Source organism: Pleurodeles waltl, chromosome 11 (assembly GCF_031143425.1).
Source record: "Pleurodeles waltl isolate 20211129_DDA chromosome 11, aPleWal1.hap1.20221129, whole genome shotgun sequence".
In the NCBI taxonomy this organism is placed as follows: Eukaryota; Metazoa; Chordata; class Amphibia; order Caudata; family Salamandridae; genus Pleurodeles; species Pleurodeles waltl.
The window spans coordinates 971,890,910-971,962,998 of NC_090450.1; the positions used below are offsets into that span (position 1 = coordinate 971,890,910).

Below are 72,089 nucleotides of genomic sequence, written 5' to 3' on the forward strand. Positions count from 1 at the left end.
GTGTACTTGTTCTCAACCTTATAGCAAACTTTTCTGAATAAGTAAAGTCCAGTGTGGGCAATACCCTTATTTTCATGTGAGATCAGCTCCTGTGCCAAGCTTTTCCCACAAGATGTGGCTTTGCTGAGCATCCCTCCCTTCCCAAGCCACTCTGGAGGTATCAAGCACTTGGATACCTCAGCAGAGAAAGAAGGGAAGAACGGCGAAGGAAAATAGAAAACACAGGAGTGCTTGCTCAGGTGGAGTGACTTTGGGAAGACTCAGTCTGTACAGTCTTCGGTCATCGGACTGGTGGGCTGCCTGAGCCTCAGGTGGGAGATGGTCCAGGTTTTAGAATGTGATGGCGAGTACCAGAGAGTCGATGAACATCCAATGCAAAATATAACCATGTTCAGCGTAATGGTTGTCACTCACATGGTGATTACTTTATCCTCATCTGGGGTGGGAGAAAGGGCGATGACACCAAATGCCGGCCAGGATGCCAGCACTGAAACCCAGGGTGCCAGAGAGCAGGGAACACTTGAAGCAGCTGCAGCCAGATGGTAGACAAACAACAGGTAAACAACGAGGATACAACCCAGGAGCACAAGGGCAGAGTCTCACCTGAAAAGGATAACTCAGAAGGGATAATCAAGGAAGGAGTTGGGGTGCAAAGTCGGGTCAATGAACTAAGCAAGACCATAGAGTCAATACAACTAAGAATTGCTGCCGGGGAAGAGCCATTAGTGTGTTGTGGTTAAATATGCGCTCGCGCTATTGATCCGGAAGTGGAACCCCATGCTAGGAAGTTCCCATCCTCTGCAGTGGCTAGGCCTGTAGTGGTTCTCATATGCCACTGACCCACCTTTCAGTGTTTCAAGTCCCTTTCTCGTTTGTCTCAGGTGACCCTATGATTTATGTGGGGGTGATGATTTGATGCTGATGTCAATGGCAAGGGTTTGAAAATCTTGCATGGCACAAGTGACTCCGACACACTTAAATCCTGACATGCTGTCTCTTGTCTCAGTCTAACGTCTATAAATTGAAACCACAGAGTTTATTATTATTGATAGGATGGTCAATCCCAGAAGGACAACCACCACCTCCAACACAACTTTGAACCACCTCTAGATTTGGACTCTTCCAGCCTTATCCCCAGCTACAGTCTCCCAACTTCGATAAGAAGAGCAGTTTGTAAATATATCTTGTGGGTGTTCTGGGCCCTTGCCCTCGTGTGCTTTAAAGACAGAAGAGTATAGTTTGAGCTGTATTCTCTGCACTTCCTGGAGCCAGCACAGGTCACTGAGAGCAAGAGTAATGGAAGATGGTTCCTGTAAATGGTGATATAAGCTGGTTTCTGTTTCTGGTGAATGGTGTCACATTAGATCTCAAAACCTGAGATGACATCATCAGACATTCAAGAATGCCTTTTGTTGATTGCTTGAGATGCAGGACTTGGCAAATAGAACAGTTTTTCTCCCTATACACTGAATATCCCCTTTAGGTTGAGGCAGGGTCTAGCTGCTTGGTTTTTTAGCCTCCGGAGTTTCATGATATCTTTCTGTCTCCAGCACAGAAACTATTCCACAGTTGAACCTTGACAGCACCAAGGCCCTTATGGGAGTTGCTCTAGTTCAGCCCTTCTGTGAATGCAGTCTCAGAGTTACCAACTTGAAAGACTCTTGTGAGCTGCTTACCTACATCAATCAGGGTGTTATAGGGATGCAGCAGTAATTGAGCCTAGAGTCCTGTAGTGGTTCTTGGCGATGGCACCTTCAGAAGCTGAAAAGCAGCAAGATTCTGTGTTACGCTGCAGGTGTCCAGCTCAGTGTGGACACCTAAAGCTCGGTGTAGAGCCCTCCAACTCAGTGTGGAGACCTCCAGCTCAGTATGGGCACCTCCAGCTCAGTGTAGACACTTCCAGCTCAGTGTAGAGACCTCCAGCTCAGTATGGGCACCTCCAGCTCAGTATGGGCACCTCCATCTCAGTATGGGCACCTCATGCTCAGTGTGGACACCTCCAGCTCAGTGTAGAGACCTCCAGCTCAGTATAGGCACCTCCAGCTCAGTATGGGCACCTCCTGCTCAGTATGGGCACCTCCTGCTCAGTGTAGAGACCTCCAGCTCAGTATGGGCACCTCCAGCTCAGTGTGGAGACTTCCGGCTCAGAATAGACACCTCCAGCTCAGTGTGGAGACTTCCAGCTCAGTGTGGAGACCTCCAGCTCAGTATAGGCACCTCCAGCTCAGCGTGGAAGCCTCCAGCTCAGTATAGGCACCTCCAGCTCAGTATGGGCACCTCCAGCTCAGTGTGGAGACCTCCAGCTCAGTATAGGCACCTCCAGCTCAGTGTGCAGACTTCCAGCTCAGTGTGGAGACCTCCAGCTCAGTATAGGCACCTCCAGCTCAGTATGGGCACCTCCTGCTCAGTATGGGCACCTCCTGCTCAGTGTAGAGACCTCCAGCTCAGTATGGGCACCTCCAGCTCAGTGTGGAGACTTCCGGCTCAGTATAGACACCTCCAGCTCAGGGTGGAGACTTCCAGCTCAGTGTGGAGACCTCCAGCTCAGTATAGGCACCTCCAGCTCAGCGTGGAGGCCTCCAGCTCAGTATAGGCACCTCCAGCTCAGTATGGGCACCTCCAGCTCAGTGTGGAGACCTCCAGCTCAGTATAGGCACCTCCAGCTCAGTGTGCAGACTTCCAGCTCAGTGTGGAGACCTCCAGCTCAGTATAGGCACCTCCAGCTCAGTATGGGCACCTCCAGCTCAGCGTGGAGGCCTCCAGCTCAGTATAGGCACCTCCAGCTCAGTGTGGGCACCTCCAGCTCAGTGTGGAGACCTCCAGCTCAGTACGAGCACCCCCAGCTCAGTGTGGAGACCTCCAGCTCAGTGTGGACACCTCCAGCTCATTGTGGAGACCCCCAGCTCAGTATGGGCACCTCCAGCTCAGTATGGGCACCTCCAGCTCAGTGTGGACACCTCCAGCTAATTGTGGAGACCTCCATCTCAGTATGGGCACCTCCAGCTCAGTATGGGCACCTCCAGCTCAGTGTGGACACCTCCAGCTCATTGTGGAGACCTCCAGCTCAGTATGGGCACCTCCAGCTCAGTATGGGCACCTCCAGCTCAGTGTGGACACCTCCAGCTCAGTACGGGCACCCCCAGCTCAGTGTGGAGACCTCCAGCTCAGTATAGGCACCTCCTGCTCAATGTGGAGACCTCCAGCTCAGTATGGGCATCTCCAGCTCAGTGTGGAGACCTCCAGCTCAGTATGGGCACCTCCTGCTCAATGTGGAGACCTCCAGCTCAGTATGGTCACCCCCAGCTCAGTGTGGAGACCTCCAGCTCATTGTGGAGACCTCCAGCTCAGAATGGGCACCTCCAGCTCAGTGTGGACACCTCCAGCTCAGTATGGGCACCCCCAGCTCAGGGTTGAGACCTCCAGCTCAGTATGGGCACCTCCAGCTCAGTATGGGCACCTCCTGCTCAATGTGGAGACCTCCGAATCAGTGCGGACACTTCAGTGTTGGTCATGAAAGACCTCATCCTGACTGTCTGCACCCTGTGGATGGAAGTGATCTCAGCCAGTCGAAGAAGTGATGCTGACCCTCGTCCCTAAAATCCAATCCTTCCTGGAGGCTGTTGTGCACAGGTGTGCCAAAGCCTGGCAGAGCATCGACAGTGAATTCTTATTTGCACTTGTGTGAAGCATGGAACCCCTAGGGCAGCCCAAACAAAGGATAGGAGCTGGCGAAGAAATAATTCTCTTTCTTTATGTATTTAATAATTTCAGGTATTTTTCCATACACAATGTTTCAGGACGACTTATGTAATAAGCAGTAGAAACTAACACAGCTGATTCAATTTAAATGTCTTTGGTGAAAAGATGCATGTTTACTCAGTGCGGTGCTCTTAAGACATATTGAACACATCTTATTTAAATATATCAATTCCATTCGTAACCGCAAAATAAGAATGGTTCTTAAGGTGGTAAAAAAATGCTAAAACATGCCTAAACTTGTACAACCCATACTGTTGATGAGTTTTCGCATGGGAGGCCCTTCACACCTGGGTAAAGAGGTGCTTTCCATAAAGTCACAGAGATACATCAAAGGCCGAGACCTCAGAAACGCTAGCAGTGAGAGTAGGATTAGAGAAGGTGTGACAGGGAGAAGAGCTGTTTTTTTTAGATGGCCTTCTGTAAAGAGTTCCAGAGAAAGAATGACTTAGAATGTGTTTTATTCTTTGATGAAGGGGTCTCAAGTGTTTGTTTTTCTTTGTTCCCAATGTGATGTTTTTTCGGGCATCGGGTTTTGTCTGGGAGAGGAGGGAAGGGCGTGTTAATGGTATGAAACTGTCCCCCTTGCTCTGCCTTAGCTCCAACTTCGCGTAATTTTTGTGTTTACGCTAAGGTTGCTTTTTTCCGTGATATATTTACAAAGTGGCGTAAAGCAAGCATTGCGCCACTCTGTAATCCTTTGTGCCACATTATGACTGCACCAGGCATAATGTATGCAAGGGGGGCGTTCCCCCGTTAGGAGGCCTGAAAAAATGATGCAGTGAAATTTACAAGATTTCACTACGCCGTTTTTTCCGTCATTGTTAACACCTGCTCAGAGCAGGCATTAAAATGATGCACCCATTAAAATCAATGGGTCTCCCTGTGCTTTGCTGCACTATCATCAACATTCTTGACGCTAGTGCAGCAAAGCGCCACAATAGCATCAAAACTTTGAGATTATTGGCCTTAGGACCGCCATAGTGCACCATATTGTAAATATGGTGCAGCCATGGTGTCATTAGATGGCGGTAGGGGCACGCAAGAAAAGTGACACATCTGGACCGATGCCCCTAAGTATTCAAGTGGATTGACAGCTAGGAACATCCCTGGAAAATGTATTTCCAAGAGGATGGCCTCGTCCTCGACATGAAGCAAGTTCTCTTGATAGCCATTCAAAATCTAAGAGATAGCCAAGTTTTATTTGTTCCTCCTCCCCGAGCTCAAACAGTTCTGTTCTCTTTACAATTTTATCCCAAAAAAGCATGGTCAACCAACAATCACCAGATTTTATCAGGCAACTGTTCATTAGATCAACTCCAGGAACCCAGTAAAGGCTACTCTTACACGTCCACCATGAACTTTATGAACACCACAAGATACAGCCTGAAGACAACCCACATTAAAGCAAACAGTCTTTGTTGTTTGGTAGTTAATTAGTTTTCACCAGGACATGCGAAGATGCTTCTTGTCACCAAGGACCACTGCACAGCATCTCTGAATGCATGTTGAGAAGCTCAGCCGCAAATCCCTTTGTGAGTTGGAGGTACACTCCGGTTAAGAGGCTCTAATTAAGGGCTTGTCAAAAGAGCTGCTCATCAAACCTTCTGCTTAATTGTATACTTAGGGCCAACTGGGATAAAAGCAGTTACAGCATATAAATGCTGAAAAGACTGCAAGACATTGCAGAACCCTGAAGCAACAATCGTAAGGGCCAGAGATGGTGCCCTTGGCCGTCAACCCCGATAGCTTTGGCAACATCTTGCTGATACTGTTTCATGTCTGCTTGGCCACCATCATTGTGTTGCTGAACCTCGGGGTCTTCCTGTGCATCGCAATGACCCGGTCATTGCGGAAGGAAAACAGGTTCCTCTACATGATGAGCACGTGCATCAGCGACTTTTTCACTGGGGCCACCTGGTACTATGTAGGCATCTTCGATGTCCACGAAGGATTTCCTAAAAAAAATGACATTTATTACTTCTCTCCCACTTTCCTGGGACTCTCCTACCTGGTGGTCATAGCTGCTCAGGCAGATCGGTACCACGCTGTGACCTCACCCATCCGCTACCTCCAGAGGATGACTCTACAGAAGACTCTGGTGGTCCTCACCTCCCTCTGGGCCCTCTCCTTTCTGACATTAGTCGCCCAGAACCTCTTGTCCACAAGCACTGCCGCCCACACCCAGTCAATTGGGACGCTGGTGATGAACTTTATCGCACTTGTCATCATGTTGGGTCTAAACATTCGCCTATTCCTCATCGCCAAGTATCAACTGGAGAGGGACCCCCCAACACCAGAGAGGGAGGCCAAGCGCAGCTCCTTGTATCTCATTATCGTGGTTGCGGCTAGCTTCCTCTTCCTCTGGTCCCCAGTATTCTTGCGAGTCATTATATGTAATTTCATGCCTATCAAGTGCCGCACCGAGACCAACAGTGCCACCAACATTGTGGTGACCCTTCCAAGAATCAATGCTGCACTCACGCCGCTCCTGTATGTCCGCGGCTGCACCCCACTGCAGGAGGTTGTCTTCTCCAGAGTGTGTTGTTACTGCTCCTCCTGTTGCAAAGCACTCCAGTAAGTATTGATTAAGAGCTGCCTGTAACTATATAACAGCACAGGACAGGGAGTGCAGCATGTTCGGAGTATGTATGTAGTGTGAAATCATATGTTAGCGCCTTTACCATCCAGGATGTACCGCCCACCCTGAAACTGCAATCTACCCTCTACTATTCATGGAACAGATATACTGTCTCAAATAAGGCCGCTCAACTGAAAATAATGGTTACAGGCTGAATTTGAGTTTTGCCGGGGGGATTTCTGGCCACCATTGTGGTGCATGTAAACACTCCACTGCACTGTCCACGAAAACACTGCCGCCTTTTGAGTTTTACCACCAACGTGGCATTTGGTGGTGAAAATTGGCAGAAAGTCATGCGTGCCAGGAAGGATGGTGGAATTTCTGTCACAAGCTGTGGGCATAGGGGTCTGGAGCGAGATGTTTCATGCATTTTTGCAGCGACCGCAAAAATGCGTTTTGATATGTATGAATTCCAATTTGCGATTCTATAACTTATTGCCGAATTGCAAATTGGAATTGTGACTACATACCGATTCGGTATTAGGAAGAGGCGTGTCAAGGGCTTCCCTTCCTAATACCGAATCGCAGCAGTATGTAGGAATGTTTTGTGACCAAAATGCAGTTGCAAAACATTCGCATTTTACCACCTACTTCAAGTATGTGGTCACCAATAGGCAAAAGGGAAGGGGTCCCCAAGGGACCCCTTCCCCTTTGTGAATGCATGCAAAAAAATGTTTTAACAGGAAACAGTGGTCCCACGGACCACTGGCTACTCTGAAAAACTGAAAAGAACACTTTTCATTTTTCTTTTTTAAACGCATTATGTTTTCATTTAACGAAAACAGGCTGCATTAAAAAAAGATTACTTTAAAAGCAATCACAGGCATGGTGGTCTGCTGTCCCCAGCAGGCCACCATCCCTGTGATTTTAGCGTTTCCCAGTGGGTCGCAAATTGCGACCAACCTCATGAATAATAATGAGGTAGGTCGCTTTGCGACCCATTAGGAAACGCAAAATGAAACTCCATGAGTTTCATACATTAGAATAGAGATTACCCAATTGCGATTCGCAGGGAATCTCAAATAGGTAATTGCAATTTATTAAAATGATACATGTGGCCCCTGAACCCTCAATAAACTGTCGTAAATCTGCACTTGTGAGTGCTTCCGCAAAAGGATGCATACTGACTACTTTCTGTTATTTACAAACATTCTAAGCAGAACGTCTAGAACGCTGAACGAGGCTCAGTTCCGGTCATGTGACGTGCAGTAGTTCGTACTTCCTCAATGCAAACTTGTGCCCTAGATACAAGTAAATCCCAGCCAGTGCTTAATTTGTAAATAAAGAGGTGCCGGTGCTTAAAGCCCTTCTCTTAAACACGAGACTGCTGTAATTAAATCTGCCGGCACTGAATACTGAGGCAGCGTAATCCTGAAGCCATCTCGGGCCTCTTCAATCCATTCACGGCCACCCCTGCCTCTTCAGTTTATCCTGCAACTTTCTACTTTCTCCCTTTATGACGCTTTTTAGTTTTTCCTTCTTCCGTCTTTCCCATATGTGTGTTTTGCTCGCAGCAAATGCTTGAGGCATAAGAATAAGCTCCGGCCCTCACAAATAAGTGCCGGTGCTCAGCACTGGAAACAACAAGCACAAATTAAGCACTGATCCCAGCGCAAAACTGTGTAATCCCACATACTTTTTGTCCTTTGTTTTTAGTCCACAGGAAAATATTTTAGCCCATGTAGAAATCCCCTGTCATACATCCCTGTGAGGTTTGGGGGTGTAAATTCCTCTTCCAACCCTAGAAGGAGATTTACACCTGTCCTTTGCTAGAGCGCATCTCCAACTATTTCAGGGTATGAAAGGGCCAGAGAGGGGATTGTGTCAGCCCACAAACTCCAATTTAAATGTAAACTACGGCTTGATCTGCCCACTCTCCACCCTTGAGTAGAATTAATTATTGCATAATTTTACATAGTCCTAGCGGTCAGTTACACAGTAGTAATAGTTTTAGGCTTACTTTGTCCTTTTGTGGATCGCTGATGTGGAAGATATCTCAGGTTGTTAACGTCATATTTACACTCCAAAACGCTTTTGGGAGTGAAGCCTTGTACAAGTATGCACAGAATGGTGGTACATCGCCAACACCCAGAAATCCAGTCTTCAGAGCAAGGTGAAACAGGTTTCCCAGTATTTTAGAGAACAGTACACTTACTTGTTCATGACAGTCTGTCACACTTTCTATGGCACTCCCTTACTGTCTTAACTTTGCCAGATATGGTGGCGGACCAATCGTCCTAGATTGGGCGGCTGCCCTGTTACCATTTATGTTGAGTTGCCACCACACCATATTGGACTAAATGATGGAGCTGTGTGAGTACCACCCACAAATGATGGCTCTGTCAAGAGACCATGTGCCACCCCAAAAAATACAGATAGGGCAACTGGCTGGCTGATTGGCTGCCTGAGGGGCAGGCGAAGGATCTGCTATAATTTTCGTAGATCCGCCATGCTGAGAGAAACATTTTAAAAAGCTGTCCCGTCAGTTTCTTATTAGTACTATGTTTTCCCCCCAGTGAGCTAGACAACCATGCAGACCCAGGGGAAGTGCTCCATACTATTACCTTATCACCAGTGCCATCAGAACCCTCATTTAGAGGCAATTGTCCATCCACTGCAGGCCATAGATAGAGTGTCAGTGGTTGCAGTGCTTACCAGCCCAGAGGCGCTGGGCGCTATATCTGTACTCTGTGGGGTTCCAGATAACTTGGTCTACATACTTTCTGCATTTAAAGACCTTTCCAGTCCACTTACATAATTATTCTGCACGATCTCAGTGGGGAAAGGAGTCATATCTTTATGTATATGGTCAGGAGAAAAGCCAACCTGATCCCAGGAAGACATGCACAAGAGCCAGCTCATTGCACAATGTACGTGAAGGATCAGTTGACCTAGATCACCCTGAAGCCATGAGATTCCCCTCGCCCTACCCTGCCAAGAGAAGAACCATATTCAACATCATCTGGGTCTGGGTGGTACAGCTCTGAGGTCACCTGTTGCGGTCAAGTAGGTGACCCTGCGCCGCCTTGAAGTCATGCTGTGTTCTTAGGTGCAAGTGTCGCCCCTTCCTTTGACCCAGTAGCACTGGGAGGTAGGCTATCTTTACATTCCTGGCTCTCGGTCTGATCCATTTGGATGAGGGCGGTCACCCTGAGCCCACAATCATTGGAACCATTTTTGGATTCGAGAGCTATCTAAATCAAGGCTAACCCTAACTCCAAAGTTCAGATTTGAGTGATATCTGGAGCAGGCACTGTATTCAGTGGATACTCTGAGACTGTGAGACCCCCTGCAGAAAGCATTCACAACAGGTAGATTTTGAGGGATGGACCCCTGCCTCTGTCTCGCTGCTTCTCTTACCTCTCAGGCGCCTCATGGAATGAGACGTGAGCGCAGCTGTTCGGGGAGTATTAGCCGCAAGAGAGAAGCCCAGGCGTGAGGTAAGGGATGTGTGCATGTAAGTCTGCCTGTGTGACTGTGTACATGGTCCAACACATCTGCCTGTGTGACTGTGTACATGGTCCAACACATCTGCCTGTGTGACTGTGTACGTGGTCCAACACATCTGCCTGTGTGACTGTGTACGTGGTCCAACACATCTGCCTGTGTGACTGTGTACGTGGTCCAACACATCTGCCTGTGTGACTGTGTACGTGGTCCAACACATCTGCCTGTGTGACTGTGTTCGTGGTCCAACACATCTGCCTTTGTGACTGTGTACATGGTCCAACACATCTGCCTGTGTGACTGTGTACATGGTCCAACACATCTGCCTGTGTGACTGTGTACATGGTCCAACACATCTGCCTGTGTGACTGTGTTCGTGGTCCAACCGCTGGCATCTGGAGGCAGGTTGTCACTTGCATCTGTTGTCTCTCAGAAATCCTGGAGTGGAACAATCAGAACTGTACACCATGTGCCCTCTCAACATGTGCCCTCTCAACATGTGCCCTCTCAACATGTGCCAAGACGAGACAACCGCCAGCTGACTGGAGCCACCACCCCGGCTGCCTGGGTTCAAGGATGGAGGTCTTCAGCCTAGACCCTCCTCCCCAGGGGTCAAAGACTGCCAGGGTCTGTCTGTTAACAATCGGACGACAACCTGTGTCTCAAACCCTGGTGCCACCCCCTCCAGACCCCCCAGGAGTCCAAGCTGTTTAGGCAAATGAGCGCCTGGCACTCCCTGGCTCTCCATCATTTCGTCTCTCCCCACAACCCCGGGTTTCACAGATGAATGTATCGATTATTGAGCAGGGAAGGCTGCCTGTGCCTGAAGGTAAATGTTTCTGCTAGTGACTTGGAGCAGCAAGTTCTCCCTGCCCGTGCTGTCCTCCTGGACAGGGTGCTGATTGCCAGCCCCGAGCCAAGGAAGATACTGCCACCCTTCCAGTGACACTAACAATAGTCCAGATGATCACTACCCCCTGGCAGCAGACCCAAATCTTGCCCAGTCCAAGAAACAGACCCGTCTCTTACCTGACTCAGCCATGACAACCAGGCCTTAGTTGCCACCATCAGCACAGCTGCCCCTCTCTTGCCACACACAGCAGAGCTATCCTTCTCATTGGACAAAGCAACCTCCCGCTCAGCTGACTAATCTTTTGGTCAGTTCAGACAGCAGAGCTACCCTTCACTTCTTACAAACAGCATGGCTACACCTCACTCAGTGCAGACAGCGCCACTGGTTGCAGACAGCAAATCTATGCCCTGCTCCCCTGATATCTGCACTGATGCGTGCTGTAAGGTGTCTCATATATGCCTACCTCTCCTGTCGTTTTCTCTACAACGAACCATCCATCAGTCCATCCCACGGATCTGCGGGGTGTTTAGCATCAAGGCTCCCAGGTGACTGGAAGACAGTGAAGAGGGAGCCTTGTGGGAAGAGAAGCTCAGAGACGGCTCCTGGGACAGAGAAAAACTAAGGGACACGAAGGCACAGGGACATACCCATGCCATACCTCTGGCCTACTTGGGTTAAGAAGGCACTGACACATACCCATGCTGTACCTATGGCTTACCTGGGCTAAGAAGGCACAGGGACATACCCTTGACTTACTTGGGTTAAGGTGGCAGAGGGACATACCAATGCCATACCTATGGCTTACTTGGGTTAAGAAGGCACTGATACATACCCATGCCACACCTCTGGCTTACTTGGGTTAAGCAGGAGGGTTGTACCATCTGTCACTTCCCTTATGAAACATCATTCTAGGGAAACCCCTCATCTTTCATCTACCACGCTCACACTTGCTCACACTAAGGGAAGGTTGAATGCCCCCACGGAGACTCCCCACCGGGTAAACCCACCCTTGCAGACATGACTCCGCCCAGGAGAACACAACCTGCTACAGATGCCATTTAACTAGTAATCACTGCACTCTACAAAACCCCTGTAACATAACAAACATAACATTATGTTTATGTGCTCCTAAGATACAATAGACATCAAAAGAATCAAAAACAGAAAAAGATGTCCTGCTGGGGCAGTACTGAGTGGATTCCCTGTCACCATTGACTGTGAATACTGATTTAATTTGATTTGAAAGTGGGTAGAGGAAAACGCGCTGACTTTGAAGACCAACATGAAAGAGCTTATGTTGGTGTAACCACCACATTTAACCAGCAAGTTAAGTCTTCTCTACTCTTCCTTCCAGAATGATGTGTCACAAATTCAGATGGTTTGCAAAAAAACGTAATGCTGTAGCTAAACAATGCAACTATTATATACAGTTTTGGCTATATTGTGATCTCGACTTCGCGTGAGTGAGATTCTTTTAAATACATTGCATAAAAGTCAGAACTATGAGCTGGCATTGGCCCATGTGATAGCTATGGTCAACATTAGATGATCTGTCTTTAGGCATGCAGGTTTGCATAACTGTGGGCCTTTGCACTGGACTCCGGCACTAGGATGGTATGCCACCAGGTGTGTGCCCATCTCAATATTGTCAAGTGGGAAGTTCAATGGAAGGGAAAGCTCTGTCAACACTTGGACCAAAAGCGTGGAAGACACTCCCCAAGTGATTAAAAATGATTGCTGACTCTAGACATTTCAACAAGAGTTTAACAATCTTTCCATTTTGAGATACAGATGACTAATTTGATGCACCTTGATACCCTATGGCTTAGGCGCAATTCAAGTTGATCCAAATTTGGATTTTGGACTCTGGAGACCATGAACTGCATCAGTGACTTTTTTGGATGAGACCGCCTTTGTTTTATGGTGAGTGTTTGGACTAACCATTTAAAAAACATGAAAACTGAATTTTAGCAGTATAAGCAGTTGGTGAATGCATTTGTCCCGTAGAACATTTTTTTTTGTTGCATATAGCAGATATCAAGAAGTTCTTTAGTTCTAGTTCCCAAGTTGACGCGAGTGCAATTGCATTGAATAAAAATGAAAATATATCGCCTCATGCATGGGACCTGTTATAACTTTTGGTGCTCTAACTTGCCCATATCTTCTGATTTTCTCTGACTATTGTGTTTTAATTGCTGGCTACCTACCTGCAAATAAAGGCCCTATTCTCTTTTTAAAACTTGTTTTGACACTGAGGTTGTAAAAGAAAACAGACACTCAGGGTAGTGCACAGAAGACTAACACATTTTAATGCAAAAATAGCCACAAGTAAAGGCAATAAGCCAAATCAACAGACCAGACCTTCACCTCCTGGTCATTCGGAGCAACGCAATGTTAAAATCCATACATTTTGGTGCTACATTTATGCACTGATTCTCAGTACAAGTGAATAGAACAGGAAACCTGTGGCAGGTAAAAATCTACAGATAGGTGCTAATGCCAGGTGCTAGAGATATGCCAGGTGCTAGAGATAGGTGGTAATGCTAGGTGCTAGAAAAAGGTGCTAATGCCAGGTGCTACAGATAGGTGGCAATGCCAGGTGCTAGAGATAGGTGCTAATGCCAGGTGCTAGAGATATGCCAGGTGCTAGAGATAGGTGGTAATGCCAGGTGCTCGAGATATGCCAGGTGCTACAGATAGGTGGTAATGCCAGGTGCTAGAAAAAGGTGCTAATGCCAGGTGCTACAGATAGGTGGTAATGCCAGGTGCTAGAGATAGGTGCTAATGCCAGGTGCTAGAGATATGCCAGGTGCTAGAGATAGGTGGTAATGCCAGGTGCTAGAGATAGGTGCTAATGCCAGGTGCTAGAGACAGGGGGTAATGCCAGGTGCTAGAGCTATGCCAGGTACTGGAGGTAGGTGCTAATGCCAGGTGCTAGAGATAGGTGCTAATCCCAGGTGCTAAAGATATGCCAGGTGCTAGAGATAGGTGCTAATGCCAGGTTCTAGAGATAGATGCTAATGCCAGGTGCTAGAGATAGGTGCTAATGCCAGGTGCTAGAGATATGCCAGGTGATAGAGATAGCTGCTAATATCAGGTGCTAGAGATAGATGCTAATGCCAGGTGTTACAGGTAGATGCTAATGCCAGGTGCTAGAGATATGCCGGGTGCTAGAGGTAGGTGCTAATGCCAGGTGCAAGAGATAGATACTAATGCCAGGTACTAGAGATAGGTGCTAATGCCAGGTGCTACAGATAGGTGCTAATGCCAGGTACTAGAGATAGGTGCTAATGCCAGGTGCTACAGATAGGTGCTAATGCCAGGTGTTACAGATAGATGCTAATGCCAGGTGCTAGAGATATGCCAGGTGCTAGAGATAGGTGCTAATGCCAGGTGCTAGAGATAGATGCTAATACCAGGTACTAGAGATAGGTGCTAATGCCAGGTGCTATAGATAGATGCTAATGCCAGGTACTAGAGATATGTGCTAATGCCAGGTGCTAGAGATAGGTGCTAATGCCAGGTGCTACAGATAGGTGCTAATGAACAGGTGCTACATATAGGTGCTAATGAGCAGGTGCCAGGCTCTTCTCTTGGGAAGAGTGCAAGACCTTGGAAGGCTGACACTGCCTCTGCCTGGCCTTGCAATGTGATGGAGCACAGTGCTGATGCCTTCACAGTCCATGTACACTCTGCAGCAAAGGACTGCATCACAAGGTCCATGGTCCTCACAAACAATGATGGTGCAGTGATCAGAGTTCTCATTTGCTGTTGGGGTGCACGTGAATCACCCTCCAGTAAGGCAGAGATGTTCTGATGGATGTTGTCTGGAAGCCACAGTCAAGAGCTGACACTGAACCCTACCATTTAAATTGCACCAGACGCAAAACCTCTTTTGAGCTGTTTAATTGGCTTTTTTGCAAATGCAATGTGATCAAAGGTTCTACAGGGCCCTCTGCAGTACCAAACCATGCCAGTAGGTGATTAGCGATGGCACAGCGCCTGCGAGGTCAAGGGATTAAAAACAACATATGCGCCCCTTATGGGTGAAGGATGCTTTGCGATGGCAGGCATCATCCGGAAATGCTGTCTGGCTGCATCTGACATGAATCTAAACTTCCAGTCAATACACACTACTCCCCCTATTCGGCCCCACTTGGGAATACCAGCTCCACCCATTCACATCCACTGGGACCTACTGGTTATGGCCTGCTTGACCCTTTGGGGCATGTTTACAAGAAAGTGGCACATCAGCTATGATGCGCCACTTTTCTTGCGCCCCCTAGCGTCAGCATTGTAGTGCCGTATTTAGAATAAAGCGCACCATGGCACACGTTAGCACAATAGCGCCAAACTTTTTGATGCTATTGTGGCACATTGGTCGACTAACACCAAAAATGATGGCACTAGTCCAGCAATAGGTGGGGAAGCACATTTAAAACAATGGGAGCAGCACTTTAAGGCCTGCCTTGGGCAGGCGTTAAAAATGATCGAAAAAATGGTGTAGTGAAATCTTGTAAATTTCACTGTGCCATTTTTCTGGACCTCCTAACGAGGGAACACCCCCTTGCATACATTATGTCTGGCACAGGCATAATGTGGCGCAAGGGGTTACAAAGTGGTGCAATGCTTGCTTTGGACCACTTTGCAAAACTGGCGTGGGGAAACGGCCTTCTTGATGCCGCCTTAGTGTAAAAAAAAAGTGATGCTAGGGCGGCGCAAAGAGGCGCAAGGAGGTGCTAGGGGCTTGTAAATATGCCCTTTCAGTATTTAACTTCCCCCTCACCCAAGGCAGTTCTTTTCAGTGCCTTACTGTTACACAGAGGTATTATATTGCACTACTTATAATGCAAAGTCAATAACCAGAAACAATCCAGTTTCAAGGTGCGGTAAAAAAAGAAAACTGTAGGAAGGTAGCCTCTTTCTAGCCTTGTTACCCCCACTTTTGGCCTGTTTTTGAGTATATGTCAGGGTGTTTTTACTGTCTCGCTGGGATCCTGCTAGCCAGGGCCCAGTGCTCATAGTGAAAACCCTATGTTGCCAATGTGTTTGATATGTGTGACTGGGATCCTGCTAACCAGGACCCCAGTGCTCATAGGTTTGTGGCCTATATGTGTTCCCTGTGTGGTGCCTAACTGTATCACTGAGGCTCTGCTGACCAGAACCTCAGTGTTTATGCTCTCTCTTTGCTTTAAAATTGTCACTGCAGGCTAGTGACTAATTTTACCAATTCTCATTGACACACTGGAACACCCTTATAATTCTCTTGTATATGGTACCTAGGTACCCAGGGTATTGGGGTTCCAGGAGATCCCTATGGGCTGCAGCATTACTTTTGCCAATCTCAGACAATTCTTACACAGGACTGCCACTACAGCCTGAGTGAAATAACATCCACGTTATTTCCCAGCCATTTTCACTGCACATAAGTAACTTATAAGTCACCTATATGTCTAACCCTCACTTGGTGAAGGTTAGGTGCCAAGTTACTTAGTGTGTGGGCACCCTGGCACTAGCCAAGGTGCTCCCACATCGTTCAGGGCAAATTCCCCAGACTTTGTGAGTGCGGGAACACCATTACACGCGTGCACTACATATAGGTCACTACCTATATGTAGTGTCAAAATGGTCACTCCGAGCATAGCCATGTAACATGTCTAGGATCATGGAATTGTCCCCCCAATAACATTCTGGTATTGGGGGGACAATTCCATGCATCCCCAGGTCTCTAGCACAGAACTCGGGTACTGCCAAACTGCCTTTCCGGGGTCTCCACTGCAGCTGCTGCCAGCCCCTCAGACAGGTTTCAGCCCCGCTGGGGCCTGGGCAGCCCACTCCCAGGAAGGCAGAACAAAGGATTTCCTCTGAGAGAGGGTGTTACACCCTCTCCCTTTGGAAATAGGCGTGAAGGGCTGGGGAGGAGTAGCCTCCCCCAGCCTCTGGAAATGCTTTGATGGGCACAGATGGTGCCCATCTCTGCATAAGCCAGTCTACACTGGTTCAGGGATACCCCAGCCCTGCTCTGGCGCAAAACTGGACAAAGGAAAGGGGAGTGACCACTCCCCTGACCAGCACCTCCCAGAGGAGGTGCCCAGAGCTCCTCCAGTGTGTCCCAGACCTCTGCCATCTTGGATTCAGAAGTGTTGGGGCACAATGGACAGCTCTGAGTGGCCAGTGCCAGCAGGTGACGTCAGAGACCCCTCCTGATAGGTGCTTACCTCTTTCAGTAGCCAAGCCTCCTTTCTCAGTAGCCAAACCTCCTTTTCTGGCTAGATAGGGTCTCTCCTCTGGGCTATTCCTCAGATAACAAATGCAAGAGCTCACCAGAGTTCCTCTGCACTTCCCTCTTCAACTTCTGCCAAGGATCGACTGCTGACTGCTACAGGACGCCTGCAAAACCGCAACAAAGAAGCAAGACAACTACCAGCAACATTGTAGCGCCTCATCCTGCCGGCTTTCTCAACTGTTTCCTGGTGGTGCATGCTCTGAGGGCTGTCTGCGTTCACCCTGCACTGGAAGCCAAGAAGAAATCTCCTGTAGGTCGACGGAATCTTCCCCCTGCCAACGCAGGCACCAAACTTCTGCAACACCAGTCCTCTGGGTCACCTCTCATCCTGACGAGTGTGGTCCCTGGAACACAGGAGCTGGGTCCAAGTGTCTCCCACAGTCCAGTGGCCCTTCTGTCCAAATTTGGTGGAGGTAAGTCCCTGCCTCACCACGCCAGACAGCAAACCTGTGTACTGCGTGATTTGCAGCTGCTCCAGCTTCTGGGCCCTTTTCCAGAACTTCCTTTGTGCACAGCCTAGCCTGGGTCCCCAGCACTCCATCCTGCATTGCCCAACTTGCTGAGTTGGACTCTGACGTCGTGGGACCCTCCTTTGTGACTCTGAGTCGACCGCTGTCCTCAGGTCTTCTAGTTGCCTTTTCCGGTACTTCTGCGGGTGCTGCCTGCTTCTGTGGGGGCTCTCTAAGTTGCTGAGCACCCCCTCTGTCCCCTCCTCCAAGGGGCGACATCCTGGTCCTTCCTGGGCTCCAGCAGCACCTAAAATCCTCAACTGCAACTCTTGCAGCTAGCAAGGCTTGTTTGCTGTATTTCTGCGTGGAAATACTTTTGCAACCTCCAGCACGCCGTGGGACATCTTCTCACCAAAGGGGAAGTCCTGGCACCATCCGTTGTTGCAGAATCTTCGGCTTCTTCCACCCGGAGACAGCCCTTTTGCACCTTCATCCGGGGTTTAGTGGGCTCCTGCCCCCCCTGGACACTTGCATGACTCTTGGACTTGGTCCCCTTCTTTTACAGGTCCTCAGGTCCAGGAATCCGTCTTCAGTGCTTTGGTAGCAGTTGTGGTTCTTGCAGAATCCCCTATAACAACTATACTGTCTTTCTGGGTTACTAGAGTAACTTTACTCCTACTTTTCAGGGTCTTGGGGTGAGGTATTGTAGGAGGCTGGCCTGGCTTATAGTGGGTACCTTGTGGTACTTACACCTTGTGCCAGGTCCAGTTATCACTTATTAGTAGAATAGAGGTGTTTCTAGCAGCTTAGGCTGATAGAAGGTATCTATGGCAAAGCAGCTTAGGCTGAACTAGGAGACATGCAAAGCTCCTACTATACCACGTATATCATATAGCACAATATCATAGGAAAACCCAATACTCAGAGTTACTAAAAATAAAGGTAGTTTATTTTTATGACAATATGCAAAAAGTATCTCAGTGAGTACCCACAGTTAGAAGGTAAGTAATAGACACAAGTCATATGTACACAAACCCAAAACAGGTAAGTAACAGTTAGAAAAGTAGTGCAAACAATGTAGAATCACAATAGGATGCAATAGGTGAACATAGGTCTAGGGGCAACACAAACCATATACTCCAAAAGTGGAATGCGAATCATGAATGGACCCCAGACCTATGGGAGCTTGTAGAGGAACGCTGGGACTGTAAGAAAACAGTCAGGGTGTCCAAGATACCCCACCCCAAGACCCTGAAAAGTAGGAGTAAAGTTCCCCTACTACCCCAAAAGGACACAATAGTTGTGATAGGGGGATTCTGCAAGAACCACAAACACCAGCAAAGCACTGAAGAGGGATTCCTGGACCTGAGGACCTGCAAGGCAAGGGGATCAAGTCCAAGAGTTGTGATAGTGTCCAGGAGGGGCAGGAGCCCAGGAAACCCCGGATGAAGGTGCAAGAGGGCTGCCTCCGGGTGGAAGAAGCCAAAGATTCTGCAACAACGAAAAGGGCTAGGAACTTCTCCTTTGGAAGGAAGATGTCCCACGGCGTGCTGGATGTTGCAGATGTGTTTCCACGCAGAAGTACCACAAACAAGCCTTGCTAGCTGCAAGGGTCGCGGTTGAGGTTTTTGGGTGCTGCTGGGGACCAGGAAGGACCAGGATGTTGCCCCTTGGAGGAGGAGACAGAGGGGACGCTCAGCAACTCAGAGAGCCCCCATAGAAGCAGGCAGCACCCGTAGAAGTACCGGAGCAGGCACTTAGAAGATTGGTGTGACCGGAGTCACAAAAGGAGGGTCCCACGACGTCGGAGTCCAACTCAGAGGGTTGAGCACTGCAGGACGGAGTGCTGGAGACCCAGGCTAGGCTGTGCACAAAGGAATCCTTGGAGAAGTGCACAGAAGCCAGAGCAGCTGCAAATCACGCAGTACACAGGTTTGCAGTCTAGTGTGGGGAGGTAAGGACTCACCTCCACCAAACTTGGACTGAAGGATCACTGGACTGTGGGGGTCACTTGGATCTAGCTCCTGTGTTCCAGGGACCACGCTCGTCAGGATGAGAGGGGACCCAGAGGACCAGTGATGCAGTCTTTTGGTGCCTGCGTTAGCAGGGGGAAGATTCAGTCGACCCACAGGAGATTTCTTCTTGGCTTCCAGTGCAGGGTGAAGGCAGACAGCCCTCAGAGCATGCACCACCAGGAAACAGTCGAGAAAGCCGGCAGGATGAGGCGCTACAATGTTGCTGGTAGTCGTTGTAGGAAGTTGGCTCTGTATGTGCTATTTCAAAGTAAGGAATAGCATGCACAGAGTCCAAGGGTTCCCCTTAGAGGTAAAATAGTGGTAAAAATAGATAATACTAATGCTCTATTTTGTGGTAGTGTGGTCGAGCAGTAGGCTTATCCAAGGAGTAGTGTTAAGCATTTGTTGTACATACACATAGACAATAAATGAGGTACACACACTCAGAGACAAATCCAGCCAATAGGTTTTTATATAGAAAAATATCTTTTCTTAGTTTATATTAAGAACCACAGGTTCAAATTCTACATGTAATATCTCATTCGAAAGGTATTGCAGGTAAGTACTTTAGGAACTTCAAATCATCAAAATTGCATGTATACTTTTCAAGTTATTCACAAATAGCTGTTTTAAAAGTGGACACTTAGTGCAATTTTCACAGTTCCTAGGGGAGGTAAGTATTTGTTAGGTTAACCAGGTAAGTAAGACACTTACAGGGCTTAGTTCTTGGTCCAAGGTAGCCCACCGTTGGGGGTTCAGAGCAACCCCAAAGTCACCACACCAGCAGCTCAGGGCCGGTCAGGTGCAGAGTTCAAAGTGGTGCCCAAAACACATAGGCTAGAATGGAGAGAAGGGGGTGCCCCGGTTCCGGTCTGCTTGCAGGTAAGTACCCGCGTCTTCGGAGGGCAGACCAGGGGGGTTTTGTAGGGCACCGGGGGGGACACAAGTCCACACAGAAATTTCACCCTCAGCAGCGCGGGGGCGGCCGGGTGCAGTGTAGAAACAAGCGTCGGGTTTTCAATGTTAGTCTATGAGAGATCTCGGGATCTCTTCAGCGCTGCAGGCAGGCAAGGGGGGGATTCCTCGGGGAAACCTCCACTTGGGCAAGGGAGAGGGACTCCTGGGGGTCACTTCTCCAGTGAAAGTCCGGTCCTTCAGGTCCTGGGGGCTGCGGGTGCAGGGTCTCTCCCAGGCGTCGGGACTTTAAGTTCAAAGAGTCGCGGTCAGGGGAAGCCTCGGGATTCCCTCTGCAGGCGGCGCTGTGGGGGCTCAGGGGGGACAGGTTTTGGTACTCACAGTATCAGAGTAGTCCTGGGGTCCCTCCTGAGGTGTTGGATCGCCACCAGCCGAGTCGGGGTCGCCGGGTGCAGTGTTGCAAGTCTCACGCTTCTTGCGGGGAGCTTGCAGGGTTCTTTAAAGTTGCTGGAAACAAAGTTGCAGCTTTTCTTGGAGCAGGTCCGCTGTCCTCTGGAGTTTCTTGTCTTTTCGAAGCAGGGGCAGTCCTCAGAGGATGTCGAGGTCGCTGGTCCCTTTGGAAGGCGTCGCTGGAGCAGGATCTTTGGAAGGCAGGAGACAGGCCGGTGAGTTTCTGGAGCCAAGGCAGTTGTCGTCTTCTGGTCTTCCGCTGCAGGGGTTTTCAGCTGGGCAGTCCTTCTTCTTGTAGTTGCAGGAATCTAATTTTCTAGGGTTCAGGGTAGCCCTTAAATACTAAATTTAAGGGCGTGTTTAGGTCTGGGGGGTTAGTAGCCAATGGCTACTAGCCCTGAGGGTGGGTACACCCTCTTTGTGCCTCCTCCCAAGGGGAGGGGGTCACAATCCTAACCCTATTGGGGGAATCCTCCATCTGCAAGATGGAGGATTTCTAAAAGTTAGAGTCACTTCAGCTCAGGACACCTTAGGGGCTGTCCTGACTGGCCAGTGACTCCTCCTTGTTTTTCTCATTATTTTCTCCGGCCTTGCCGCCAAAAGTGGGGCCTGGCCGGAGGGGGCGGGCAACTCCACTAGCTGGAGTGTCCTGCTGGGTTGGCACAAAGGAGGTGAGCCTTTGAGGCTCACCGCCAGGTGTGACAATTCCTGCCTGGGGGAGGTGTTAGCATCTCCACCCAGTGCAGGCTTTGTTACTGGCCTCAGAGTGACAAAGGCACTCTCCCCATGGGGCCAGCAACATGTCTCGGTTTGTGGCAGGCTGCTAAAACTAGTCAGCCTACACAGATAGTCGGTTAAGTTTCAGGGGGCACCTCTAAGGTGCCCTCTGGGGTGTATTTTACAATAAAATGTACACTGGCATCAGTGTGCATTTATTGTGCTGAGAAGTTTGATACCAAACTTCCCAGTTTTCAGTGTAGCCATTATGGTGCTGTGGAGTTCGTGCTGGACAGACTCCCAGACCATATACTCTTATGGCTACCCTGCACTTACAATGTCTAAGGTTTTGTTTAGACACTGTCGGGGTACCATGCTCATGCACTGGTACCCTCACCTATGGTATAGTGCACCCTGCCTTAGGGCTGTAAGGCCTGCTAGAGGGGTGGCTTACCTATACTGCATAGGCAGTGAGAGGCTGGCATGGCACCCTGAGGGGAGTGCCATGTCGACTTACTCGTTTTGTCCTCACTAGCACACACAAGCTGGCAAGCAGTGTGTCTGTGCTGAGTGAGAGGTCTCCAGGGTGGCATAAGACATGCTGCAGCCCTTAGAGACCTTCCTTGGCATCAGGGCCCTTGGTACTAGAAGTACCAGTTACAAGGGACTTATCTGGATGCCAGGGTCTGCCAATTGTGGATACAAAAGTACAGGTTAGGGAAAGAACACTGGTGCTGGGGCCTGGTTAGCAGGCCTCAGCACACTTTCAATTGTAAACATAGCATCAGCAAAGGCAAAAAGTCAGGGGGCAACCATGCCAAGGAGGCATTTCCTTACACAACCCCCCCCCAAACGAAAGAGGATGAGACTAACCTTTCCCAAGAGAGTCTTCATTTTCTAAGTGGAAGAACCTGGAAAGGCCATCTGCATTGGCATGGGCAGTCCCAGGTCTGTGTTCCACTATAAAGTCCATTCCCTGTAGGGAGATGGACCACCTCAACAGTTTAGGATTTTCACCTTTCATTTGCATCAGCCATTTGAGAGGTCTGTGGTCAGTTTGAACTAGGAAGTGAGTCCCAAAGAGGTATGGTCTCAGCTTCTTCAGGGACCAAACCACAGCAAAGGCCTCCCTCTCAATGGCACTCCAACGCTGCTCCCTGGGGAGTAACCTCCTGCTAATGAAAGCAACAGGCTGGTCAAGGCCATCATCATTTGTTTGGGACAAAACTGCCCCTATCCCATGTTCAGAGGCATCAGTCTGCACAATGAACTGCTTAGAATAATCTGGAGCTTTTAGAACTGGTGCTGAGCACATTGCCTGTTTCAGGGTGTCAAAGGCCTGTTGGCATTCTACCGTCCAGTTCACTTTCTTGGGCATTTTCTTGGAGGTGAGTTCAGTGAGGGCTGTCACAATGGATCCATATCCCTTCACAAACCTCCTGTAATACCCAGTCAAGCCAAGGAATGCCCTGACTTGAGTCTGGGTTTTTGGAGCTACCCAGTCCAGAATAGTCTGGATCTTGGGTTGGAGTGGCTGAACTTGGCCTCCACCTACAAGGTGTCCCAAGTAAACCACAGTTCCCTGCCCTATCTGGCATTTGGATGCCTTGATAGAGAGGCCTGCAGATTGCAGAGCCTTCAAAACCTTCTTCAGGTGGACCAGGTGATCCTGCCAGGTGGAGCTAAAGACAGCAATATCATCAAGATAAGCTGTGCTAAAGGACTCCAAGCCAGCAAGGACTTGATTCACCAACCTTTGGAAGGTGGCAGGGGCATTCTTTAAACCAAAGGGCATAACAGTAAACTGATAATGCCCATCAGGTGTGGAGAATGCTGTTTTCTCTTTTGCTCCAGGTGCCATTTTTATTTGCCAGTACCCTGCTGTCAAGTCAAAGGTACTTAAGAATTTGGCAGCACCTAATTTGTCTATGAGCTCATCAGCTCTTGGAATTGGATGAGCATCTGTCTTGGTGACAGAATTGAGCCCTCTGTAGTCCACACAAAACCTCATCTCTTTCTTTCCATCTTTGGTGTGAGGTTTGGGGACTAAGACCACTGGGCTAGCCCAGGGGCTGTCAGAGCGCTCAATTACTCCCAATTCCAGCATCTTGTGGACTTCCACCTTGATGCTTTCCTTAACATGGTCAGATTGTCTAAAGATTTTGTTCTTGACAGGCATGCTGTCTCCTGTGTCCACATCATGGGTACACAGGTGTGTCTGACCAGGGGTTAAGGAGAAGAGTTCAGGAAACTGTTGTAGGACTCTCCTACAATCAGCTTGCTGTTGGCCAGAGAGGGTGTCTGAGTAGATCACTCCATCTACTGTGCCATCTCTTGGGTCTGATGATAGAAGATCAGGGAGAGGTTCACTCTCTGCCTCCTGATCCTCATCTGTTACCATCAACAGATTCACATCAGCCCTGTCATGGAAGAGCTTAAGGCGGTTCACATGGATCACCCTCTTGGGGCTCCTGCTTGTGCCCAGGTCTACCAGGTAGGTGACCTGACTCTTCCTTTCTAGTACTGGGTAAGGGCCACTCCATTTGTCCTGGAGTGCCCTGGGAGCCACAGGCTCCAGAACCCAGACTTTCTGCCCTGGTTGGAACTCAACCAGTGCAGCCTTTTGGTCATACCAAAACTTCTGGAGTTGTTGGCTGGCCTCAAGGTTTTTGGTTGCCTTTTCCATGTACTCTGCCATTCTAGAGCGAAGGCCAAGTACATAGTCCACTATGTCCTGTTTAGGCTCATGGAGAGGTCTCTCCCAGCCTTCTTTAACAAGGGCAAGTGGTCCCCTTACAGGATGACCAAACAGAAGTTCAAAGGGTGAGAACCCTACTCCCTTCTGTGGTACCTCCCTGTAAGCGAAAAGCAGACATGGCAGGAGGACATCCCATCTCCTTTTGAGTTTTTCTGGGAGCCCCATGATCATGCCCTTTAATGTCTTGTTGAATCTCTCAACTAAGCCATTAGTTTGTGGATGGTAAGGTGTAGTGAATTTATAAGTCACTCCACACTCATTCCACATGTGCTTTAGGTATGCTGACATGAAGTTGGTACCTCTGTCAGACACCACCTCCTTAGGGAAACCCACTCTGGTAAAGATACCAATGAGGGCCTTGGCTACTGCAGGGGCAGTAGTCGACCTAAGGGGAATAGCTTCAGGATACCTGGTAGCATGATCCACTACTACCAGGATATACATATTCCCTGAGGCTGTGGGAGGTTCTAGTGGACCAACTATGTCCACACCCACTCTTTCAAAGGGCACCCCCACCACTGGAAGTGGAATGAGGGGGGCCTTTGGATGCCCACCTGTCTTACCACTGGCTTGACAGGTGGGGCAGGAGAGGCAAAACTCCTTAACCATGGTGGACATATTGGGCCAGTAGAAGTGGTTGACTAACCTCTCCCACGTCTTGGTTTGTCCCAAATGCCCAGCAAGGGGAATGTCATGGGCCAATGTTAGGATGAACTCTCTGAACAGCTGAGGCACTACCACTCTCCTAGTGGCACCAGGTTTGGGGTCTCTGGCCTCAGTGTACAGGAGTCCATCTTCCCAATAGACCCTATGCGTTCCATTTTTCTTGCCTTTGGACTCTTCAGCAGCTTGCTGCCTAAGGCCTTCAAGAGAGGGACAGGTTTCTTGTCCCTTACACAGCTCCTCCCTTGAGGGTCCCCCTGGGCCTAAGAGCTCAACCTGATAAGGTTCAAGCTCCAAAGGCTCAGTTCCCTCAGAGGGCAGAACTTCTTCCTGAGAAGAGAGGTTCCCTTTCTTTTGCTGTGTTGCAGTTGGTTTCCCAGCTGACTTTCCTGTTCTCTTGGTAGGCTGGGCCATTCTTCCAGACTCCAGCTCTACTTGTTCACCCTGTGCCTTGCACTGTGCTCTTGTTTTCACACACACCAGTTCAGGGATACCCAGCATTGCTGCATGGGTTTTTAGTTCTACCTCAGCCCATGCTGAGGACTCCAGGTCATTTCCAAGCAGACAGTCCACTGGGATATTTGAGGAGACCACCACCTGTTTCAGGCCATTGACCCCTCCCCATTCTAAAGTAACCATTGCCATGGGATGTACTTTTCTCTGATTGTCAGCGTTGGTGACTGTGTAAGTTTTTCCAGTCAGGTATTGGCCAGGGGAAACCAGTTTCTCTGTCACCATGGTGACACTGGCACCTGTATCCCTCAGGCCCTCTATTCTAGTCCCATTAATTAAGAGTTGCTGTCTGTATTTTTGCATGTTAGGCAGCCAGACAGCTAGTGTGGCTAAATCCACCCCACCCTCAGAAACTAGAGTAGCTTCAGTGTGGACCCTGATTTGCTCTGGGCACACTGTTGATCCCACTTGGAGACTAGCCATACCAGTGTTACCTGGATGGGAGTTTGGAGTGGAACCTTTCTTGGGACAGGCCTTGTCTCCAGTTTGGTGTCCATGCTGTTTACAGCTATGACACCAGGCCTTTTTGGGATCAAAGTTTTTACCCTTGTACCCATTGTTTTGTGAAGAGGCTCTGGGCCCACCCTCCTGTGCAGGTTTTTGGGGGCCTGTAGAAGACTCTTTACTATTTTTAGTTTTGGTTGTCTCATCACCCTTCTGCTGGGGAGTCTTTGTGACCCCTTTCTTTTGGTCACCCCCTGTTGAAGTCTTGGACACCCTTGTCTTGACCCAATGGTCCGCCTTCTTTCCCAATTCTTGGGGAGAAATTGGTCCTAGGTCTACCAGATGCTGATGCAGTTTATCATTGAAACAATTACTTAACAGGTGTTCTTTCACAAATAAATTGTACAGCCCATCATAATTACTTACACCACTGCCTTGAATCCAACCATCTAGTGTTTTCACTGAGTAGTCAACAAAGTCAACCCAGGTCTGGCTCGAGGATTTTTGAGCCCCCCTGAACCTAATCCTGTACTCCTCAGTGGAGAATCCAAAGCCCTCAATCAGGGTACCCTTCATGAGGTCATAAGATTCTGCATCTTTTCCAGAGAGTGTGAGGAGTCTATCCCTACACTTTCCAGTGAACATTTCCCAAAGGAGAGCACCCCAGTGAGATCTGTTCACTTTTCTGGTTACACAAGCCCTCTCAAAAGCTGTGAACCACTTGGTGATGTCATCACCATCTTCAAATTTTGTCACAATCCCTTTGGGGATTTTTAACATGTCAGGAGAATCTCTGACCCTATTTATATTGCTGCCACCATTGATGGGTCCTAGGCCCATCTCTTGTCTTTCCCTTTCTATGGCTAGGATCTGTCTTTCCAAAGCCAATCTTTTGGCCATCCTGGCTAACTGGATGTCCTCTTCACTGGGGCTATCCTCAGTGATTTCAGAGGTGTTGGTCTCTCCTGTGAGGGAACCAGCATCTCTGACTATTATTTTTGGAGTCAGGGTTTGAGGGACCCTGTTCTCCCTAGATAGGATTGGTAGGGGGGAATTTTCCTCCAAGTCACTATCCTCTTCCTCTGAGTTGCCACCCTCAGAGGGGTTGGCCTTTTCAAACTCTGCCAAAAGCTCCTGGAGCTGTATTTTGGTAGGTTTGGGGCCCATTGTTATTTTCTTTATTTTACAGAGTGACCTTAGCTCCCTCATCTTAAGATGGAGGTAAGGTGTGGTGTCGAGTTCCACCACAGTCACATCTGTGCTAGACATTTTGCTTCTAAAAGTTGGAATACTTTTTAAGAATCTACAACTGGTTCTAGAATCTAATTCAAACTTTTACAAACTTTTAAACTCTAAAAGAAATGCTAAACAGGATCTAACACAAGGCCCTAGCAGGTCTTTTAAAAATTTAGAAAACTTTTCAAATTGCAAAAATCAATTTCTAATGACAATTTTGGAATTTGTCGTGTGATCAGGTATTGGCTGAGTAGTCCAGCAAATGCAAAGTCTTGTACCCCACCGCTGATCCACCAATGTAGGAAGTTGGCTCTGTATGTGCTATTTCAAAGTAAGGAATAGCATGCACAGAGTCCAAGGGTTCCCCTTAGAGGTAAAATAGTGGTAAAAATAGATAATACTAATGCTCTATTTTGTGGTAGTGTGGTCGAGCAGTAGGCTTATCCAAGGAGTAGTGTTAAGCATTTGTTGTACATACACATAGACAATAAATGAGGTACACACACTCAGAGACAAATCCAGCCAATAGGTTTTTATATAGAAAAATATCTTTTCTTAGTTTATATTAAGAACCACAGGTTCAAATTCTACATGTAATATCTCATTCGAAAGGTATTGCAGGTAAGTACTTTAGGAACTTCAAATCATCAAAATTGCATGTATACTTTTCAAGTTATTCACAAATAGCTGTTTTAAAAGTGGACACTTAGTGCAATTTTCACAGTTCCTAGGGGAGGTAAGTATTTGTTAGGTTAACCAGGTAAGTAAGACACTTACAGGGCTTAGTTCTTGGTCCAAGGTAGCCCACCGTTGGGGGTTCAGAGCAACCCCAAAGTCACCACACCAGCAGCTCAGGGCCGGTCAGGTGCAGAGTTCAAAGTGGTGCCCAAAACACATAGGCTAGAATGGAGAGAAGGGGGTGCCCCGGTTCCGGTCTGCTTGCAGGTAAGTACCCGCGTCTTCGGAGGGCAGACCAGGGGGGTTTTGTAGGGCACCGGGGGGGACACAAGTCCACACAGAAATTTCACCCTCATCAGCGCGGGGGCGGCCGGGTGCAGTGTAGAAACAAGCGTCGGGTTTTCAATGTTAGTCTATGAGAGATCTCGGGATCTCTTCAGCGCTGCAGGCAGGCAAGGGGGGGATTCCTCGGGGAAACCTCCACTTGGGCAAGGGAGAGGGACTCCTGGGGGTCACTTCTCCAGTGAAAGTCCGGTCCTTCAGGTCCTGGGGGCTGCGGGTGCAGGGTCTCTCCCAGGCGTCGGGACTTTAGGTTCAAAGAGTCGCGGTCAGGGGAAGCCTCGGGATTCCCTCTGCAGGCGGCGCTGTGGGGGCTCAGGGGGGACAGGTTTTGGTACTCACAGTATCAGAGTAGTCCTGGGGTCCCTCCTGAGGTGTTGGATCGCCACCAGCCGAGTCGGGGTCGCCGGGTGCAGTGTTGCAAGTCTCACGCTTCTTGCGGGGAGCTTGCAGGGTTCTTTAAAGTTGCTGGAAACAAAGTTGCAGCTTTTCTTGGAGCAGGTCCGCTGTCCTCGGGAGTTTCTTGTCTTTTCGAAGCAGGGGCAGTCCTCAGAGGATGTCGAGGTCGCTGGTCCCTTTGGAAGGCGTCGCTGGAGCAGGATCTTTGGAAGGCAGGAGACAGGCCGGTGAGTTTCTGGAGCCAAGGCAGTTGTCGTCTTCTGGTCTTCCGCTGCAGGGGTTTTCAGCTGGGCAGTCCTTCTTCTTGTAGTTGCAGGAATCTAATTTTCTAGGGTTCAGGGTAGCCCTTAAATACTAAATTTAAGGGCGTGTTTAGGTCTGGGGGGTTAGTAGCCAATGGCTACTAGCCCTGAGGGTGGGTACACCCTCTTTGTGCCTCCTCCCAAGGGGAGGGGGTCACAATCCTAACCCTATTGGGGGAATCCTCCATCTGCAAGATGGAGGATTTCTAAAAGTTAGAGTCACTTCAGCTCAGGACACCTTAGGGGCTGTCCTGACTGGCCAGTGACTCCTCCTTGTTTTTCTCATTATTTTCTCCGGCCTTGCCGCCAAAAGTGGGGCCTGGCCGGAGGGGGCGGGCAACTCCACTAGCTGGAGTGTCCTGCTGGGTTGGCACAAAGGAGGTGAGCCTTTGAGGCTCACCGCCAGGTGTGACAATTCCTGCCTGGGGGAGGTGTTAGCATCTCCACCCAGTGCAGGCTTTGTTACTGGCCTCAGAGTGACAAAGGCACTCTCCCCATGGGGCCAGCAACATGTCTCGGTTTGTGGCAGGCTGCTAAAACTAGTCAGCCTACACAGATAGTCGGTTAAGTTTCAGGGGGCACCTCTAAGGTGCCCTCTGGGGTGTATTTTACAATAAAATGTACACTGGCATCAGTGTGCATTTATTGTGCTGAGAAGTTTGATACCAAACTTCCCAGTTTTCAGTGTAGCCATTATGGTGCTGTGGAGTTCGTGCTGGACAGACTCCCAGACCATATACTCTTATGGCTACCCTGCACTTACAATGTCTAAGGTTTTGTTTAGACACTGTCGGGGTACCATGCTCATGCACTGGTACCCTCACCTATGGTATAGTGCACCCTGCCTTAGGGCTGTAAGGCCTGCTAGAGGGGTGGCTTACCTATACTGCATAGGCAGTGAGAGGCTGGCATGGCACCCTGAGGGGAGTGCCATGTCGACTTACTCGTTTTGTCCTCACTAGCACACACAAGCTGGCAAGCAGTGTGTCTGTGCTGAGTGAGAGGTCTCCAGGGTGGCATAAGACATGCTGCAGCCCTTAGAGACCTTCCTTGGCATCAGGGCCCTTGGTACTAGAAGTACCAGTTACAAGGGACTTATCTGGATGCCAGGGTCTGCCAATTGTGGATACAAAAGTACAGGTTAGGGAAAGAACACTGGTGCTGGGGCCTGGTTAGCAGGCCTCAGCACACTTTCAATTGTAAACATAGCATCAGCAAAGGCAAAAAGTCAGGGGGCAACCATGCCAAGGAGGCATTTCCTTACAGTCGTCTTGCTACTTTGTTGCGGTTTTGCAGGCGTCCTGGAGCAGTCAGTGGTCGATCCTTGGCAGAAGTCGAAGAGGGAAGTGCAGAGGAACTCTGGTGAGCTATTGCATTCGTTATCTGAGGAATAGCCCGGAGGAGAGACCCTAAATAGCCAGGATGGAATAGGTAGACATAGGCCTAGGGGCAACACAAACCATATACTCCAAAAGTGGAATGCGAATCACGAATGGACCCCAGGCCTATGGGAGGTTGTAGAGGGTCGCTGGGACTGTGAGAAAACAGTAAGGGTGTCCAAAATAGCTGTAGGAAGGTAGCCTCTTTCTTGCCTTGTTACCCCCACTTTTGGCCTGTTTGTGAGTATATGTCAGGGTGTTTTTACTGTCTCACTGGGATCCTGCTAGCCAGGGCCCAGTGCTCATAGTGAAAACCCTATGTTGTCGGTGTGTTTGTTAGGTGTCACTGGGATCCTGCTAGGCAGGACCCCAGTGCTCATAAGTTTGTGGCCTATATGTGTTCCCTGTTTGGCTACTAAGAAAGGAGGCTTGGCTACTGAAAGAGGTAAGCACCTACCAGGAGGGGTCTCTGACGTCACCTGCTGGCACTGGCTACTCAGAGCTGTCCATTGTGCCCCAACACCTCTGAATCCAAGATGGCAGAGGTCTGGGACACACTGGAGGAGCTCTGGGCACCTCCCCTGGGGAGGTGCAGGTCAGGGGAGTGGTCACTCCCCTTTTCTTTGTCCAGTTTCGCGCCAGAGCAGGGCTGGGGGATCCCTGAACCGGTGTAGACTGGCTTATGCAGAGATGGGCACCATCTGTGCCCATCAAAGCATTTCCAGAGGCTGGGGGAGGCTACTCTTCCCCAGCCCTTCACACTTATTTCCAAAGGGAGAGGGTCTATCACCCTCTCTCAGAGGAAATCCTTTGTTCTGCCTTCCTGGGACTGGGCTGCCCAGACCCCAGGGGGGCAGAAACCTGTCTGAGGGGTTGGCAGCAGCATCAGCTGCAGTGGAAACCCAGGAAATGCAGTTTGGCAGTACCCGTATTCTGTGTTAGAGATCCAGGGGATCGTGGAATTGTCCCCCCAATACCAGAATGGTATTGGGGTGACAATTCCATGATCTTCGACATGTTACATGGCCATGTTCGGAGTTACCATTGTGACGCTACACATAGGTAGTGACCTATGTGTAGTGCACGCGTGTAATGGTGTCCCGCACTCATAAAGTTTGGGGAATTTTCCCTGAACAATGTGGGGGCACCTTGGCTAGTGCCAGGGTGCCCACACACTAAGTAACTTGGCACCTAACCTTCACCAAGTGAGGGTTAGACACATAGGTGACTTATAAGTTACTTATGTGCAGTGAAATACGGCTGTGAAATAACGTGGGCGTTATTTCACTCAGGCTGCAGTGGCAGTCCTGTGTAAGAATTGTCTGAGCTCCCTATGGGTGGCAAAAGAAATGCTGCAGCCCATAGGGATCTCCTAGAACCCCAATACCCTGGGTACCTAGGTACCATATACAAGGGAATTATAAGGGTGTTCCAGTGTGCCAATGAGAATTGGTAAAATTAGTCATTAGCCTGCAGTGACAATTTTAGAAAGCAGAGAGAGCATAAACACTGAGGTTCTGGTTAGCAGAGCCTCAGTGATACAGTTAGGCACCACACAGGGAACACATACAGGCCACAAACTTATGAGCACTGGGGTCCTGCCTAGCAGGATCCCAGTGACACCTAACAAACACACCAACAACATAGGGTTTTCACTATGAGCACTGGGCCCTGGCTAGCAGGATCCCAGTGAGACAGTAAAAACACCCTGACATATACTCACAAACAGGCCAAAAGTGGGGGTAACAAGGCTAGAAAGAGGCTACCTTCCTACAGGTATTTTGGACACCCTTACTGTTTTCTCACAGTCCCAGCGACCCTCTACAACCTCCCATAGGCCTAGGGTCCATTCGCGATTCGCATTCCACTTTTGGAGTATATGGTTTGTGTTGCCCCTAGGCCTAGGTCTACCTATTCCATCCGATTGTGATTCTACATTGTTTGCACTACTCTTCTTACTGTTACTTACCTGTTTTGGGTTTGTGTACATATCATTTGTGTATATTACTTACCTCCTAAGTGAGGGTATCCTCTGAGATACTTTTGGCATATTTTCACTAAAATAAAGTACCTTTATTTTGAGTAACTCTGAGTATTGTGTTTTCTTATGATATTGTGCTATATGATATAAGTGGTATAGTAGGAGTTTTGCATGTCTCCTAGTTCAGCCTAAGCTGCTTTGCCATAGCTACCTCTAACAGTCTAAGCTGCTAGAAACACCTATATTCTATTAATAAGGGATAACTGGACCTGGCACAATGTGTAAGTACCACAAGGTACCCACTATAAGCCAGGCCAGCCTCCTACATTGGTGGTGCAGCGGTGGGATAAGTACTTGTAACTGCTTTACCACTTTGTCATTTGGTGCTTTTCTTAAGAAAATCATAAACCAAATAGTTCCATATATGTACATTGAACCAAAACAGTTTACTTTTCTGCTCTAAAACTTTCTACTAAGTTTCTGAAAAGTTCTGAAAACTTTTGAAAGTTTTCTAAAAGTTTGAAAAAGTTTTTTCTCTGTACTTTCAAAAGTTCTAAAACTTTTTCTCTCTCTGTCTTAAACTTTTTCTATCATGTCTTCAGTAGATGTCACTCCCAAAGTTGTTCAGGCAACTTATGAGAATTTAAACTACAAAAGTTTGAGGGGTCTCTGCTTAGAAAGAGGTTTAAGCCTTGGTAAGAATCCAACAAAAGAGTTTCTCTTTAACCTGCTCTTAGAGGACGACCAGAAACAGCCTGGCCCATCTCAGAAAAGGGAGGTAGGAGGGGAAGCTTCCCAGTCAGACTCAGAGGAGTTCCCTGAAGAAGCTGGGGAGGGTTCTTACAAAGACCTGCCATCTAGCAGGCCACATAGTGATACTGGTAGTGTTAGATGGTCACACATTAGTAGGGCATCTTTCACTCCTAAAGGTCAGGTTACTAGGGTCCAGCCAGTTAGGGACAGGTCTCTCTCTGCCAATTCTCAAATATCCTCTGTATCCAAACATTCCCAAGCCTCCCACCCTGAGGGTAACTTAATGGAAAGGGAACTCAGAAAGCTGAGGTTGGAAGAGACCAGACTGAAGCTTAAACAGCAGCAGCTGGCCTTAGACAGGGAATCCCTAGATATAGAGAGGGAAAGACAGAGAATGGAGTTAGGTCCCCATGGTGGCAGCAGCAGTGTTTCAGATAGTAATCCTGTTAGAGAGCAAGATTCCAGAAACCTGCATGAGATAGTCCCCCCTTACAAGGAGGGGGGTGACATTAATAAGTGGTTTGCTGCACTTGAGAGGGCCTGTATGGTACAGTTGGTCCCTCAAAGGCAGTGGTCTGCTATCTTGTGGCTATCTTTCACTGGAAAGGGTAGGGATAGGCTCCTTACTGTCAGAGAAAGTGATGCCAATAATTATGAAGTTTTGAAGGATGCACACTTGGATGGATTTGGCTTAACCACTGAACAATACAGGATTAAGTCCAGAGACACCAGAAAAGAGTCCTCTCAAGACTGGATAGATTTTGTTGACTGTTCAGTGAAGGCCTTGGAGGGTTGGTTACATGGCAGTAAAGTATCTGACTATGAAAGCCTGTATAATCTGATCCTGAGAGAGCATATTCTTAACAATTGTGTGTCTGATTTGTTGCACCAGTACTTGGTGGACTCAGATCTGACCTCTCCCCAAGAATTGGGAAAGAAGGCAGACAAATGGGTCAGAACAAGAGTGAACAGAAAAGTTCATACAGGGGGTGACAAGGATGGCAAGAAGAAAGATGGTGAGAAATCCCAGGATAAGCATGGGGATAAGGGTAAAACTAAAGATCCTTCTTCAAATCCTAAACACTCTTCAGGGGGTGGGGATAAATCATCTTCTTCCTCTTCTTCACAACCCACACACATTAAAAAGCCTTGGTGCTATGTGTGTAAAAATAAAGGCCATAGGCCAGGGGATAAGTCCTGCCCAGGTAAACCCCCTGAGCCTACCACCACTAATACATCAAACTCTAGTGCCCCTAGCAGTAGTGGTAAAAGTGTTGGGACTGCTGGCAACAGTCAAAATAAGGGTGTAGTTGGGTTCACTATAGTGGAAACTGGGGTAGTCCGTCCCAAGACAGTTTCTGTCACACCTAGTGGCATTGGCCTTGCCACACTGGCTGCTTGTCCCCTTACAATGGATAAGTACAGGCAGACAGTTTCAATAAATGGTGTTGAGGCCTTGGCCTACAGGGACACAGGTGCCAGTATCACTTTGGTGACTGAAAACCTAGTGCCTCCTGAACAACACATCATTGGACAACAGTATAAGATTATTGATGTCCATAACTCCACTAAGTTTCTTCCCTTAGCTATAATTCAGTTTAGTTGGGGTGGAGTTACTGGCCCTAAGCAGGTGGTGGTATCACCTAGCTTACCTGTAGACTGTCTCTTAGGTAATGACCTAGAGGCCTCAGGTTGGGCTGATGTAGAGTTTTATGCCCATGCAGGGCATCCCTGAGGAATTGTTCCCTCTCATTTCTACTGAAATGAAAAAGCAAAGGAGAGAAGGCCTGAAAACTCAGGATCCCTCTCCATCAACAGGTAAAAAGGGTATCACAGTATCCCCTAACCACCCTACCATTCAGGATACCATTCCTGTGGTGGGAGAAACCTCTCCTAGGGTGGCACCTGTTCCAAGGGAATCATCAGTTGGCAAAACTGTACTCCCTGAGGTGGAAGTACCTCTCTGTGGGATAACTAACATTGGTGAGAAAAAGAGCACCATTTTAGTTAACATGGAGCATCCCTCCAACCCTCCCAGAGAAACTTTAGTGCAGAAACTCTGCACTGCCTCACAACACTTAGGACAGCATCCCTGCCCTAGTGTGGAGCTCATAGGACAGCATCCCTGCCCTGCTCCAACCCAAGAGAAACAGCATCCCTGTTCTCTCTTCCAGCCATATGGACAAAGTTTTTGCCCAGCTATGGCTTTTCTGAGACAGCATCCCTGTCTGGAATTTCCATCACTACAAATAGGTTCAGTTGACAATTCCCACTGCTCTAAACTAAAACTTACTGATAGAAACTCTGAAAATACATCTTCACATTGTTGCTTAGCTAAAAAACTTCAAACAGGGTAGTTTACATCCCCTCAGGGAAGTAACCATATAGTGGATGATAAAGGGAGTAACCAGTCTATTGCAGAGCTACTCTCTACTTATCACCACTTAGACAATAAAGTCTCAACTGGCCAAGGTTACCCTTATTGTCCTTCGTTTGGGGGGGGGTTGTGTGAGAAAGTAGCCTCTTTCTAGCCTTGTTACGCCCACTTTTGGCCTGTTTGTGAGTGTATGTCAGGGTGTTTTCACTGTCTCACTGGGATCCTGCTAGCCAGGGCCCAGTGCTCATAGTGAAAACCCTATGTTTTCAGTATGTTTGTTATGTGTCACTGGGACCCTGCTAGTCAGGACCCCAGTGCTCATAAGTTTGTGGCCTGTATGTATGTGTTCCCTGTGTAGTGCCTAACTGTCTCACTGAGGCTCTGCTAACCAGAACCTCAGTGGTTATGCTCTCTCATTTCTTTCAAATTGTCACTAACAGGCTAGTGACCAATTTTACCAATTTACATTGGCTTTCTGGAACACCCTTATAATTCCCTAGTATATGGTACTGAGGTACCCAGGGTATTGGGGTTCCAGGAGATCCCTATGGGCTGCAGCATTGCTTTTGCCACCCATAGGGAGCTCTGACAATTCTTACATAGGCCTGCCACTGCAGCCTGAGTGAAATAACGTCCACGTTATTTCACAGCCATTTTACACTGCACTTAAGTAACTTATAAGTCACCTATATGTCTAACCTTTACCTGGTAAAGGTTAGGTGCAAAGTTACTTAGTGTGAGGGCACCCTGGCACTAGCCAAGGTGCCCCCACATTGTTCAGGGCCAATTCCCCGGACTTTGTGAGTGCGGGGACACCATTACACGCGTGCACTACATATAGGTCACTACCTATATGTAGCTTCACAATGGTAACTCCGAATATGGCCATGTAACATGTCTATGATCATGGAATTGCCCCCTCTATACCATCCTGGCATAGTTGGCACAATCCCATGATCCCAGTGGTCTGTAGCACAGACCATGGTACTGCCAAACTGCCCTTCCTGGGGTTTCACTGCAGCTGCTGCTGCTGCCAACCCCTCAGACAGGCAGCTGCCCTCCTGGGGTCCAGCCAGGCCTGGCCCAGGATGGCAGAACAAAGGACTTCCTCTGAGAGAGGGTGTTACACCCTCTACCTTTGGAAAATGGTGTGAAGGCAGGGGAGGAGTAGCCTCCCCCAGCCTCTGGAAATGCTTTCTTGGGCACAGATGTGCCCAATTCTGCATAAGCCAGTCTACACCGGTTCAGGGGACCCCTTAGCCCTGCTCTGGCGCGAAACTGGACAAAGGAAAGGGGAGTGACCTGCACCTCCCCTGCGAGGTGTCCAGAGCTCCTCCAGTGTGCTCCAGACCTCTGCCATCTTGGAAACAGAGGTGCTGCTGGCACACTGGACTGCTCTGAGTGGCCAGTGCCACCAAGTGACGTCAGAGACTCCTTGTGATAGGCTCCTTCAGGTGTTGCTAGCCTATCCTCTCTCCTAAGTAGCCAAACCCTCTTTTCTGGCTATTTAGGGTCTCTGTCTCTGGGGAAACTTTAGATAACGAATGCAAGAGCTCAGCCGAGTTCCTCTGCATCTCTCTCTTCACCTTCTGCCAAGGAATCGACTGCTGACCGCGCTGGAAGCCTGCAAAACTGCAACATAGAAGCAAAGACAACTACTGCAACTCTGTAACGCTGATCCTGCCGCCTTCTTGACTGTTTTCCTGCTTGTGCATGCTGTGGGGGTAGTCTGCCTCCTCTCTGCACCAGAAGCTCCGAAGAAATCTCCCGTGGGTCGACGGAATCTTCCCCCTGCAACCGCAGGCACCAAAAAGCTGCATTACCGGTCCCTTGGGTCTCCTCTCAGCACGATGAGCGAGGTCCCTCGAATCCAGCGACTCTGTCCAAGTGACCCCCACAGTCCAGTGACTCTTCAGTCCAAGTTTGGTGGAGGTAAGTCCTTGCCTCACCTCGCTGGGCTACATTGCTGGGAACCGCAACTTTTGCAGCTACTCCGGCCCCTGTGCACTTCCGGCGGAAATCCTTTGTGCACAGCCAAGCCTGGGTCCACGGCACTCTAACCTGCATTGCACGACGTTCTAAGTTGGTCTCCGGCGACGTGGGAATCCTTTGTGCGACTTCGGGTGAGCACCATTTCACGCATCCTCATAGGGCCTGTTTCTGGCACTTCTCTGGGTGCTACCTGCTGTTGAGAGGGCTCTTTGTCTTGCTCGACGTCCCCTCTCTCTTCTGGTCCAATTTGCGACCTCCTGGTCCCTCCAGGGCCACAGCAGCATCCAAAAACGCTAACCGCACGATTTGCAGCTAGCAAGGCTTGTTGGTGTTCTTTCGGCGGGAAAATACTTCTGCACGACTCTCCACGGCGAGAGGGATCCGTCCACCAAAGGGGAAGTCTCTAGCCCTTTTCGTTCCTGCAGAAACCTCAGCTTCTTCTGTCCAGTAGAAGCTTCTTTGCACCCGCAGCTGGCATTTCCTGGGCATCTGCCCATCTCCGACTTGCTTGTGACTTTTGGACTTGGTCCCCTTGTTCCACAGGTACCCTAGATTGGAAATCCACAGTTGTTGCATTGTTGGTTTGTGTCTTTCCTGCATTATTCCTCTAACACGACTTCTTTGTCCTTAGGGGAACTTTAGTGCACTTTGCACTCACTTTTCAGGGTCTTGGGGAGGGTTATTTTTCTAACTCTCACTATTTTCTAATAGTCCCAGCGACCCTCTACAAGGTCACATAGGTTTGGGGTCCATTCGTGGTTCGCATTCCACTTTTGGAGTATATGGTTTGTGTTGCCCCTATCCCTATGTTTCCCCATTGCATCCTATTGTAACTATACATTGTTTGCACTGTTTTCTAAGACTATACTGCATATTTTTGCTATTGTGTATATATATCTTGTGTATATTTCCTATCCTCTCACTGAGGGTACACTCTAAGACACTTTGGCATATTGTCATAAAAATAAAGTACCTTTATTTTTAGTATAACTGTGTATTGTGTTTTCTTATGATATTGTGCATATGACACTAAGTGGTACTGTAGTAGCTTCACACGTCTCCTAGTTCAGCCTAAGCTGCTCTGCGAAGCTACCATTATCTATCAGCCTAAGCTGCTAGACACCCTATACACTAATAAGGGATAACTGGGCCTGGTGCAAGGTGCAAGTACCCCTTGGTACTCACTACAAGCCAATCCAGCCTCCTACAAAATCCCATCACATTTGCAGGAATGTTGGTGAAACGTCGAAGTTGTAATGTTGTGAGGTTGGAGGTTTTTTCCGGCCTCTTTGACTGACAGGAGCTGCTGTGCACTCAGCAGAAGTCTGACCACAGGCACATCTAAAGTTCAACTTCTAGCTGTCTTCGCCAGTTGTGAGATTCAGCTGGTGTGAATGAGAGCTCTACCTGACCTCTAAATGTGTGAGTCTCACTCATGATGAGTGAGGTTTGAAGTCTCTGCTAAACGCTGGTGCTGAGCACTACATATGCAGTTGTGGCGGGTCTTCAGCTTGCATGAAAATGCTGCCCACTGCATGCCAACTCCTCTTACAGAGGGCGCTCAGTAGCAAGGCCATCCCTTGTCCAGACATTGCTCCAGTGCTTCCATCACTCAGAGAAGCTGCGCTCACTTTCTAACTTCCGCATTTTCTGTAAACATTGCAACACGTTTTTTGCAAGAGTTAATAAAAGACTTTCTCTGCGGAATGAAGATATACGCAGAAGCTGTGGTTACTGTACAGTTTCTTTTCACCAAGATACTTCTTCAATAGTTCCAAAAGCAAAACTCTTGTGAAGACTGAATGTGCCAAGGCACTTGGGATAATGTCTTTAAAAGCTGAGTGCAAATGCAAAATAAGTTATGTTGATATGTGCATTTATTCTTTAAATAAAAATGAGAAAGTCAAACCTGGCTCCAACTTTCTGCCTTTTTGGTCTTCATTACTGGCACAAAATTCTCTTTGGGCCCTGATTTCTGGAACAATATGTTTGATGTGTTCTCTGTCAATGGGGACATGACTACTGGTACAACAACTGTCCAATTGGGACATGGCTGTTGGCATAATAACTCTCGAATGGCCTCCTAGACTAATTTGGAATCACCGATAGCATAAAAGCTATTTATTGTGACCGTGTATAATGGCACGATACGTATGAAGTTATGAGACGATCAACTTAACACATCCCTCTCAAAATGTCATCACATGCATTTAATGGATCTGCTCCCAAAAGCACCGTCGCCACCAGTCCAGCGCTTGGAGTCAATAGTTGTGTATTACAAAACCTGCACTTCCAGACTGTCACATGAGTCGATAGATGTGCGGTCACTTCTGTCGCTGTCTAAACTCTCTCGTTCTCTCTCTTTCCTTCTCTTCAGAACGAGTGTGATGAAAGTGGGGGACACCGTGAGACACATTGCGGTGGTATCCGACAAATAGATGGAACCAGGGCCTGACGCCATCTTCTGCCGTAGGATGGAGAAAGGACCGGACTTTGGAATGTGATGCATCACACACTGAATATCTGAGAGCTCAGCCGGTCTGGAAGGATCTGATAATCTGTCACGACTTTGAATTTGTTTTCGCTCTGTATTGCATTGTGTACCCTTCTTTCCATAATGAAACATTCCATCACCTGACACCAGTCACGATATTGGATCTCCAGTTGCCATAAAAATATTGCCCATTTCCATGCCGTTTCTGCTTTCGGCTTAGTGCAGAGTCATTGGCTTCCAGAATCTTCCACATCATCTGTTAACCTCTGCTGGCATCGTCACTCATTCCTCAGGATATGTTCAGCTCCACTTCTTGTGCTTAAAATCCGAAATATTCCAGCTTCCACTTTCAGACAACTTTTACAGCATTGTGAAGGAGGCCATGCCACATACGAAGAACTGCCTAACAGAGAGACAATTCCATAGATGATAGCCATATAGCCGGCAATTAAATGCCCACTCCAGCATTAAAGGCCCTAGCCAAAGGCGAGAGCCTTTAACGAGAGAGCAGGACTTTAATGCCTATATGCCAGCTATGGAGGGCTATAAGGCTGTTAGAGTATACTGCCACTAGAGAGCAGAATGTTCTAATAAATAAAACAAAGGCCTTATGGAGCCTGGGTGGATTGGAATCCCCAGGGCTCCGTGAGGCCTTTGTTCATAGCAACAGCTGTGAACAAAAACATTGGAATGTTGGACCTCCGGGCTTCTACCGGCCATTAGAATGTTGGGATGTTGGGAGCTCCATTAAAGACAATGGGGTAGCTCCGCTTCTACCGGCCATTAGAACGTTGGAATGTTGGGAGCTCCATTAAAGACAATGGAGGAGCTCCAGTCTTCTACTGGCCATTAGAACGTTGGAATGTTGGGAGCTCCATTAAAGACAATGGAGGAGCTCCAGGCTTATACCAGCCATTAGAACGTTGGAATGTTGGGAGCTCCATTAAAGACAATGGAGGAGCTCCAGGCTTATACCAGCCATTAGAACGTTGGAATGTTGGGAGTTCCATTAAAGACAATGGAGGAGCTCCAGGCTTCTAATGGCTGGTAGAAGCCCGGAGCTCCAACATTCCAGTGTTGTTCACACAGCAACAGCTGTAATATCTGGGGTAATTAGCTGTGCATGGCAAGGGCCAGAGATAACTGTAACTGAATTTCAGTGGTGAATTTCAGTGTTTTTTTCCATTTAAAATGTTACATTGCCAGTGAAATTTTCACCAAACCTTAACGCCACTTTACTGTACTTTAGTGAACTGTACTTTTCAGTGAATTACTAGGGTTTTTAACATATACATAAGCCCAAAAAATAACAATCAACAAGGGATCTTGTAACTGAAGGGGGATTTCAGGCCACCATTTCAAACTCTTATCTCAAACTATTATTTTACTCATCAGTTTGCCCCTAGCCACCTTCCAGGCTGTTGTATGTGCTTGTGTGTTGCATGAGGGTGTGGTACGAGTGTGCCTTTCTCAATATTCTCATCCTCACCATGTCAGTGCCTTCATAAAACAAGGTAAATTTTGGGAGATGCTCAAAATATGGGAAATATTCCATTCTTCAGCTGCAAACAGGATCCTGACATTGAAGTTGTTATCAGTACCTATTGTCCTTTGTTTCCCCCGGCCAGAGCCCAGGCTTTCACAGAAGTTGTATGCTCTGCATTTCATGATGATGTTCTAGTATTCAGCACTAATGGCTTGTGTGAGAAGAGGGATTCTAGTTGTGGCGTCATAATGATGCCAGAAACAAAGAAGAAAGCCTCTTGATAAAGACACTAGTAGAAATATCCCTTGCCAAAATCTCTTTTTTCAGACTATCTCCCTTTTGTTTAAGCTAGTCAGCAATCTGCACTAGCATCATGAGCTGAAGGCTGTGTGTGTGGGGGATTCTTCCACAGGGTGTGGCCTGTGGCCAGGTTCTGCAGCCAACCCCTTGCAGGGAAACAAACCTACGCCGAGCACAGCAGCAGGGCGTGCCGGCAGCCAGTCCTTGTATCCTGCCTTTGTGGACAGCCAATCGCCTGCCTTGCAAGGCCTTGGGCCATGCGCAGTGAGGTTGGCTGAAGATCCTGTCCTGATGCCAGGTCCTGTGACAACCCCCCTAGGGCAGTCAACCCTGTCGTTCATGGCCTTCGGCCATGTGCAGCGTGGGGTTGGCTGCAGGGTCTGGCCGCACTCAGGCAGACCCCATCCCAGGGGGTTGATTTGTCAAAAAAAGGGAAAAGGGTGTGCACCTCCTTCCCCAAGCTCTTGCAGGGCCCCAGGGTCCTCATCCCTGGTGTTGTACTTTTTTATTAAGGGGAGTGGTGCATAGCCCCACTCCCTGTGCCTTTTCAGCCCTAGGGACCCCATCTCCAGAGGCCTTTCTATTTTTAAAGGAGACGGGTATATATGTAATATGTGGCCTCCTGCAAGCCTTTATGGCCCAGGGGCTCCATCCCCCCAGAGCCTTTCATTTTCAAGGGAAAGGGCGTGCAGCCCACCTCCACAACCGTCTTGGGACCCCATGGACCCCATTTCTTGGAGTGTTTTTGTTTTATAAGGGGAGGGGGCATGCGTTCTCCCTGCCTGGGTCTTTACGGCCCCAGGAAACCATCTTCCGGGGCCCAAAATGTATATTTAGAGGGGAGGGTCACGCAGCCCACCTCCAAGAGCCATTATAGGCCTTGGGGACCTTATCCCTCGGCATCCTTCTATATATTAAGGGGAGGAGGGTGTGTGGCCCCCTCCCCGAATCATTATGGGTTCTGGGAAGCTAATCCCACAGGGACTTATCTATTTGTAAAGGGGATGGGGTCATACAGCCTCCCCCCAAGAGCTTATGGTAGCCCTGGAGACCACATGCCTGAGGCCTTATGTGCTTCTGGATGGGTGCCTTGGTGCCCACCTGGGCACCCACAAAACAGTACATTGGGGGCTACGGGGAGCTGGCATTGCTCCCGCCCATCAGGAGCAGCTGTTTCTACTTGCTCCTGCTGGGTGAGAGCAATCGGAGTTTCCCTGTCAGCAAGAGTGCTGGCAGGGAAACAAAAGTCTGCTTCCACCCTGTGGGAGCATTTACAGAGCTCCCGCTGGGCGGGAGCACCCTTGCTTTCCCCGCCCACGCTCCTGCCGGCAGTGAAACTACTTTGTTGCAGGGGTGGCCCCAGAGGATGGCATTACGGGGGCATTTTAAGACTTGGGGGTGGCAGCAAGCTCCCCTATCCTATTCTTACACGCTGGTCCTAGGGAATGGGGCCTCCAGGGCCTATAAGTTTCTCCGGAAGTGGGACCCTGCACTACCTCCCCTTTTAACATATATTTCAGCCTCAGGGAATGGGGTCTCCCGGGCCTATACAGGTTATTGTATTTTTATTTTATTGGATCAATTTAGTTATATTTTCTTTCTATTAATTTCATAGGCACATCTGTCTTATTAGAGGGGCAAGATATGTTGTGGCTTGTTTCTCTTCCTAACCATTGCCATGTTATATGGGTGGAATATTATCTATGTCACCTGGGTGCAAATCAGGATTCCATGTGAAGGCACTTAGGAGTCGTTGGAAGGAAGTAGACGCAGCACCAGGGACGTTTCCCCAGCTAGCCTGTTGGTGGAGAAATGAAGGTGTTTACTGGAGTTGAACTTAAGTCGAAGCCTTTGTTGTAATCTCAACAACAGTGATATCAGCACTTGAAGACAAACAGCACAAGAGGAACTAGCTTGTCAAAGGTCAGGCTTGGCTGGTCGTCCCTTTGAAAACATGGGTACAGATTGCAAGAGGTTTGCAGGGAAGATCCCCCCTGTCCATGGTGCAGTCTGCATCTTTCAGACCTGAGCACACACTTGGCTAGTAAATCTGCTCCCATCATGTTCCTTGTTTTTATTCTTGTTGAAACTCACTCCCTGAGTTTGTGGTTTACACATAAAGATGCAGAATTGACAAAGCTCCCTTTGTGACATTTACACAGGGAATGCACTCTCACAAGTGCCACCAACTAACTGGTAAATAATACCCAGTGTCCAATCAAGCATCCTAACAGATACCCCAAACAGGTGAAACATAGCCAACAGCCCATTAGCACACAAAGACCTATTCAGACAGAACAGACACAGTGATGCCAGTGGCTGTATAGGTACAGTACATCAGTGCCAGAACAGGTGCTATCTGCATTCACTCATACACTGCTGGTGCAACAAGGTTAACGTCAGCAACAGGTTCCTACCTAAGGTCTGTCAGCAACAGGGCTGTAGTTCCTGCTTATGGCTTAGTGTGACTCGTGTGGTGAGGGTGACCCAAATATATGTGCTCTTTATTCCTATATATATCACTATATGTTAGCAAAGGGATGTCTGTCATTCATCACAGAGTACCAGAATTGTTTGGACTGAGGCTTCACTCATACAGAGTACATGCTGTGCTGCAGCATGCTGACAATGAACTATAATTCCCACCAGGCCAGGTTCTCTTCTGTTTTCTAAGGGGATAGCAACCATCTTGGATTTTCTAGGATATCTTCTGTCATTGTTCACAGAGTCCTTTGATAGGCAATCATGCTACAATGCTGCAGTAGCTAGGATCCTGAATTGTATTTTTAAGAACCATTGAACCTCTAAGGATTGTTCTTGATGGACAAATGGATTAAAGAGGTGCATGCTGAAAGTCGAGTGCTGATGAAAACAAACTTTGAACAATTTTGTGAATAGTGGGATTGTATATTCTACTAACTTTACCCTGTGAAGAAACAGGAAGGAGTTTTATGGTGGATTATTACATGTGAACATTGTGTGCAAGGTATTAAAGTTCTAGTAAGCACATGCAATTGCTACGATTATGAAACAACAGAATGCTGACAATATTGTCCATTTTTCAGTTGAACAGAAGTCATGTAAAAACAAACAACTTCCACAAGAGACTGTAGTGATGTAGTCTGAGATACAAATCTAAAACATAGGGAAAAATGCTAGTACATATCTATAGATTGCAATTCCTGTTGTTGTAAGGATCATGTCTTCCAGCGCAGAGACCCCTTTTTCATTTTAGTTTGAAGACATGTTTTTGAACCTGTAACAAGTGATGAATTGCTATATCATCAAATGCATATTTCTAGCATGTGCTTTAGTCCTGTAAGTGTATAATGAATTTGTCAGATAAGCAAGATCAATCAAAAACCCATTCAGTGATAATTTAGTGACTGTTTAGCTTAGAAATTAATCCAGGAATGTACTAAATCTTATGACTGTTTCCCTCCACGATTCTATTACTTTATCTATTTTAATCACTTACATGTAAGCTTTATTTTTTTAGTTTTAGGTTCTTAAACACACACAGCACAGGTTCCATTGAGCTAAAATCTCTATTTTAGTTAGCCTGTCTAGCTTTTTTTCTTTTTGACTCCTGATCCATCCTAGGTAATGCAGGCTGCCATCTTAGGCCATGGAGGCTGTCATCTTTGACAATGAAGGCTATCATCTTTGACAATGGAGGCTGCCATCTTTCCTCAAATTATGCAGAATCATCAACATGTCTGCTGTTGATGCCGATGTCGACTGTGCCAATCTTTCCAAGAACTGTGAAAGTGTCAAGTCATTCAAATATAGACATTAACAAAACCCCTAGTGCAACAACAGTCACGGATAGGTCATTTTTCAAGGTCATATAACAACTATATCCCAAATAACGTATTTTATATTGATGCATTTTTATCTTATTAGTACATCCACTGATGTATATGATTATTTCAAAACATTCCTAAGGTGACATTGCAAATTCTATATTAGATAGGATGCAATATATAAGGACTACCACTTGACCACTTAGTCATGAGAGAAACTTCACCCAGGTTGCAGACCATGGATCAAGACGAGCACAGCACCAGATTCTATCTCGACCGAAGAAGCCTCCAACAAGACTCCCCGAGGCTTTGAGAAGCATTCCACTCTGCCTTCACAAACTGGTACCAGGATTGTTGTCTCTCATAGACACAATCATCTAGCTTTTGGCCTTGTGCGTGAAATAGCTGACAAGCTATTCCGAGCAGACAACCTGCTGACCAGGTAAGCGCACCACCTGTGAAATTTAGGCTCATAATTTATTCATCTACTAGGGCTAGCGTAGCGCTAAGAGGTAGCACAGTAAGGGTTTAAGGGCTATAAATTGTGATGTTACAGTTGCTGTCTGTTTTCACTGTTATTGAAAAGCTTAGCTGCTTTTTATCACCCTCTGTGATGTTACAATATTATGTACACTAGATCCCAGCATTCTAAAATAACTATTTTAAAATAAAAATGTTGAAATACATATTCTGTTTCTAGCGATCTTGAGTGTGTAAATCATTAATGAATGATTGTTTGGATTACTACTGATCCCTGTCAGTAACACAAAAGCATTCACGTAACCTCCTTTATGTACTGGGTGGTGGTCCGTGGGGCTACAATAACCTGTTTTTCACACTCAGCACTGTGCATTGAACTAATTTCACTTCTGCCACCCGTGAGTGTGAAAACAAAACTTGTAGAGTTGATCCAAAAACTCAGTTTATGCAACACTATTTCTCATATGTTCAGTTTTCAGGAATTCTCAGGTTCATATTGACATAAAGAGAATTGGTTACAGGAGGATACTGCTCAGGTATATCCATTCTCAGCCACAGTTACACCTAGCAATATAAACAGCAAATTACAGTTATAATTTCAGACCTCAGTGGCCAGCCACAGTGACGCAGTAAATTGGAGAAGTCCTGTGTCTCTCTTTTATCTCTTATCCTATTCTTCTTTCTCTGCTTCTAATGCTGGACTTCAGATCCCTGTCACCAGTAGGGTTGGTGAGAGGTGGAAAAGAGCATCACTCCTGGTGGATCCTGGACACAAAGTTCCTGCAACCTGACAGACTGCCCAGCCCACTTAACCATCAACCTGTGCGATAATGTCATGCACTACCGTGCCTCAGATCTTTAAAGTCATAAAACAATTACAAGACATTAGTGTAGCCTTACTATGGAAGAAACCACTCTTATAAGAGTTGGTTGCTATTTGACAGGGGATGGGTAATTTGCTGAAGACAGGGAAGAAAGATCCCAATCAAATACCTTTGCCCACAGACACTAAAGGGCAGATTTTTAAAAACTGGCGCTGCACCGAATGCAGCGCTATTTTTTTTGCACCCCTTAGCGCACCCCTACTGTCACCATGTGTGCCCTGTATTTAAAATACGGCGCACCATGGTGCAGGGTAGGGGACAATAGTGTCAACGTTTTTAACCCTATTGATGTATTGTTCAGGGTTAGCTTAACAGTACATAAGGCCCCAATATAAGTAAAGATGTGCCCTCTTTTAACACCTGCTCTGAGCGTTAACGTAAAATAAATGACAATAATGTGGCGCAAGGAGGTGCTACGCCCTCTTAAACCTGGGCCTAAGAGCTCAAGTTAATGGGTATTGCCACCTCCCTTGAGAGATAGCATGTTTTTATGCATATTCTGCAGTGACTCCAGTCACACATGTAGCATCTCTAGAGAGGTTCTCTGAAGAATGAAGGAAATTCACGTGATTGCTTAATAAGTGTCAGTTGCATTTTTGTACAACCCAGTGACCGTCCCCAGGGATCAAACAAAGGTGGCCTTTGTTCTATCATATTTGATTGGCCATGCAGATAAATAAAGTATTTTGCTGATAGAGATACATAGGGGGTCATTCGGACCCCGGCGGGCGGCGGCTGCCGCCCGCCGGGCGGAGACCGCCAGAAGACGACCGCGGCGGTCATTCTGACATTCCCGCTGGGCGGGCGGGCGACCGCCAAAAGGCCGCCTGCCCAGCGGGAAAGCCCCAGCAACGATGAAGCCGGCTCCGAATGGAGCCGGCGGAGTTGCTGGTGTGCGACGGGTGCAGTGGCACCCGTCGCGATTTTCAGTGTCTGCTTTGCAGACACTGAAAATCTGAATGGGGCCCTGTTAGGGGGCCCCTGCAGTGCCCATGCCTGTGGCATGGGCACTGCAGGGGCCCCCAGGGGCCCCACGACACCCGTTCCCGCCAGCCTCTTCCTGGCGGTGTAAACCGCCAGGATCAGGCTGGCGGGAAGGGGGTCGGAATCCCCATGGCGGCGCTGCTTGCAGCGCCGCCGTCGAGGATTCCCTGCGGCAGGGGCCGGTTCCCCTTTTCTGACCGCGGCTTTACCGCCGCGGTCAGAATTGCCCCAGAAGCACCGCCAGCCTGTTGGCGGTGCTTCCTCCGTCCCCAGCCCTCTCGGAATGACCCCCATAATTCCTTGCTTCAAACAAATTTCTGCCTTTTTTGATCAGATGTGGAAACTGATAGAAGTCACAGGCTCATTTCTTAGATAATGAGTTACTATAATTAAAACAAGGCCATCTGATCCATTTAATTAGAGTACTACCTTCAATTGATTAATAGTTGGAACTGCTTGGCCAGAAGTAGATGATATCTTTATTTTCTCAAGCCATTCGAAGTGAGTTGAAAGATGTCTTGCATTGGTTGTTTAATGGTTTACCAAAGCCCTGATTTAAGAGGCCCCAGTGCCTCCTTGCACCACATTAGCATAATGTTTTTTTAAGCTATTATGGCCCAATGAGGCCAAAATCACCACGCCAAATTTACAAAGTGCCACATTGCATGCATTGCGCCACTTTGTAACCCCTTGCTCCACATTATGCCTGCACCAGGCATAATGTATGCAAGGGGGACGTTCCCCATTAGGGGGGCAAAATGTAAAAGATTTTTTTGCGCCATTTTTTGCAGCATTTTTAATGCCTGCCCAGAGTAGACGCTAAAAGGAGGCACACCATTATTTATAATTAGCTTCAATGTGCTTTGCAGGATTAACGTCAACATTTTGGACGCTAATCCTGCAAAGCGCCAAACTAGTTCCATAACTAGCACCGTGGTGCACCGTATGTTATATATGGCACACACGTGGTGGCATTGGGAGGCACTAAGGGGTGCAAGGAAAGTGGCACTGTATTGGATGTAGCACCACTTTTCTTAAATCAGGCCCTAAGTGTGATGAGCTCATAGAGTTATTTGTACTTTTAGACCATCTCTTATTTAAATGTTGTTCACAAACGATGAAAGGTCTAGGAGTCTAGCATACAGCAGAAGAGAGCAGGATTATGGAAACTTCTGAGGGAATGCAGCTGGGATAGCACTGGAGTTTCCATATCTAAAGAAGACATGTAAGTGGTTTGTTTGTATTGTGGAAGGTCAGGTCATTTTGAAAAAGACAGGGAGCAGTGACATTGCCTATTGACAGACAACAGCTGGCAAAAAACTAGATTCCTCGACAATGAAAGGAGCTGCCTTGTCTAGTGAAAAATGAAGGGCCTGATCTAAAGTTTGGGGGATGAACAGTTGTTCCTGAATCATCACAGATCGGATCCATCCATCAGACCAGCAGTTCATCTCCCTCCATACTTAGCATTTGTTCTGTCGGACCACAGCCTGCCATGACAGAGGAAGGCCTGTCAGCTGAACTTTATTCCTCCATCGTTGGTCCTTCCCATCCATTGTCGATTCATCCATCATCGATAGACACCACTCCATCAACTTTGAGATGACGGACATTCCTCTGCCATATTTAGAGTTGTCCACCATTAGAGTGGGACGAAGGGACCCTCACAAAAGAGGACAACAATGGCAGAAAGTCAACACACACCTGATCAAAACTTATTTGCCAATAGCACTGCACACTACAAAAAACACCACACAAACCATTTACCACTCACAACACAGATGATACAGCAACAGAGCTACATATTAAGTATTGCGTAAAATGTCAGCTTCCCTGAAAATTAGTTAACTGTGATGGTGAATAAGATGATTAAGGTTCAGCCCCAGTTGTTTGTAGCACTGGTTCAGATGATCACCATACGCCAGAGAACGGAAATGAGATATAGTGGATAAGGTGAATGCTGTCTCTAACACCAGATGCTCACAGGATTGTATCTGCAAGCAGTGGAATGACCTGCGGGTAAAGTCGGTTCCTTTGTTTCCAGGGCACACCAAGAGGCCCTGGCAACTGGTGGTGGTTCTGCCAGGTGCTTTACTTTGTTTCTGGGAAGAGAAGGTGTTGTACATACTCTACATGTGGAAATTGCAGATGGACTTGAGAATGTTAAGTTCAAACAGTAGCTCTACCACAAGAACTAATTCAGATTCTCTGCACTCTGCCACCCCCTATCCTTAACACACATCTCTGCACTAATGACAGAATATACACTCGTGCATGCTACCTAATGTCTCTCACAACTCACTTCAGTCTCTTTACATTCATAATATACTATTCACTCACTTTGATAAGGCATTCTCCTTAGTCCAACTCATGAAGGAAACATAAACAGGTGTGATCTTGCATTCGAACAAATCACACCCCCATGTAACAAAAGCATCTGTCAAGTTGCGCATAACAATGTCAGCGAAGCCCTCTCTCATTATATCCACATGCACAGCACTGGATGCCCATGACATTTGTGACGTGGCAACTGGTCTTCCTAAATTAAGCCAGGCCCTTTATGATATCACCTTATGTGCTCTTCCTTCAGATTAGTTCCCTTAACTGGTTAAATTATGGCAACCTTTGATTTTTGTACATTTTATCATTTACTTCTGTAATATGTAACTCATGTATGCATATGTCTGCTTTCAACTTCCTCCGGAGCAAATAAGGGAGTTGCAGGTCACACTTCGGGAGACCAGCAGGTGAGCAATTGGGAGTCAGAAGGTGGAGCCATTGACACTAAGGGCCATATGTACAAACACATTTTCCCATAGACACAGAATGGGCAAAACTGCTTGCTACATCTGGCCCTAAGGGACCAAGGGCCATATGTACAAATATCAGGTTTTGCGACTTGCAAATTGCGAGTCTTAGCGATTTGCAATTTGCGACTCGCAAAACCTGATGTACCACAGTGTCAATGACACTGGTTGCTTTTCTCAATGGGGTTGCAAATGACCTACCTCATGAGGTAGGTCGCAATGTGCAACCCCATTGGGAATGGCCGCACTAACAGAGATGGTGGCCTGCTGGGGACAGCAGACCACCATGTCCCTGACTGCTTTTAAATAAAGCAGTGTTTGTTTGTTTTTTAATGCATTGCATTTTCCCTAAAGGAAAACGGGATGCATTAAAAAACAAAAAATGATACGTTTTCTTTTCATTTTTTCAGAGCAGGCAGTGGGCCGTGGGACAATTGTCTGCTCTGAAAAAATATTTTCTCGTCCATTCACAAAGGGGACCCCTTCCCGTTTGCAAATGGGTTAGCACCAATTTGAAATTGATGCTAACTGGGATTGTTTTGTGACCGCATTCACGGTCACAAAACAATCATACATTGTACTGCGACACGCAATTAGGAAGGGAACGCCCCTTCCTAATTGCAACTCGCAAACCCGTTTTGCGATTCAGTAATTAGATTACTGAATCGCTAAATTGGGTCTGTGCATCAGAAAATGCTTTTTTCCTCGTCGCAAACGTCAAGATTCTGCTAATCGGGTCGGTTGTGACGAGAAAAAAGCTTTGTACATCTGGCCCAAGTGATGGGGCTGACCACAAGCCCACTACAACATCTGATTGTGAGCCCTCCGACTGTGGCCAGCCCACTGAGTTGGTGACTGAAACATCACAGCCCACTACACCAAGTACTGTGGCTGCCACCACCACTAAGACAGGCACCGGTACAAAGCCAGCACCCAATCAGAAAAAAGAATGTGCTCTCCTCTGCCCTGGGCACCGCTCCCTCTAATCCCAACCTACCAACACTGGTGTTACATGAGGCACTGGAGGTTCTTAAGAACCTCTCTGTGAAGGACACTATTGCATGCCGTCCAAAGTGCCAGTCATCAACTGACACAAGTGACTGACATCCTCGGTAATATTCATTCTGCCCTGCCTGACATACAGAAACATCCTGTCTTTGTTACTGCCTCCCCTGATACCAGTGTTTCTGGTGCACCAGCCCCTATTTCTCCTTCTACCCAGAGATCCCACTCCATCTCCTGACCCCATTTAAAGCCCTGACTTCAATCCAAAGCTCACCCTAAATTATCCTGCTGACCCAATCACTCCTCTTACCTCCACTGTTCCACAAGTCTATAAATCACCCCACACTCTCAAAACACTCCCATACTCTTTGACCTTGGAATCCCTGTAGACATTCCACCCCAGAAACCCCTGGCCATGCCACCCTAAAAATATCCACAAAACCTCACTCTAACCCAAAATGTAAGTGTTCGGATGAAGAGCCCCATGAGGAGGGCACCACTGCTAAAATGTAGAGGGAATATGAGCCTACAAATAAGACTCTGATAGAACACAGCTTTTTTTCTGTTTTTGTCCCTTTTTATTTGTATTTCACAACAAAGTCATATTTGAACATTTCCTATCTGCTCTGTACTTGTAGATGTAGTTTTTTTTAATGAATTATGTTTGCTATGTGTGACTGCGTATTTCAATATGTTGCTTATGTTAACCGCTTACTTCCATTTCCAGGTCTTATGGTTTCCTCTATGTTGCATTGTGGGAGATGTAGTTCATTTCCTTTCCAGCGTGTGGTAAAGGAATTGGGCATGCTGTGGTGAGGGCCTAGTGTGTGTGGCATTCAGAGTTGGAGTATGTGAATGTGTTTATCTATATTATTTTAATTAAAATGTAGTAATACCTTCAGATATTGGAATTCATATGTTGTCCATGCAGAACGTTATTTATGCCTACTTGCAGGTTAAGTATGAGTATAAGGTCTGGCGTGTGAGTGTGTGTCTCGCCCATCATGTTATGTGTCACATTTGAAGACGTAAAGTACACAGTAGTGATTGGGTTGTGGTGATCTCTACTTGGGGTACATAGTTGCAACATATGACTGTGGAGTGTGTGGTAAGTGGGAGACGTTTGATCAAGAATAAGTTCACAATAATTGTGTGATTTTCTTTTTTAAACACTTCAATTCAGAGATACTATTAGTGTATATTTATTTTTTAAACCTTTTAAGCAGTATATTTGTAATGTGTTAGCATGATGTTTTTCTGACCACAAAGATTTATTAAAAACAAAAGGTGCATTCGCCTACTGACTTGTAGTATGGAGGTAGTAAAATTGTATTAGATGAGTATTCAACATTTGGATGTAGTATAAGGTGTGTGGTCTGATAAGGGGATAGGTTAAATTGCTGATATGGTTGGGTGTATATAAACTTTATACTAGAGTCGCTGGTACTTAACATAGTGCAATTCAAATAGAATAAAAAGGTGTAATGACCTTCTATTGTGTTGTGCATTGTGTTGTTTTTCATCCACCACTGCCTGGAGAAACAAGTGTGAAGGATACATTGCCATGTTTTTGTCAATATAAATGATATGCTATGTATGGAAAATGGTAGTGATTGTCCATCGCTTCCTCTGTCGTGTTTAGGGTATACCACTGTTGATGGAGTGAGGAAAATGCAGTAGATGGTTGATGGACTTTCATCACTCAAATTGACATACTCTAAATATGACAGATGGACCTCCATGGCAGCAGACAGGTAACAGGTGATCTTTGATGGCTTATTCACATCTGCTAAACTGTAAATCAGGCTTTAAAACATTTCCCAATCGGAATGTGAATACTATACAATCATTAGTGGCACATATGTTCATTTCCATGATGATGCTTTTGTGAAAGGGTCAGGAAAAGGTGATTTTGGGATTTTTAGATTCTGGAAATCAGTGGTTTATATAGATATTGAGTTTGCTCAGTCGTTGCAAATTCCAGCCACAAATACATAATTCCTGAGGACATTAGGACAGTGGAAGGTTCCAATTTATAATCAGACATCATGAGATTTCATATGCACATGAATTCTTTGATCTGTTTTGGAACTCATCAGGAAAATAATTGTTTTGTCTTGATCTATGCTCCTCAGTTTAAAGTAATTGAGGGCATGCCTTGCTTGACTTTATTTAATCCTTATATTGAATGACCGCTAAGACAGTTCAGTTGAATTCCAAATATTATCAGAATAGTTGTATGATGCCATGCCCATCTATGATAATCATCCTTCTAAAGTACTTGCAAAAGAGGGCATTTTGACTGCTGTCTTTGCAAGCTGTTGGGTGTGCTATCTCTGTACCCCTTTGTTATCAATAATATAGTGATATTTTTGATAAGAAGAAAAAGCAATGTGTTGCCACTCACAGAAGTTATGATTGCAAGATTTATTTGGAACCACGTGTATCTATTCTTTGTAGTTAAGTGCACCCCCTTATTGAATCAGAAATTGAAGATCTTAGATACTACAAAAACAATATTAAGATGAAAATATGGCCAATTAATGTATTAGGTCCCCACAGGCTTCAGCTTCTTCCCTATTTTTTTTGTATTTAAACAATTGGGGAGTTGACAATATGTACAGACCACAGAGATCTCAACAGAATTACTGTGAAAATCGTTATCCTCTGCCATTGATATCTCTTGATATCTTGACATGAAACCAGAAATGCCAAAATACTTAGAAAGTAAGATTTCAAGTGAACTTATATCTGGTCAGGGAGGGTTGGGTGCACCATGGATTTCCGTACTACATTTGTTCGGAAACCAGGTCATGCCTTTTGGATTCTACAGCGCTCCTTCAGTATTTCATTATTTTACTGATGAGGTATTGAAAGAATTTTTGGAAGTGTTGCAATTTTTAAAATAGTGCCACTTTTTTGATAAAATAGATAAATGCCTTTTTCACATCACTACAGTGAAACTTTAAAATACTTCATCCCACCTGAAAGCACTAAGATGGATCAATCAATCAATCATTGGATTTATAAAGCGCACTACGTACCCGTGAGGGTTTCAAGGCGCTGGGTGGGGGGGGGGAACTGGTGTTACTGGTCGAAGAGCCAGGTCTTGAGGAGTCTTCTGAAAGTGAGTATGTCTTGAGTCTGTTGCAGGTTGGTGGGGAGGGTGTTCCAGGTTTTGGTGGCAAGGTATGAGAAGGATCTGCCGCCGGAGGTCTTTCTTCGGATGCGGGGGACGACGGCGAGGGCGAGGTTAGAGGTGACGGGTGGGGGTGTAGAAGCTGAGTCTGTTGTTTAGGTAGGCTGGTCCGGTGTCGTGGAGCGCTTTGTGAGCGTGGGTAAGAAGCTTGAAAGTGATCCTTTTGTCCACGGGGAGCCAGTGAAGGTTTCTCAGGTGGTGGGAGATGTGGCTGTGGCGGGGTACGTTGAGGATCAGTCGGGCGGAGGCGTTTTGGATGCGTTGGAGGTGTAGTAGGTGTTTTGCTGGGATGCCTGTGTAGAGTGCGTTACCATAGTCCATCCTGCTGCTGACGAGGGCCTGTGTCACTGTTCTTCTTGTTTCTGTCGGGATCCACTTGTAGATTCTCCGGAGCATGCGGAGTGTGTTGTAGCAGGAGGAGGAAACTGCGCTGACCTGTTTAGACAAGGTGAGGGAGGAGTCAAGGATGAAGCCCAGGTTGCGAGCGTGGTCGGTCGGTGTCGGTGGGGTTCCTAGTGCTGTGGGCCACCAGGAGTCGTCCCAGGTGGAGGGGGTGGATCCGAGGATGAGGACCTCTGTCTTGTCCGAGTTCAGTTTCAGAAGGCTGTTTCTCATCCATTCGGCGATGGATTTCATTCCCTCGTGGAGGTTGGTTTTGGCGGTGCGCGGGTCTTTGGTGAGTGAGAGGATGAGTTGGGTGTCGTCGGCGTAGGTGAGAATGTTGAGGTTGTGTTGTCGGGCCATTTGTGCGAGAAGGGCCATGTAGATGTTGAACAGGGTCGGGCTGAGGGATGAGCCTTGGGGGACGCCGCAGATGATGTCAGTAGCTTCGGAGCGGAAGGGGGGGAGGCGGACTCTCTGGGTTCTGCCGGAGAGGAATGAGATGATCCAGTCGAGGGCTTTTCCTTGAATTCCGGTTTCGTGGAGGCGTGATTCCAGGGTGCAGTGGCAGACTGTGTCGAAGGCTGCAGATAGGTCCAGGAGGATGAGGGCTGATGTTTCGCCGTTGTCCATTTGGCGTCTGATGTTGTCTGTGGCAGGGAGAAGGGCGGTTTCGGTGCTGTGGTTTCGTCTGAAGCCGGACTGGGAGGGGTCTAGGATGCCGTTGTCTTCGATGTGGCTGGTTAGTTGTGTGTTGACGATTTTTTCAATCACCTTTGCTGGAAAGGGGAGCAGGAAGATGGGTCAGAAGTTCTTGAGGTCGTTGGGGTCTGCTTTGGGCTTCTTGAGGAGGGCACGGATTTCGGCGTGTTTCCATTTTTCAGGGAATGTTGCTGTTTCGAAGGAGATGTTGATGACCTTCCGTAGTTGGAGGGCGATGGTGGAGTCGGCTTTGTTGTATACGTGGTGGGGGCAGGGGTCTGACGGAGATCCTGAGTGGATGGAGTTCATGATCTTGCGCGTTTCTGTGTCGTTCACGTTGGTCCAGGAGGTCAGGTGGTTTGCACAGGTGGAGTGTTCGGGGTGGGGTCTGGCGTGGGAGTGACGTCAAAACTGTTGTGGATGACGGTGATCTTCCGGTGGAAGAAGGTGGACAGTGCGTTGCAGAGTTCTTGGGATGGAGGGATGTCGTTGATGTTGGTGCTGGGGTTGGAGAGTTCTTTCACGATGCTGATGAGCTCTTTGCTGTCGTGTGCGTTGTTGTCCAGGTGGTCTTTGAAGTGGGATCGTTTGGCTTGTCTGATGAGTTGGTGGTGCTTGCGGGTGGCGTCCTTGTGGGCTGTGAGGCTGTCAGGAGTGCGTTTGAGGAGCCATTCCTTTTTTAGCTTCCGACAGTCGCGTTTGGAATTTAGGAGCTCATCGGTGAACCAGGTGGCTTTTCTTCTGGCTTGGTTGTCGGTGGGTTTTTTGAGCGGCGCGAGTGTGTTGGCGCAGTCGCTGATCTACAGGGTGAGGTTGTTGGCGGTGGTGTCCGGGTCGGTGGAGTCAGGGGGTGGGTTCTGGACGAGGGAGTTGGTAAGCTGGTCTTCCGTAACTTTGCTCCCAATGTGGTAGGTCTTTTTTTACTTTTTGAGATGGATAGGAGGTGTTTTGTCTCATTTAGATCCAAACACTGTCCAGGTTCACCCATCAACATAGTTGCCCAATAACTTTTCATCAGCAGATTTAAATTACACCATCACTGACAAGGACCATTTGGCCATTAAGATATCTATTGAAGATTGGAGACATTATTTGCTTGCTGGCAAACACTATAGAAGTGTACACAAATCACATACATTTGCAGTTTTTTTAAAACCAACTCAAGCACTCACCACCGAGCAACTAAGACTGGCTTTGTTTTTGTTGTGGTAAATTACAGACCAGGAGCTGTATTACATAAAGTGCCTAGGGGCACTAACGGCGTGTGCACCTGCTTTGTGCGCCCCCACAAGGCACTTGTATTACAGTAGGGGCCACTGATGCTTGTGCAACCCCTTCTATAATACTGATTGCGCTGGCACACATGTAGCACCAGTGCCATCATGAGAGGGCGTTCCCTCATTTGCATGGGAGTGTGGTCCATGCAAATGAGGGACTCTGTTTGTCACTGCACCTGTTTCGTATTATGAACATGGACAAAGATGCCGTTAGGAGGCACACTAATAGTCTGCCACAAAAAGTTGGAGCACTGTCAATACACCCCCTGAGGGCAGCCCTTTGGAGGAGGGTAAGGCGGTCCCATAGACACCCTAGAAATCCCCCCACAGGCGGATGCCGTCACTCACCGCACCTGCCTTCAAGGGGATCTCTCTCATGTCTTGAAAAAGCAGACGGGTTGCTGTCTGCACAGAGAAACACGGAGCGGCTTGTAATCAGACGCTCTGTATTTTATTTGAATGCAGCTGCCATGAGGACAGCAAAATTCAGCATAATAGGGCGCACTTTCCCTGTTTGCGCCGGCGCATCTTTTGAAAGGTTGACGGAGGTGTAAAAAGGGAAAGTGTGCCCTGTGAGTAATACGTCCTCAGGTCCTAAGACTGGCAAGGCCAATGCCTATCATGACAAAATCAACTGGAGTATGAAAATCAAATGACTGTAGATCCACCATTAATCTTGTCTTCAAAGGGTTTGTGTGATCTTTCCATTGCTTTGATTAATTTAAAGTTGTTTTTGACCGACTTACAAGCAGAAAGCTAATCTCTTTACAAAGGGGCTTGGTTAAAAGAGCAAGGAAATGGGCATGAAAAAGATGGAGCGTTATATCACATAAAAGCTGTCAACAAGTCAGACAACAGGCTATGAATTGGCTTCATGATTCTAAAGTTGCAAGGTATCCTGGAATTGCTCAGGCTCTATAAGTAGTAAGTGGATATGTTTGGTTGGCAAATGTATTTACTGATATTCAAAGGTATGCAGTAACATGCTCAATCTGTGCCCAAATACAGAGCCCATACGGTAAACCCGTCGGGATGATGCGATCATTGCCTTTTCCACCTATACCTTGTCATACAGTGTATCAATGGATTTTATTGTTGAGATCTGCAAGAGTTAAGGTTGCACATTAATTCTAATGTTATGGGCCACTGAACCAAAATCGGTCATTGTATAGCTTTGCCTGGCCCACATCCTAAAGTTCCCACAGATTTTTTCACAGCATATTGTCGTTTGCATAATCTTCTACAGAGTGTCATTACTGATAGAGGGTTTTAGTTAATTTCAAAATTCTCACCTGCTTTGTGTGAAGAACTAGATAGGGAAGTTCATCGTCAAACGGATTGACAGACTGAAAGATTAAATCGATATGCAGAATAGTATTTGATGTATCATTCCTTGACACAAGAGTTGGCTTATAATAACAAAATGTCCGATGTATTGGTATCAGATCCTGTTTGGGGGTGGAACTCAATGATGTCAGGGGCTACAGGACCTCAACCATGGTGGCTCAGGTTGTTTGCCACTGATGTCCTGGGTTCCAGCCTACTATGGCTCTGCAAACCAGGACAAGTACAATAATTTCTGCATTTCTCACTCAGGGTAGCGAGGGCAAACAATCACAGACTTCTCAGGGTGGTAATGTCGGTGACAAGAGCTAAGAAAGCACCAGTCAACCAACATACCAATAACTCAATACCCAGCCTTGTACTTATCTTTTAGGTAAAAAGAAGATATATTAATAACACAGAAGAACAAAATACTACACAATTCAAGTGGTTTGGTGAATAGAGTGCTGTATTCATTTCCGGTAAGTACTACAGCCCCTCTTCATACTCCCCCCCCCCCCCCTCCACCTTAGTGGCCCTAATGTTTGCAATCCTCTGTGTTCTAGGGGCAGATGCATAAATTGTCAGTGGTGTAGATTACTCCACTTTTACCCCATGGGTCGGATAACCAACTCAATTGTATAGTTCTCACCCTAGGTATCAGTTTAGGCAGAAAGTGTCAGGTTATTGCTCTTGATTTCGCATCAAGCGTCTTAGTCCTTGATCCAGTTGCAGTCTAAGCCCGTCATTACCTGCTCAATGGTGTCTTGTAGGTGGTGTGACAAGAGCTACTCCATCCTCTTTGGCATCTCCAGTGGTAGCCCAGTTCGTGGGCCACAGCAGCTGCCAGCAGACACAATGGCACTTCTGCTTGTGAAGTCTTTGAGCAGTTTACACAAGAACCACATAGAAAAACCATGAGACTGCCCTCTCAACACAGATCCTTTCTTATACTGCTCTGTACAGTATTCTCGCTTCTCTGTGTGCTCCTTTCACCTGGAACACTCTCCGTTCCTGCTGGAGTAAAGCCTCTTCTCCTGCAGGGTCAGTGTAGGAAACCGGGTGTCTTTGCAGATGTCCCTCCAAGCACTTTTTGCCCACTTTTACAACTACTAGATGCTGGTTTGCGACGTTGACAGTGCACTGAGGCCTTCTAAACAGACCTTAATGTCAGTGCTCTTACCTCTAAAACAAGGTATGTCTGATTGTCACAAATGGCACAGGACTTTAGCACGCCTGTAAGTCCCTAGAAGATGGTACCCTGGTACCTAGGGCAGGGGTACTAAAGAGGGTCCTGAGGGCTGCAGCATAACTTATGCCACTCTAAGGGACCCACACACAAATTGCACACAGCCTGCCATCGTAGACTGTGTGACACGCTGCAAGCCCTGAGTGAAAATATGACAAAGGGCACACATTGTGTGCCATGCCAAAGTCACTGCATGCATTATATGTCAGTCACCCCTACAGCAAGCCTTAAGAGCCCTAAGGCAGGGTGCATTACAATATATGTGAGGACATATCTGCATGAGCAGATATGCCCCTGTCATGTCTAGTTCTATTCTTAGACATTGCGATGACCAGGCAGCCATCTTAAGGCATGTGTCTCTTTCTTTTTCATAGGATAACATTAAGTCACCCAAGGCTGAAAAGCACCTCTGCACTTGGGCACCTCAGTGCCTCCCGAAGTGACCTGTTGGTGCTGCTTTGGACCTTACCCCATACTTACCTTAACTTCAGAAGAACAGCCCTGCATGTCATTGCTGAGTGCCCGAATACAGTATATTTTTCTTTTCCCATAGGATAAAATTAGGGCACCCGACGCCAGTGCGTGTCTCGCTTACTGGCTGTGTGTGTGCAACAAATGCTTAACACTGTGCTCTAATATGCCTACCTGCTCACCCACACCATCAAAAACGAGAGCTTTTATGGTTATTATTGTATCCCCTGTCAGCCAATAAGGGTCGGGTCACCCTGGATTATCTGCCTAGTGTCCACTTACATTTGTACACTTCATAGATAGCCAGCTTCCTACAGTCAGACACAGTCCATCCCTCTCTCAGCATCCATGCGTGTTTCCTTGCACTTGGCAGACAGCTGCTCCAGCAGAACTTACAGACTTAGGGTGGTGTCACTTCATCACTGGGAGACTGCTGTGAGGCAGACACTAGCATTGGTCACACATTACTCCTTCAAGTACTCTGCGGATCACTCTCTTCCTTGGTCTTGATGAACGTGCAACAGGAACAAAGTGGATGGTTTGGATCCCACTTTTATATTCCTCTTCCAGACAGGGAATGTCAGTCCACTGTCTCATACATCAGAATCAGTTTACTTCGGTTACTTATTAAATATCCTTTCTAGGTTGCTCTCCAAACACCAACTTTGTATAAAATGATGCTTCTCAATACTCTAAAAAGAAGTACCTAAAACACAGGTAAAATGAAGTGCGAGATCTCTGCACCTGTCTGCTGTCAGTACCATTTGAATACATGCACAGAATGTCAGTGCAAGCGTCTGGGCCTCACATAACAGGAGAACTTTACACAAGTGGAATCAGTAGACTGCACCACCTTTTGTGCAGAAAAAAGGTTTAGTCAAACTATATATTGTAAAACATAGTACTTTGCTGTTGCTGCTTTATGTGATGCACCTAGGACAGGGACTCTAGTCCATTGCCTACTATATGTGGGCGTGCTAGGTGCACCTCTCCAGATCAGAGGACAAGTCCAGGACCTTTCATAGTCAGGGACAGGCCTGGGTATCTGTGCTCACGCTAGATTAGCTTAATACCAGGGCCAAAATTAAAGGAAGGATACCAGTTTCACTTGTAGTTAGGCACTAAGGGAAGGGGTACATCCTGTTTACCTAGCAGGGGACATACCAGAATTGTGCTCTACTGTGAAATGTGGGCCTTGCAATGAGTGAAACCATCTGAAGCTTCTCAATTGTTATTGCCATCATTGCCAGTGATTTATGATCAGTTTAGATCACAAGCTTGGTATCAAACAAGTATGGTTAGAATCTCCTCAAAGCCCACACTCTTGCAAAATATTATTTTCCAATGGCACTCCAGCTCTTAGGCTTATGAAGACCACTAGGCTCTCTCTACAATTATCATCAAGTCGAGGCAGTACCAGTTAGACTCCCTTATTTGAGGTGTCAGTTTGGACACTAAAGAGCTGTGCTTAGGCACCTTCAATACCTGTGCATTACACAGTACCTCCTTCAGGTCTTTCTCACACTCCAAAGTACAAATCATTCTCTTATGCTGCTTCTTGGATATTAGGGCTGCAAAGATGGCCAGAAAGCTCCTGTGGTAGCGATACAGAGGTTTTCACTTAGGGTCTGGGTGGTGGGAACCTCAAACTCTAACCTGGATTGGACATTGGAATGCAACAACCAGATCTTCCCGTTGCCCTCCTGATGGCCAAGATGTTCGACGCCACCTGGCATTGATGGTCAGTTTTGCTCCCTATATCCTGGTCCTAGCAAAAATTGCCAAAGATGTCAATGTCTTCAAGGTCGACCATGCTGAACTATTCAAGACCTTAGAGAACATGTGCGCTGAAAAGTGGTACGAGCATTCTTAAGCGCAAAAGGCAGAATATCAGTTGTTACCACACAGGTCTTTACATTGTGGTATGTGACAAAGTCTTCATTACCATGCATACCTTTACCATGCATTATAATAAAAATCCATGTTTTTAAAGTATACCATGCATGTCATTACACTGCAATATTTTTTGCCATGCAGCTATTGGCTACAAAATATTTTAACACATATAATTACTAAAGTAGGTTAGAAATTAATTCAGTAGTAACAAAATGTTAACACGAACATTCCCAACAAATATGGCAATGATTAAAGCAAGACAAGAAGGTCAAATTATACTCTAAATGATCTTTCACTAAAATATGGTTTTAGTCGTATAATTAAAGGTTAAAAATGTGGTTTTATTTGCATATTTTAATTTTAAATGATTGGTTGTGACAAAAGTATATATAGCTGCATCAACTATTTTGTGATCAGCCATGAGACAGCTTGTGACGGGACAACATCATGATACCTGAGCACCAGGACTGAAGAAGAACAGCGGCATGTGAGAGACAAACGAAGTAGGACAAGCTGTAAAATAAAAACGATGTGTAAAAAATCATGTAATTATTTACATGTCCATTTGAAATCATAATGTTTTTGCAGACATTTCATATAGATGCATACAGGCTATATCCTGCATACTTCTGAGGAAGAAAAATAGTAAACAAATAAAGTGGATTGTAATATTAATGATGAAATCCAATAAAATGTCTTATATAAATATGTTTATAAAGATATATTAAATAAACGCAGTAATACAAATAATTTACTTTCACAGAGACATCAACTGAAAAAATAAAACCCTTCCTGTTACAGTGACATAACTGAAGAACAAGAGGACGAAATAAAATAATCAACACAAATACTACGGGAAAATATTAATCAAAATGTTTTGAATTTAAACATATTTTCCCACAGAAAAGGTAGTATTGAAATCATTTAAAATTTTCAAGAACCGGTCTTCAAGAACAGGTCTAACTCATGATTTTTTGAAGCGGTACCAATAAACTACACAAAAGCATTACTGAAAAAACAATAACATATTAGCTTTCACCGTACATCAAATAGAAAAACTAAATTGTTGCTTAATACATCACCACAATACAATAGTAACAAGAGACATCAAACAAACCTAAAAAATAATGAGGTCATTATGCATTAAAATATTCTAATACAGGTCAAAATCATGGGCAAAATGTAACTAGCACAATGTGAGCTAACAAAAAAGGTACGTGGTCTGCCAAAACATGAAGGATACCTTTATTGTAAGGAGAGAAACACTGAAACAAGGGCTCTTTGGAGATGTGTTGACTAATTCACAACTAGTTGCAGAGGCAGAACAGTTTCTCCTAGAAATGCTATTGTGAGAACAAATGAACATAACCACTCTGCTTCTGCAATGGAGTTGGAAGAAATGCTGAACAGATTCAAGCTTTAGGGTCAATTTCCAATGAGCCCTGTGGTTGAGTGCTAGGACGATAGCCAAAAACATCCCTCTGCATGTTCCTGGAGATATGGCACAATCCCACATTTAAAAAGAATGATTAGCAGAAAAAAACAAGTGCGTAATGTACAACCAATACAACCAAAAACGTAAAGTAACATTAGCTTTCCCAGGAACTAACTGAAACCTACAATCATGAACTTTTTCTTCTATATAATAAAAGAGACCTTCAAAATAGAGTACTAAAATTTACAACTCTACTGTAACAGATGGAACATTCAAACCAACACCCCATCCACTCACCCAGATTTACATATTCACAGTAACATAAATAACACCACAATGTCTCTAATTAAACTTTGCTTGCAGACAAACACTCCTCTACATACACTGACTTTTTATCAGTAATAAAAGAAAAAACAATAAAATAAAGTCCTAGGAAAATAATAATTGACTGTGAATTATCAATGTCGACAACAATTTAAAAACTGTAACCTGACACATGCATTTAAGGATGTTTTCTCCACTTTTCCCAAGCATATAGGAAAACGTCTAAAAGGGTACTTAACAGAAGAGTATATGTCTGACAGCAAACTACAGTAAAAACCAACTGAGTTATGTTTTGTACCTTCTGAACATGTAGTTTATTCTACATGGCTATATTCAGGCATATTTTCTTTCCTATAATGAAGAACAATTGACAACATTGCTGAATTATTTTGAAAAAACCTGGATTAGCCATCTAAACATGTCAGGTCGCAGAAGAAAGACACACCTTCATATTGAAAAGTGGAACAGTTATTGAGAGATACAAAACAATGACAATACCAGAGGACATTGGAAAAACACCTTCAGTACTTCCATAGGGAAATACCATACTAACATTTATAATTTCCTGTACATTTTGAAAAGAGAGCAAAGTTTCTAGGAAATGACACGGGCAAAATGTCAACAATTCGGAATGTTCAGTGGGACAGACTACCTGAAAAACATTGTATAAATTCTACATTACTAACACTTCTAGCAAACTATTATCATTAATAACTTAAACTAAGATTACTCTTCTGTTTTGGCAAACAGCAAAATAATACTTGGCAAATCTCTAATTACTTATTCCATCAATAAAATCTAAATTAATTACAAATCCTAAATCAATACCTGATCTAAAACACTTCAGTCAGAAATATTACTTAAAATAAGAAAAAACGATGTCATATTACCTAGAGTATTTCTCTTTCTTTGTGTGGTAAAATGTTAAATCCTTTCACTGACACCATGAGGCAATTCACATAAGTACCCACAAATACAAACCAAAAAAAACAAACCAGGTTTTAGAAATACCAACAAGATTTATTTTCTTTTGTTTTACCAAAGTGAGAAAAGTGAGGTTTACCTGGGGCATGCATATTAGCAATGAAAGAGTAAGATCTGTTTCCACAATTTCCTTGGGAATCAGAGTACTAATTTTCGAGGTTGCAGGTACCATCTGGTGCCCTGGGAAGTTTAGGGGTTCCAATGGGGCACTGTGAGCTAGCTAGGGATTGTCTCAACATTTCCTGATGGTATAGATGGGCTGAGTCCCTTTAAGGGTGTTTAACATTTTTTCAATGAGTAAAATCTGAAAAAATAGAGTCAATCCAAAATGTGCAGCAAATCTACATGAAATTGGGCAGCATACTTAGAGGTTTGAAAAGAAGTCTGGCTCACCCACAATTTAAGTGTTTTTATAGTAAATTCTACAATCGACAGCAATGTAAAATGCTCAGGGCCTTATTCACAAAGATAAACGTACACTTTTGTGTAAGTCTACGATTGCTTGAAATTCACAGAGGTATTTTATGAGTAGTATCTTTACCATTGCAGATTCTCCATGCATAAAAACATAGGACGGTTCTATCTTTTTTTGTGCCGAGACTCTGTAGTCATAAGGATGCTACCTGTAAGATACACAAGATCTAGAGGGGTGGGGGAGTGCAACTTGTTGATAAAATACTGTTGGTGAACTATAAGATTTACATGTCTCATGCTTAAGTATTACATGCTTATTGTGAATTTCTATATAAAACCAATAAAGATCATTAAAAAAAAGATACTACTCGTAAAATACTTTTGTGAATTGCAAATAATCGTAGACTTACACAAAAGTTTAAGTTTCCCTTTGTGAATCAGACCGCCAGTCAGCATCGGGTGAACAAATGTAACATTTCAGGATAAATCACAGTTCAGCATTATAAGATGTCTTATAATCCCACCCTTTTAGCACGATCCCCTATTTTGAATATTATTAAACTGTACTTGATCTAATGTCATTGGAGTGTCAGAACAGAGTAGTTACATAAACAATAGGAAGTCTCACAGACAAACCTACACATAACACGCCCTTTCCCCCCTGATGCAGATGTGAAAACTCAGGACCAGATTTAAGAAACGTGGTGCTACACCCAGTGCAGTGCCATTTTTCTTGCGCCCCTTAGCGCCGCCCTAACGCTTCTGTGTGTGCGCATATCTAAGATACATCGCACCATGGTGTTAGTTAGGGAACTATCGTCAAACATGTTTACACTAGTTTGGAGCTTTACAGGACTAGCGTCAAAAATGTTGACGCTAATCCAGCAAAACTCATTGAGGCTCATTGTAAACAATTGTGTGCCTCCTCTTAACGCCTGCTCTGAGCAGATGTTAAAAGTGTCCAAAAAAATTACGCAAATAAATCTCTTAGATTTCTCTGCACCATTTTTTTGGCCCCCCCTAAGGTGGGGGGGACGCCCCCCTTCAACACATTATGAGTGGCACAGTCATATTGTGGCTCAAGGGGTTACAAAGTGGAGGCAATACATGCATTGTGCCACTTTGTAAATCTGGTGCAGCGTTTAGACCATCTAACGCCACATTAGTGTAAAACAAATTACGCTAGTGTGCCGTTAGATGGCGCAAGGGGCTCTTAAATCTGCTCCTCAATATCTTACCAGCGACCCTTAACCAAAACCAACCACCTCACCTGCCTTCCCTCCCCCTCCTGCAGCTGCCCTTTGAGTCAAAACACACAAGCGGAGTTGTGCAAACAGGCTCTCAGAGGGCCCTGCCACCTGGCCTGGAAGGCCTTTATGACAAATGATTTTATTTTCAACTGTTGTTATGTCATAGCAAGGAGTTGTGACTTTCAGAAACTGAAATAAACCATAGAGGCTGCCTATGAGAGCCATGCATAACAAAGCAGACAGTGCACATTTACTGCCTGTGGTGTCAAATTGGAAATATGAAGACAATTAATATTTCATAGTTAGAGCCACTGGAATAGTGTGGCAGAGAGGGGCCAAATTATGTGGCAGTGTTGATTCAGGTGTGTGGCAAGAAAAAGCAAATTATGTGGTTTCATGTGGCACATTTTGCTATTGCATGAGTTCATTATTTTGACATTTCTGCGCTTGTTAAATACCGTCTGGGCATGGGTTTCACTTCATTAGTACTAGATTAACACCAAGGTCTAGCAACAAGCAACGGAAAGGTGGGAAAGGTGACCAGTCAGTCTTCGTGGAGAGATTTCCACTTGATAGAGACAGGGGACCAAAGAACCTCTAGAGTTATCATTCACATAAAAAAGAAAAATATATTAACGCATTATCACTGAACACTTTGTCCACACGTGTTGTGTTGCACTCTTTATTCACTTGTATACATGTTGGATTTGTGCCGTGTTTATTCATAAATTGCCCTTGTGCTGCGCCACAAGGGTTATATGGTGTTTTTGAATGCTTTGGCCATGCATACACACGCTGCCCCCATTAACGTCACTTTCCCAGAATGCCAGGAGTAGTGGGAGTGACCTCGCACGCCCATCACGCGCCCTTTGTCCTAAACTCTAACACACGTGTTCACACATGATGAAGCAGAAAATGAAGGTTTTGATTTTAATGCATAAACGTAGTGCTGAAATAATCATGTGTGACATTAACCAAATTAATAAAGATTGTACGGGGACAAAATGTGCCCTCAGAGTAGTTTGCCATCATTTATACGCGTGCTTTATATAACGTGGTGTATTAGAAATGCACTAATTCAACATAATCATAAACGTGTGCTACGATTTTGCTTATTTGACATGCCTTAGCTTAGCATTACTTTAGCGGAGGCTTTGGCCTAGTTGCCTGGTCTCACGGTTTAAACGTTCGTATTTTTCCACTGTGCTATTAAACGTGTATTTCTGCTTGAAGCTGTACTTTTCCACAGAGACTGCTCGCATGCTTATCTTAAAGTTGGTGCCAGCATGGCATATTTTCTCTTAAATTCAAGGTCGGCTTGCAGGTGCGGACAATGGAGCCTCTGAGAGTAAGCTAATCGAGAAACAATGTTGCAAATTGCGTACCCATCTCCAAGGATAATGTATGCTTAAGTAAAAGCTTGAGAACTGTCGTTTTTGATTGGTCAATTTGAAGCTAACCTATGAACCCACCAATGGAGACCCTACAGGACTTGAACTGTTGTCTATAAAACCCAGGTGCACGAGAGGGAAGCTCTCTCTCTATCTTCGGACATCCTGCCATTTTGATTTCGTAGCTACTATAACCCATTTTGCTGCGACGCCATTTTGAGAGACTTTGATGCTTTCTCTAATCGAGAGAAAGAGACTTTAATGATTCTTGCCCTAGAGACTTTAACTTTGACTTGTCCCTTTGCATAAAGTAGTAGCCTTAACCTGCCGCCGTGAGGCAATTGCCCCGTTCACCCCCGCCCCTTTGTCCTGGCCCATGCTGATCGAGAAACGGTACCTGTGAGACAAAGACTTCATTGATTGCTGATTGGAATTGGTAAATATGAAAGGAAATTGTAAAATTGCATTGTGTTTCCTTTAGGTAACCAACTGCTGATTCTTGATAAGGGCCCTAGCTAGGAGTTTTCTAAATTGATGTTGCCAAATTGTTTTTGCATGAAGTCCCACATGCTGATGCTAATTTGAGGTTAGACGAGGATTCCAGATGTCACACGATGCAATTGGAGATCTTGTTATGCTGACTAAATGTACGCAATTAGCCCATTACAGATTATCGTATTAGTGCTTTGCATTGCCACTATCGAATGCCTTGTGATTCAAATGCTACATAGATTACACTTGTTTCGACGATATGGACAGCTATTAATGTTCATTTATGTTTATCATTTGGTGTTGAGACACATTTATATTGTGCTAGCTTTGTTAATATTGGGAAATAAATTCACTAACTTTGCAATAAACTGGTGTGGTTATTCCTGGCTGAAAGGTCAGGGTTCGCCGAAATGTATTCTGGATTAATTGTTAAGTGTTATGTTGTTCAAGGTGTTGCTTACGTTCGTTATTGATTATCGATAAGAGGTGATTGATCAATTAAGAGTACAGAGAGTTCCCACTTAGCCAAAAGATTCATCGACCTAAAGAGCATCCGAACGCAGGTAAATTGTTACCACGTTCCGCTCTATCAGTAGATGGTAGCAGAGGACGGTTACGTCTTTTGGGACCCTGTACCATTAGAGTACATGGTGTCGAATTAACGGTTACGCATTTTTTGAGACCCCATTCGAAAAGTTGAATTAGATTTTCCTGGATAAAACTGATTGACAAGATGATGATGGGCTAGGTCCACCGCGACTTTCCCGGGATCTCGGAACTTGCGAATGGAGAGAAAGGAGATGTGGAAACAGCGTTGGCGGTACTAGTGATGGTATGAGTGAAGTTAGGGTTTTGCGCTTGCACAGCTTATTGCCGCAGGGTGTGTGAAAGGGTTGCGAGGATTTTCTTTTTAAGGATAGCGGAGGGGCGACTCCAAGTGTAGAAGTAGAGAGGTCGTCGAACTTCATAAAGTAACGGAGGTGCGGCTCCGAGTGTGAGAGTAGGGAAGTCGTCGAACTTCATGTGCGTCTGGCGCTTGTGCATAAAAAGGTCCACGTGGTTGTTGTTGTTGAGACGGGCCCTGCGAGGTCAAGAGACTCCGGAGTATGTTGATCCATGTTGTGGTCTGGGCGGTTTAGTAGGTTGATCGGGCGTGGTCAACGAGTGGGTACGTGTGTTAGGGAGTGATAGGAACTTCGACTTCGGGCTTTGACAAGATTCTAAGTGCACTAGAATAGATCATTGACAAGTTGAGAGTAGGTCTGCGGGTCAGATTTGCTTGCGAATGTGGGGATTGAGAAAGACGGAATAGCGGCCGAGGCTGGTGAAAGAGATCGAATAGTGGCCGAGGTTAGTGAAAAGTCCCTAAGGTCCTGAAGCGATTATGTTACCCTTCCTGTAGTAAACCGACAGATCTGTTTTAGTTTTTGGTAGCTCGCGATACATGCAAAAGCTGTTACGGGAGGAACTGAGTGAAGGAGGATTAGCCGCGAGGCTTTGTCAGCCGCAGTGTGTGTGAGTGTGACGTCACTAAGAGCCGCGCTGGGATAGGTTGGTTGGAAAGAAGGGTCGCGCACGGATTGGACGCAGTCCGTGGCACTCGATTGGAAGGGGAAAGGCAGGTGAAGAGTATTCCGGGAATTAAAGTCACCTATTGATTACAAATCTTGTGGAATAACAGTGATCTATTGATTATAAACTTTGTGAATTAAAAGACGAGAAAATGAAATTCCTTAAAGCATTTAGGAGTGCGATGAAGGGGGAGACTTACATTAAAGCGAGCGTAGGAGAGGAAACGCCGCCCGAGGGTACACCAGCTTACATTGTAATGGAGGAAAAAGGGGTAGCTCCGTGCCTTTGGCTAAAGCAATGGCACAAGTGGACAGAGAAACATGGGAGCGTAGCATTCCCGATACATGGGACATTCAATATAAGGGTCCTAGAGAATTTGAGATTTACGATGTATGACATGAAAGTACCTCCAAGGCCAGCACAGTTTGAGGCTCTAGCAATATGGGAACTCATGGCTAGGCAGCAACAGAAAAACAAGTTTGAAACAAGGATGAGGAAGGTAGAAAAGACACTAGCGGATGCTAGGTGGGAAAATGCACAGAAGGTGTGGAGGTCAGACGTATTGCAGGGAATAAAATTGTTCCCCGCAATTACTAAAGATGAAGAGGAGACAGGTAAGAAAGCTACCTGTAAGACAGACAGGAAGTGTTCCAAGGACAGAGAGGACGAGGAAAAGTTGAGAAAAGAAGAGGAGCTAGAGGATGAGGAATTGATAATGGAGTTGCTGAACGACCGTCCACCACCTTATGCAGAGAATGGACAAGGTCCAAGTACCAGTTCTGCCCCTCCGGCGTCGGTACAGAACAGGGAAACGCAGAATACAGGAGCACCATCGGGATCTAAGGATCCGAGCCTACTGCTCACCCCACAGATACCGCAGATCAGGAGAATGTATCCAGATGTGCCCGTGTTGAAACCAGCAGAACACTATCAGCCGCAGATGTCAGGGTACTACAGCAGTGATAACAGTGGAGGAATGATTCTAGATCCAACCGTAAGGGGCGTACAGAATGGTTACAACCCAACAATGGCACAAGCTGAATCAACTCAGTTTATGATGCCTCAAAAGCAAATGCAGGGAGGAAGTGTTCATGCTCAAATGACGGGGAGTCAGGTGGGCATGCCGGCAATGATGGCCCATAATATGGGGATGAACATGCCTCAGAATATGGGAAATGGACAAAATCCAGATGCGATATCACTGCCCATTACTGTAGGTCCAGTGGTACCTTTGTATAGTCAGCCTAACTTAGGTATGAGCAGTCAGGGACAAATGCTGCAGAATGGGACAGAAAGAAGGTGCATAGAAAACACTCCAGGGATAACCCCGATAGTGGCTCAGCCAACTGGGTCTGGGTCCTTGATGGAGTTTAGTCCCGTATGCGCTCCATCAACACTGGTGAGGTCGAGCCCCCCACTGATAATACCTTTAACATCGAATACTGAAAAGTTGCCACAACCATCGATGGCAGTCGATGTGAATGCTACACTGATGGGGGTAAATGCGCAACAGCTGACACAGTGGTTCAACAGTCTAAATTCAACACAAAGTTCAGACGGTGGGAAAGGAGACGATTACTTGAGCAGGATGAGGCTGAACATGGAAGCACAAGAATTGGTGGAAGGGAATATGGGTGTGAACAGGTTAGAATCCTACACGGAAGAGGAGTTGAGGTATCTATGTCCAAAGATCACGAAAGAGGTAAACAAGGTACATAAAAGTTTGCAGGAAGTAGCAGACAGGAACGGGATTGACATAGGCAAGACGAAACACTTGAGCAGGAGCTATAGGTTGGATTTTGGGACCACAGATTTTGAACACATGAGATCAGCAGGCATGAAGGCACACCTTAGAGAATTGTTGCAGAGTGCCCAAGTGTGGAGGTGCTTAGACAAGTGGGAAAGCAGATGGGTAAAGAGGAAGGATAAGAGGAGGGACAGTGCCACAGAGCACAATGAGAAAAGACCACAGAGTAGTGATACAGTAACTATGTTACCAATGAGGGAGACAGCAGGGGGAAAATTAGTACATGTACCATGGCACAGGAGCGATATTCAGTCTTTTACGAATGATTTTCCCAAACTAAGAGAGAAGCCGATTGAGTGGTATCAACAGACTGATAGGTTTGTGAAGCTTGCA

At 46.4% G+C, this 72,089-nt stretch overlaps 1 protein-coding gene across 1 annotated transcript; it reads left to right on the forward strand.

Moving 5' to 3' along the window:
- Window positions 1-5,476: 5,476 nt before the first annotated feature.
- LOC138265183 (neuropeptide S receptor-like) lies at window positions 5,477-59,392 on the forward strand. The gene is made up of 2 exons (XM_069212725.1): window positions 5,477-6,249; window positions 59,245-59,392. The coding sequence occupies exons 1-2, from the start codon at window positions 5,477-5,479 to the stop codon at window positions 59,390-59,392; spliced, it is 921 nt and encodes a 306-aa protein (XP_069068826.1).
- Window positions 59,393-72,089: the final 12,697 nt, after the last annotated feature.

Coding starts and splice junctions, on each gene's coding strand:
- LOC138265183 (XM_069212725.1), top strand. CDS start 5,477: ATGGTGCCCTTGGCCGTCAACCCCGATAGCTTTGGCAACATCTTGCTG. Junction 6,250..59,244: donor GCTGCACTCACGCCGCTCCT/GTATGTCCGCGG, acceptor GGTGTCTTGTAG/GTGGTGTGACAAGAGCTACT.